Genomic DNA, 72,089 nt, shown 5'->3' with positions numbered 1-72,089 from the left:
TTTATATAGTATAAGATCCAAACTAAAAAACTTCAATTTGATCACTGAACCATAAAAATGAGATAAAGGTCAGATGACACCTGCCAGTTGGACATGTACACCTTACAATTATTCCATACACCAAATATAGTAGACCTATTGCTTATAGTACCAGATGTATGAACTTGACCATGAAAACTTAACCTTTTTCACTAATCATGAAATTAGGTCGAGGTCAAATGAACTGTCTGACTGACACGACGACCTTCAAGGTACACCATACAAATATAGTTATTCTATTACTCATACTTGTAATTAAGAAAGAAATTAACATTACAATACTTTTTTTCATGTAATCACTGAACCATGAACATGAGGTCAAGGACAATGGGCATATGACAGACGGAAACTTCGTAAAATACATAGTATGAAGCATGCAGGTCTTCCATCTTCCTAAAATATAAAGCTTTTAAGAAGTTAGCTGCTGATTCTGGATCACTATCCCTGTCGAGTTTTTGAGACAGGTGTCTCAGGCTTGACAAAAACGAACTTGATAACATTAATTTGACAAATATGAACCATGAAAATTAAGTCAAGGTCAGATGAGGCCCGTCAGATTTCGATAATTCACCTTACTATCATTTTTACACTAAATACTGTTGACCTACTACTACTACTTGCTTTTAGCTCTTTGATTGTGAAATCCTCAAGATTAACAGAACCATTTATTTGGTTTTCATTTGGTTTTCCTGTTTGAATGGTATTACACTAGTCAATTTTTGGGGCCTTTCAGAGCTTGCTTTCCTCCTGAACACAGGCTCTATTTGAAGACCGTACTTTCCACCTATAATGATTTACTTTTACAAATTGTGACATGGATGGAGAGTTGTCTCATTGTCACTTATACCACATCTTCTTATATCTATTTGAAGTGATCTGACCCACAACCTTGCACTTAAAGCAAAAATGCTACCTTTTAAAATAAAATGCTTCGCTGAGCAGTCTGATACCATGGTTGAAGCCTGAACAGTTGAGGAAAATTTGGACACAATATTCAAGTTTGATACCGTCTGAATTTGGATTGTGATAAAAAAATTTAACATAATATAGGTTTCTGACACAAAACAAATGTGGTCAAACATCTTATAAATCTGTTTGAACAGTTTTACACTAGTAATTTTTGGGGCCCTTTATACATGTAGCCTACTTTTTCGATGTGAGCCAAGGCTATATGTTGAAGGTTGTACTTTGAACTACAATAGTTAACTTTTATAATTTTTTTACTTCGATGGGGAATTGTCTCATTGGCACTCATACCACATCTTCCTATATCAAAGAATAAGACAAATAGACTACAAAAAAATTGACTTCTACTAAAAATGAGTTCAAGGTCAGAAGATACCTGCAAGACTGGGCCATAAACAAGAATACGGTTGTTTGTCATAAGTTACCAAGAAAATAGCTGCCATGAACACACATCTCATTGTCTTTATGCGAACTAAAAATATATGACACTTCAATTTCTTTTTCAACGAAAAAAAAGAAAAGACCTATCTACCCAATGTCTTTACCTTTGGGTAGCTACATTTACAATTTATATAGGGTTTGGGCAAACCCAAATATTTCTAAGTGTGACCTGACATGTACACCTAACAATAATTCCATACAAACAAACACACCAAATACAGATTAGTATTCTTAGAAGCAGACCTTATATAATGTAACTTTATCCTTAAAGACTGATCTATGCAACAAGGTCAATGTAAGATGAAACCTGTGTTACAGACATGTACTTGTAGACCAGTCACCTTATTAATAATCCAATTACTCATAATAAGTGATAAATTCACATGACGAAACTAAACTTTTTTCCAAGCATTTCCTGAACCATGAAAATGAGGTCAAGAACAAATGACAAATGGAAACTTCATAACATACGGTACATGTATCTACAATGTATTTCCTGCTCTTTTGTTTGGGTTGTTGTCTTTTTGACATATTCCCCATTTCAATTCTCAAAATTAATAAAAGTATGAAGCCTTAAGGTCTGTTTGAAACTTCCCTTACTCTGAAATTTAAAACTTAATACAAATAGTTTACACCACTGCCACCTTTTAATCTCTCTGCCTCCCATTCTTATACTTTCCCATGTTTCTTATAACATAGAAATGAAACATAATTGCCATGATTCAGTCAAAAGTATGTTTCTATGTATCATAAGTGACTCACTCTTTCTTGAGAGGAAGATTATATAGACATACATGTACATGTCTTTGTCTGCTAATTATATAAGGAGATGAGTACCGTTAAATGTCCAGTCTAGCTTTAAAACCATTTTTGAAAAAAGCGCTAATCTAGTTGGTAAGTGTAGTACATGTGTGAAATTGAATTAAGGGAATAGAACATTTGATGACACAATTGTTGCAGTAAATGATATTAAGGCGAGGTTTTATTTATTTGTTGGTTTACAGATGTGCATTATGCTGCATTGACAAATTAAAAAAAAAATCTGTTTTTTTAATCCTGCCGTATCAACCAAATTAATAATCCCTGAAATATGAATAAATAAATGTGGACACAGATGATTCCCCCTTTTCATATCATATAAAGTTTAAAAGGGACATACATGTAAGTCACAAACTGAAGAACAGGAAAAAATTACTCTACCCAAATTTGTACTCATTACTTGTCCTGAGTTTTGAATTATTGTGGAAGTTTGAAACAGCTCAGGAATAATATTATGCACTACAATTTTCGGAATGATTACAAAAAGAAGTTAAATACAAGTACACAGTAATTCAATACATATGAATGTCTTGTAAAAAAACGTTTGGTTTATTATTTTTTTTAGAGACCAACCTGAATCTTTCACATACAAAGTCAGTAAACCAACAAATAAAAAAGCCTGTCCTTACTAAAAAAAATATAGAATACATGTAAGTTACACAAGCCATAGATGAAGAAAGTGCCTTTCACACACCATTTCAATAAAGATTGGCATCTTAAAAAATGTGACCTAGATTTTGTTATATCATGTTAGCAAATTAATTGTTCATATTCAATGGCAGGTACAAATTTATTACAGTATAACAAGAAAATATGTTTCTGACTGATCAAAGCTAATAATAACTATAAGTTACATAAAAGGCGTAAATAAGAATCATCACCTAACGAATACAAAATAAAACGCCATAAAATATTAAACATACAAATTCTTTAACTTTCCAGAAGACACATGAACAGTTTTTGTGGATATGTGTTTACGTATAAAAGAAGAGTAATGATGACTATGAAATAACTGGATTTGAACAGAACGGCGTTACTGCTGCATGTCCATTTCTCTGATCACAATAAGTGGCAGTATCTCTAGAGCACTTCATTACAATTAGCTAGTATATAAATTATGTTTTTAGGATAGGCAACTGAACAGATACACTATTCTAGGTAAAAGAGTCGTCCTCGTATTGCTTTCACTCACAACTATGTCCAAATTTTAATCAGTTGAGCAGCATTGTAAACTTAAAATGTAGCCTTAGTTTTTTTTAAACATTAGTTGTCTCCCTCTGTTTCTTGCTGGGCATCGGATGTCCATAGTGTAAGGTTGTCACGTAAAAGCTGCATTATAAGTGTACTGTCTTTGTAAGACTCCTGATCCAAATTGTCTAATTCAGCAATAGCAGCATCGAATGCCTCTTTTGCTAGATGGCAAGCTCTCTCTGGGGTATTCAAAATTTCGTAATAGAATACAGAGAAATTTAATGCGAGACCTAATCTGCTAGGATGTGTTGGTGGCATTTTCTCTTTTGCACAATCCATAGCATCCATATAAGCCTTCTGAGAATTTTCTACGATACCTGGCCTAGCCTCTTCTGATGAATATTCAGCCATATATCTATAATAATCGCCCTTCATTTTCAAATAAAATACTCTGCTTTCATCTGAAGTAACATTTGCAAGGAGTTGCTTATCTAAAAGATCAAGAACCTCCTGGCAGATTTTATTAAGTTCATCTTCAAGTTTTACCCGAAATTGTTGTGCTAATTTATGCCTTGGTTGAGTACTCTCTGCTTTATTTTCTATCAGTGATACCATTCGCCAAGATGATCTTCGGGCACCTACCACATTCTTATATGCAACTGATAATAAATTTCTTTCTTCCACTGACAATTCCTTTTTTTCATCGTTCTCTAAATTCTCTGTTACCTTTTTCATGGCTTCTGCCATATCATCGAATCTCTCAGCCTGTTCGGCAATTTTGGCCCAATGCACTTGTTCTTCCCGGATATTTCCTGCCATACTCAACTTTTGGGATTCTTCACTTTTCAACAAAATTGCCACGGCAGCAAGCCGTTGTAGGTAAAATCTAGAGTAAAAATGGCGGCTGTAAATTCAAGATGGCGAAAGGTTAAGGTAAGTCACGTGATTTCATATGTTACCTTTCCATAAACGGACGAAAGAGGTGTCTTTCCGCGATGATGCGTGCATGCCTATCAAAGTGGATATGACCTGTCAACCTGTATGGTTGTACGAGTTTCATATCACACGATCAAAATGTAACAAGGTTAACGACAACTTTCCGGATGTCCATTTGTCTAGTGAATGACTTAAATATAGTTTATATATGATTTACTCAAGGATTTGTATAATTTGTATCTTATATACCATGAGCAATTATTGTTTATTGTGAGCCTAAACATTTAAGCGAAACCCTAATATAAAGAATAAAGATTTTTTCAATCACGCTTAATTTGAAAATCGTGTCCGTTGTAATACTTTATCAAATAAAAGTGCGTGATAAATGATGTAGTACATAATTATGTCTTAAATTATAAATCTGAATAAAATTAAAATCCCAACCCGTGATTTACAACTAAATCGCAAAATTTTAACTTGTTTTTTTCTATTTCTATAACTCAATTCTATCATGTAATATTTCGTGCAGCTATTTAACAGGCATATAATACATCAGTGACGGATCCAGAAATTTTCATAAGTGGGGGCCCACTGACTGACCTAAGAGGGGGCCCGCTCCAGTCACACTTCAGTGATTCCCAATATAAGCAACCAAATTTTTCCCACGAAAGGGGGACCCGGGACCCCCCCAGGGCCCCCCTGGATCCGCCTAAAAAAAGGGGGTCCCCCATCCCCCTGGATCCGCCAATCATGATTGAAGATGGTTAGGCTTTTCAAAGATTACTTGCCCCCCATAAATCCACCTCTGTACATTTCCATAGAAACTGCAGTCCGGCATTCATGCCGCATGAATTTTTATTGCTATAGCTATTGGCTAGGTGTGTTCGACTGACTATAATGATCTATAATCTTTACGAATGGCCCTATACCCTGGCTGCTAAGGTCTGTGATTCTGTCTAGGTGGTACAGCTTTTCACTAAGACTATGGGCCAATAAAAAAGGGACTGGTGAATGTGGCGTTACACATCAACAAATAACATATCCAACATATCTTGTATTTCCCGCCAAAAATGAAATATCTGTGTAAAAACGTAAAAAATAGCTTTCCCATGACCAACATTATTGCGAATACCTTACGATGACGTGCAAAAGGAAACAAACAAGTAATCTTTGAAAAGCCTAACCATCTTCAATCATGATTGGCGGATCCAGAGGGATGGGGGACCCCCTTTTTTTAGGCGGATCCAGGGGGGCCCTGGGGGGGGGGTCCCGGGTCCCCCTTTCGTTGGAAAAATTTGGTTGATTATATAGGGAATCATTGAAGCATGACTGGAGTGGGCCCCCCTTAGGTCAGTCAGCGGTCCCTCCCTTAGGGAAAGTTCTGGATCCGCCACTGCTTTTTATACGATCTGTTTTCTAATAGGGACACATGGTTCGACCCCCCTTTCTTGGTTTGGAAACCCTTTTAAAATGGCTGGACCCGCCCCTGTCGGTTGAACCATGAACTATTTTGCTGTTGGAAGAAGTTTGTTCAAAAGGTTCAACAAAAAGCAAGATTTTATACACAAATTGACAAGACGAAGTATTATCACTATATTATCTATCAGAATCTAATTTAAAAGGATCGTCGAGCAAATTGAAAGTAGAGGTTCTATATTTCTATACACACACATAACTCAGAAATGAGTCATTACTAACTTATCAATATCAACCGAAAGCGTCAGAAATATAGTAAGAAATGGGAGGATATTTTGAATTATTTAATTTGGAGTTAGCATACTTCTGAAAGTTCACTACAGTAAATAATACATTTCAATAATCTTATAGTCTGGTAATTAGTCAGTGCTCGCTCATATTCGCTAGTCAAGGGTTTACTCGGGTCCCCTCCTCTTTTTACGGCAAAAAAGGGGGGGTTTCCAAAAAATTGTTTTGCAACGACTTTAACAAGTAGGGGGATTACTCCCGACTCATGCGCCCATGAAGGCTATACAGTAATAACAGAAATACATTTGGTTTTCATGTCATTCATATATTAAACTTAAGTTTGAGCAAATTGAATCCCATGCACCAGAAACAATGTGAACTCCCTTTTCTATATATATCTGTATGTACTTCTTTTGTTTTTCATAAATTTTTAGTCAAAATTCTTTAACATTTTACTTAAATTCATTTTTTACGTGTTCTTTTGGAAATCCATACGATATTACTATAACAGAAGGTTTTTTTTTATGGTGCCCCTCTTTTCTCTTTTCCCACTGTCGTATGCATTTTGACTATCATGGACATCAGTCAAGTTCCTCTGTAACAGTGTAAATAATATTCCAATGTCAAGTTTTGGGTATCGAAAAGAAAAGTTAATTCAAATTCAATTGGATAACTTTTATTTACACTTATAGTTGTTCTTGATTTTAGAGTGCTGTATCATAATCCCTGTATATTGAAAATTACCTTATGTTGAGAGTTAACCTTGTATTTCAAACATTGTAATACGCAGGCGGTCAATTTTTTTTTCAAGAAACTAGTTCACAATATTTTTACGATTTTTCTTTGTTTTTATGGGTTGTCCTCTGTTCGATGTTTTGAACACTTTAAATAATCTGGACTCGCATAGTTCGATTTACACCCTGTTTTGTACATGTGGTACGCAAATAACACCCCATTGGCAGTATTTTGAAAACCTTATCATGATTTGACACGATACAAGAGAGATAACTCTAATCAAAATTAAAACTAACATTTGGACAAAAGATGTGCCAACTAATATACTTCGCTAAGCACTCGGTTAACTTATCATTATTCTTTGTCAATGTTGTTCCTTATAATTAACCTTTTTCTTCATACATTTAATCCATTTATTTATTTTTACATCGTGTCGAACACTAAATGTCACCATATGTTATAAATGATAAATAATTATTTTATTATAGTGTCACATATTTGATCAGACAATATATATATACAACAATTCATAATAAAAACAGAAATAAAATATCCAACCTTAGAATTGACTTATGAGACACTTTTAAATACATCAGACAATTTTAAAATTATGTATGCCTCGGATTTATATATATTTTTTTATAAACAATAAAGTTACAATCAAAGACATACAAGGTATACATAACCGAATATCTGGATTAATCACGAGAGAATTTTTTAGCCCCCTTTTCTCCAACATTTGTTATTTTTTGTTTTGTTTTTATTTCAATTATTTTCGCGTTTTCTGTGTCAATATGAAATAGGATGTTTACCATCTGCAGCGGTCATCGACTGATAATATCAGTGACCGCTGCAGATAGTAAACTAGGAATTGATTATAAATATTAAATGCATGTTACTTCCAGTATAATTTTGTAAATTTAATGCAGAAAAACTCGAAAATAATTGAGATAAATTAAAATAAATAAATAAATGACTGATTTGGAATACCGCTATTGCTCTTTACTCAAGTACCTATGTCATTAATGAGATAATTATGATAATCGGTACAATCTCTAATAGTTTCGACCTTTTATTGCGGAGACAATTAAGCCTGACCATTCAATCGCTCTTGCGTGTATTTCAATTATTATAAGAAAACAGAAGATGTGGTATGATTGCCAATGAGACAACTCTGCACAAGAGACCAAATGACACAGAAATTAACACCTATAGGACACCGTACAGCCTTCAACAATAGACAAAGCCCATACCGCATATTCAGCTCAGTTTAAAAGGCCCCTAAATGTCAAATTTAAAACAATTCAAACGAGAAAACAATAATGGCCTAATTTATGTACAGAAAAGATGAACGAAACACAAATATGTAACATCAACAAACGACAACCACTGATTCAGAATTACAGGCTCCTGCCTTGGGACAGGTACATATACATACAGAAACAGGCAGGGTTAAACATGTTAGTGGGATCCCAACCCCCTAACCCTGAACAGTGGTGTAACAGTACAACATATATATAAGAACGAAATATATAAATCAGTTGAAAAGGCTTAACTCATCAGATGGATACACTTAGAAATACATCTAACAAAAACAGAGTGCATGAACGTGGCCTTGCATATATCTCTTACAACAAAAAGACACCAAGTACAGATCTAAGAGTACTCGCAGTTACTGACAGCTAGTTCAAAGACACTAACAACTAATAAAAAAAATCATGCATGACTGATAATAGAAAATAGAAGAAGATATTTTATTTTCCAATTATGGACCCCAAAGGGCATAAACATTACAATACAATCATTTTCATTACAATACAAACAATGCGATAAAAAAAGATTAATAAAAACTATTTAAGTTCTTTAAAAAGAATATGTAGACAAATAATCTATAATATATTTTTTAACTACGAGTCTAAGGAAGTTTAAAATATATATATCTTAAGTCTGGAAAGTTCCGTTGTTACATCTTTCAACACGACATGTGCAGCAAGCCAATATGCCGCGTGATGCAATGATTCTTTTTTCCGACAGTCTGACGATTTTAATAATAACATGCCATGACGGCACACAGCATTGCTGCCACTTTCAATTTTAAATGTTTGAAACATGTTAGGAGTGTTGTTTTCTGATTTTACGTTTTCTTGAATGGCATTTTTCAACCGTGTAAGAAAACGAGAAGAAGTGGTATGAATGCCAATAAGACAACTCTACACCAGAAACGAAATGATGTACAAGTTAGCAACTCAAAAGTTAGCAACCAGGCCTTCCGGCAACAACGAACAAAACCAATACCGCATATAGCAAGCCATATGGTAACTTATAATAACTTTATTAAGCACAAATTACACCCATGAGAGGGTCAATGGCATAACAATTAATTGTCATTTACAACAATATTATGATGAGCGACATTTACAGTTTCATCTTTGAACCAAAATACTAAACACATAACACAACAGATAAACTCAAGTTTATAAATGGTCTCGAATGTGACAAATTTTATTTTTTTCAATCCAGAAAACTATGTAAATCTGATTTATGTTCAAAACAAAACATGCACTAGTGAGAAACAAATAAGATATACAGCAAGTGCCATCAAAATACAACCACCGTGTCTACATATTTAATTTAACTCCCTAGCTACTGACGCAGACATATGTTGACTCTTCAGCCATATTTGGTCCCTGACTGACTAATAAACCCCCATAAAAAAATCAATCTGACAAAAACAAAACCCAAAGAACAAGAACAAAACCAAAACCAAAAGAACAAGATCAAAAAACAAAAACAAAACCCAAATAACAAATACAACTTAACGAATTTCTTAAAAGCTGTATTTTCCCCATCATTAAAATCAACTTACGCATTACGTATTTATATATATATCAACCCAACAATGTTAGATCTGTAAATTTGCTTTCGCAAATTTTTTGTTGTTCCCTCGGCGGGATTCATATATATATATATATATATATATATATATATATATATATATATATATATATATATATATATATATATATATATATATATATAAGTACGTCTGAGCCAGTGACAATATATATATATGATATCTATACTAAGCATATTAACTTTTTTGATACTATAGCGAACAGTGATAAGATTACGGATCTTTACACGTTTGCACTTCAAATACAAAACAGGACAATATCTCTCTCTCTCTCACATTTCAATTTCATAAACATTATTTGCTTCCTAGATTCTTACCTTTCAGCAAAGTTTAGGATAGTATGGTCGACATATAATACACAAAATTCACAATTCTGTGACACAATGAAAATAGAGTGTACAAGAAGAGTCAACATGAATAGCACTGAAAAAAATAGAAATTAATTGAGCGCATAATCCGCGGTTCATAAACAAATTTCACAAATTAGCCAAGACGTCAACTATTGTACTCATCTATCACCCCTGCTTTCAATTAAGTGTCTTAATTCCATTGTCCAAGAGGACCCTTCTTTTGAAGAAATTGATTTTCCACATCCCAAATCATAGCATTTCACAACCAAATATTTTCCTATAGACCATATATATCAGATAACTTAAAAACTATTCATACCGCATTAATATTTTGCTTTCATTGGTATGAGAAACTAGAAAGGCGTTTGACACGGTTCGTAGAAATATAATTCATTGTTTAATCTTTTGGTATATGATATTTTAAAGTTTTCTAAATAATTCAGTCATAAAATAAAATTCCCATCACGCGGCGTAAAGCAAATCAATTTTATCCGATATAATTTAATCTATACATGTATATACAATAATAGCCTAGTTATGAGACACCAGGATGCTTCTCTATGGAACGCAATGACTGCCTTATGTTAATAATCAGCATTATATGCTGTGCTCACACCATTGTATGCAGTTGTCACACCATTATATGCAATGCTCACAACATTATATGCAGTGCTCACGACATTATTTGAAGTGCTTACAACATTATACGCAGTGGTCCAAATATTATATGAAGTACTCACAACATTATATGAAGTGCTCACAACATTATATGAAGTGCTCACAACATTATATGAAGTGCTCACAACATTACATGAAGTGATCACAACATTATACTTTTTTGTTGATGAAGGTGATGATCAGTGATGTTGATGACGATGATTGATGTATGTGATGGTGGTGGTTCATTCGGTAAACTTCGGATTTTTTTTTTATCGGAAATTACCGAATACAGTCATAATTGATAGTGCACCGCAAACAAATAGAAACAGTTGTTGAAGTCATGTTATCAAGGAATTGTATATTTCAAATATACAATTCCTTGATGTTATCAAGGCAATTCGATTGAAAACTATATCAGAAAAAATAACGCCTGCGTTTGTCTGCAATTGGACAGCCATAATTTTATTAATTTATTGGAAATTCATTCTGAGGAAAAGATGAAACTAAAGGAAGATGTGGTATGAGTGCCAATGAGACAACTCTCCATCCAAGTCACAAGTAAACCATTATAGGTCAATGTACTGCCTTTAAGACCGAACAACAAGCTATAAAGGGCCCCAAAATTACTTGTGTAAAACCATTCAAACGGGGAAACCAACGGTCTAATCTATACAAAAAAAAAAAAAAAAAAAACGATAAACGCGAAACACGTATAAATTACATAAACAAACGACAACCACTGTACATTAGATTCCTGAAATGAATGAACTAGTTCTGTTCGTCGTAAGAAATTATACGCATGGCATAATTAGTTAAAAATAAAGATTTTAGTTGATGAAATATCGAAGGAAACTTTGTACGATATATATGCCTCGAGTTCATTTCCTACTGAAGAACTTCAGCAAGGTGGGATCGCGACTTTATAGTCAGTACTCAGTTTAAATAAAATATTCAGTTTTTTATAAGACCTAAGTGCCATATTAATGTTGCGTATATATGTCATGATAGAGTCATTATATGGCATCGATTTTCAGAATTTTGCATTTTTACATGAATAAGTATTAAGTGTACCATTTTTTGCCAGCTTTTGGCACGTCAAACAGTTTGTCTTATAAATATAAGAAGCAGCCTTATATAGAGATATAAACTTTCATTAGAAAAAATACCTTTTCAAGACCCATTTTAACATTTTCATTTATAGTTATCATCTCTTATGAAAACTAAGATCGTGGATGTGAATGAAAACGTTTGCTACGTTTGTTCATCAGTCTGCACGGTTAATATATGTTGTGAATATGATGAAACTGATCATTAAAATACCCTGGTGTGCAGTGGCGGATCCAGCCATTTTAAAAGGGGGAGTTCCCAACCCAGAGTAAAAGGGGGGGGGGGTGGGGTTCCAACTATATGCTCCCATTCAAATGCATTGATCGGCAAAAAAAAAGGGGGGTTCCAACCCCCGGAACCCCCCCCCCCCCCCCTGGATCCGCCACTGGTGTGGAATAAACTTGTGGTAAATAGATCATACTTCTTAATTTCCTTATTTCAATAAGTTTTAAATATTAATGTATACTGCCTTAATAATGACATGTTTTTGATAACTTGGTTTCAATTTGTTTGCTGGGTGCATTACCAATTATGGATTCGGTAATTTCCGCTGATAAAACCCGAGGTTTACCGAATCTGAGCCACCACCATCACATACATCCAACATCATCATTCACCATCAAACATTATCATCACCATCAAACATCATCATCACCATCACTGATCATCACCTTCATCAACAAAAAACGTATAATGTTGCGACCACTGCATATAATGTTTTGACCACTGCGTATAATATTGTGAGCACTTCATATAAAGTTGTGAGCACTGCATATAATGTTGTGAGCACTGTACATAATGCTGTGAGCACTGCATACAATGTTGTGAGCACTGCATATAATGTTATGAGCACTTCATATAATGTTATGACCACTTCATATAATGGTGTGACCACTGCATATAATGTTGATTATTAACATAAGGCAGTCATGGCGTTCCATAGTCTCGACCGGAATGATTATTTATAATCATGTTTGATTTATATGATCTTACATGAGAGACTCATAATACCCATGCAATTCTGTTAAGAGCAATTATGAACGCATAAAATTAGTGGAAATGTTGAAAAAGATTCACAAGAATAAATATGACACAAAGAAAAATACTTATATATTGAAAAAAAAGGATAATATGTATTATATGTCACTGTAGTAAATGCTGCTATTGAAAAAAATCGTACGAGTAAAACCAAATTAAATAAGGAAAAATAAGTTTTAACATTTAAAAGAACTATCGACCACTATTTCTATTTCTTTTGCAAATTTTATAACCCCAAGAAATGGTTGACATCTGGTTTGAAAATTTCCCGCTTAAAAGTTTATATGTTCGGGTGTTCTCTAGATGATGTGAAATCTACTTGCAAAGAAGCGTGTTTGCGCATTAGTTTCATGTTTATGTAAATAAATTACGCATTTATAATAAAAGTTTCAAAGTTAAAGCATTTTCGAAATTGAAATCAGATTCAAATGTTAACAAACACTGTTAAAAACCAAGCCGATAAAATCCGAAAAGTCCGAAGACATTTAAAAATGGAGACGATTGTAAAACATAACATTGTCATGCATGATCGCACATTAATTCTGATTGGTTGACAATTCGTATAAATACCTAATTCTACAAATTTGCATTCTCTTCTAGTTTAAACGTTCGTGGTGATTGCATGAAGGAATAATTTAGAAAATTTGATGACAGAAAGGTTTATTGTTGAGGTAATTTTATGAATTGAATAAAAGAAACACTTGTAACGGTATCCTAAATTAACTTAAGCTTTAATTAAACACTAGCATCAGTATAATATTATTTTATTATTGTTTTTTCCTTCAGCCACAGTATCCGTTTTTTTTTTTTTTTTTACAAACGGAAAATTGCAATTATGCAATAAGATGCGATGTTTATAATTAGTCACCACGGTAACGGATCAGCAGTAAAATGCATGCTATATATTTTCTAAAGTGTATAAAAAATGAATGTTAAAAAGAAATTTATGTGTTGCCTTTGTTGAATTCAAATCGCCGCTATCAAATCAATACAAGGAACTCGAGAGAAACAGGATGTTATTAAAATAGATTTTGTAATAGAAAACAAATGTTATTTTTATGCTTTTTTGAAGAAAATATTTTGTAATGGGTATTTTTATAAATTTCCAAGGTAAGGAAATTGTTTGTCAAAATTAATTAAACAAATTTAGCACAATACAATTTAATTAAGGATTTTTTTTTTAATCCTTGCTATATTATTTAATCTGACCAGTGCAGGAAATCGGACGTTCAAACTTGTCAGTTTTCAACCTTGTAGCCTTTTAGCAACAGTTGTCAGTTTGTCCCCCCCCCCCCCCCCCCAAAAAAAAAAAATTCAAATTGATTTTGTGTGTTAAAACTGTTAATCACTATTTTTTTGTCAAAAGGTATTTTAGTTTTTTGCTGAAATTGAGAAAGGATTGATTTATTCGATTTCAATTAAAATCTTAATCAATATATAGATATACAATGCACGAATCCGGGTCCGTTCGCGCCCATTCAGTTCGCACCCAATCACGTTCGCACCCTTTTACTTTTGCACCCTACACGTTCGCGCCCAAATTTTATTGGTTTTGTGTTTCATAAATTTATAACCAATTATTGGCAAGTGTATTCCTATTAGTATATTTGTTGTGATCATTGTCTCAAAATAAAGTGAGACAACATGTTTTTTGTGTTGAATAAATCTTAATCATGTTTTGGATAGTGTATTGTTAAAATATTTTTAATCATTGTTTCTAAATAATGTGAGATTCTGACGATCGGGATTTTTGGGTGGAATAAATCTTAAATTTTTTTAAAATTTTGGTTAGTGTATTGCTATAATTTTTATTTAATTGTTTCAGATCAAAGGGGCCAATCTGTTAAAAAAACAATTATCTTTTGTGTTTTTCATTTAAAATTTTCAATGTTTTACTCATACAAGCTAAATACATGCAGTATTTACATCAAGGCAATTTATAACAACAATCATGATTTTCTAATTATTCAACTGGAACTTGATTTTAAATTGGATGCGAACGGACCTTGGGTGCAAACGTGCAAGGTGCGAACATGTAGGGTTTGAAAGTGTATTGGGCGCGAACGGACCTGATACCACAATGCACTTGTATAAATTCCATTCAAAATTGATTCCCTGTTAGTTTAATCTAGTGGTATTTAGATTTCTGATTTTGGGCAGAGTTGTCATTTTGTTCCATATTAAGGTCCAAAGTGTCTAATAGTAACTTAATTTTGATTTTAATAAAAAAAGAATTCTTGTAATTCTTCAATATGTTGAATCTTAACAATGTATTTAGATTAAAGTCGGACCGCACAAATTTTTTTGGGTTTGTATAACGCTATGATTTCGTTGTCGTCTGCATCGTAGCCCGATGACACATTTGGTTTCTGAACAATAACCTTAGTTTAAGGGCAAATGATAGTTACATGGGAGGTAACTATTAGATAACTATTTTTCCAATAATATTATAAATAATAAATAAAAGGAATGGTTGAAAACCAGAAATCTCAATACTGAATTTCATAGCAGCCATTAAAATGCTGGTAAGGGTGTATTAGTCCACTATGAGGGTAGTTGTAGTTGCATTGTTGTCTTATTGATGTATACCCAACATAAATATAAATAGGACAGCTGAACTTGGTAGATTTGCACATGGTTGTGTAGATTGCTTCATTTGATTTGAAAGTACTAATTCATTTAATTTAATTTTTTTTAGGAAAAAAAGGATTAAAACATGCCAGAACTTCTTCAGAACGGGAATCATGAAAATGGCTCCTGTTCTAAGCAGCAGCAAATTTGTCGAGCACATTCACCTACTCTGACAGACTATGTACCTTTGAATGAAAGGGTGCTCAAACGCATTGAGTCTAAGGATCCATGGTATTCCCTGGAATTTTTTCCACCAAGAACAGAAAATGGGGCTATTAATTTGATTGGACGGTAAGAAATAAATTCATAAGGTTTCCGAAGTCTTAAGGTTTCCATTGCAGAAACAGGACATATGCATTCGTAGTTAAGTTTGATCGCATCACAGGAGCAAGTCTTTGAGAATAATTTCATCTCTTACTTTATATTTCCATTGCATTAGAACAGATCTGAAGGTTTACAGCAGCTGAATAAGTTTTTATACGACCGCAAAAATTTAAATTTTTTGGTCGTATATTGCTATCACGTTGGCGTCGTCGTCGTCGTCGTCGTCGTCCGAATACTTTTAGTTTTCGCACTCTAACTTTAGTAAAAGTGAATAGAAATCAATGAAATTTTAACACAAGGTTTATGACCACAAAAGGAAGGTTGGGATTGATTTTGGGAGTTTTGGTCCCAACATTTTAGGAATTAGGGGCCAAAAAGGGCCCAAATAAGCATTTTCTTGGTTTTCGCACTATAACTTTAGTTTAAGTGAATAGAAATCTATGAAATTTTGACACAAGGTTTATGACCACAAAAGGAAGGTTGAGATTGATTTTTGGAGTTGAGGTCACAACAGTTTATGAATTAGGGGCCAAAAAGGGACCCAAATAAGCATTATTTTTGGTTTTTGCACCATAACTTTAGTATAAGTAAATAGAAATCTATGAAATTTAAACACAAGGTTTATGACCATAAAAGGAAGGTTGGGTTTGATTTTGGGAGTTTTGGTCCTAACAGTTTAGGAATAAGGGGCCCAAAGGGTCCAAAATTGAACTTTGTGTGATTTCATCAAAAATTGAATAATTGGGGTTCTTTGATATGCCGAATCTAACTATGTATGTAGATTCTTAATTTTTGATCCCGTTTTCAAATTGGTCTACATAAAGGTCCAAAGGGTCCAAAATAAAACTTAGTTTGATTTTAACAAAAATTGAATCCTTGGGGTTCTTTGATATGCTGAATTTAAAAATGTACTTAGATTTTTAATTATTGGCCTAGTTTTCAAGTTGGTCCAAATGGGGGTCCAAAATTAAACTTTGTTTGATTTCATCAAAAATTGAATAAATGGGTTCTTTGATATGCCAAATCTAACTGTGTATGTAGATTCTTGATTTTTGGTCCAGTTTTCAAATTGGTCTACATTAAGGTCCAAAGGGTCCAAAATGAAACTAAGTTTGATTTTAACAAAAATTGAATTCTTGGGCTTATTTGATATGCTTTATCTAAATATGTACTTTGATTTTTGATTATGGGCCCAGTGTTCAAGTTGGTCCAAATCAGGATTCCATATCAAGTATTGTGCAATAGCAAGAAATTTTCAATTGCACAGTATTGCACAATAGCAAGAAATATCTAATTGCACAATATTGTGCAATAGCAATTAATTTTCAATTGGAGTTATCTTTCTTTGTATATAATAGTAGTTGATAATATATGTTGGAAATTTGCCAGACATGACTATGATGTCATTTTCTATTTGTATTTGCCAATAACTTTATGTAAATAACTTCATTGGAAATTTGCCAATATAAAATGTTGCTGATGAAGCTTTTTTTCCTTATCTTATCTAAAATGTTTTTAGATAATGTATGTTGGACATTTGCCAGACATGACTATGATGTCATTTTCTATTTTTATTTGCCAATAACTTTATGTAAATAACTTCATTGGAAATTTGCCAATATAAAATGTTGCAGATGAAGTTTTTTTTATTGTTTTATACAATAAACAATGTATATTCACTTTTACTACCAACCAATCTTTACCATTCAGTGATAACAAGCACTTTATTTTACATTTTAATATTTTATGATGTATTTAAAAGAGTAGTTATTGTTGCAAACTCCATTAGAAATTTGAATTGATATCAGTTTTGGAAAAAGGGAAACAGGGATGTGAAAAAAAGGGGGGGGTTAAATTTTTCTCATTTCAGATTTCATAAATAAAAAGAAAATTTCTTCAAACATTTTTTTGAGAGGATTAATATTCAACAGCATAGTGAATTGCTCAAAGGCAAAAAAAAACTTTTAAGTTCATTAGACCACATTCATTCTGTGTCAGAAACCTATGCTGTGTCAACTATTTAATTTTAGATTTAAAAAGTTTGAAGAAGAAATCTTTAATTGATTTGTAAAATCTTGACATTTGTTTTGTGTAAAAAAAACCCATGTAATGTCTAAAATTTGATCACAATCCAAATTCAGAGCTGTATCACGCTTGAATGTTTTGTCCATACTTGCCCCAACTGTTCAGGGTTCGACCTCTGCGGTCGTATAAAGCTGCGCCCTGCGGAGCACCTGGTTATTATTAAACAAATTTCAACTTGTGCTATAATCAATTAGAAATAAACTAAATTTGCACACAGACACGTACAAACGTATAAAAAAAATCTATAGCAATAAGAAGTGTGTTGTGGACCTTTGATAACTTATAATCATATCATTCTTTTGTCTCTTGACCCTTTCCTCAATGGAAATATTTTTTTTGCATACTTGATTAGCGTAGGAATTTTCAATAAAATGCTGAAATATGCTTGAAAGTGTTGAAATGCATTGTGAAAATTTTTTCATCAAATAAATATAAGTCAGATATTCTAGTGAATATCAATTTCATATTGGATACAAGTTTTATTAAGTCTGATGCAGACATTTTGTTTCAACTGAGGTACTACACAGGCGTCGAAAGGTGTCTATGGAGTAAAGGGGTGGCATCAAAAAGCGTCATTATGGAGGAAAGGGTTATCACCCCACAGAAATAATGTAGCTTTGCAACTACTGAAGAGAAGTGTACTTTGCAATGTTAAAAATACCACAAAAGGTTTCTTATTTAAAAAAAAAAATCACAATGTTATAATCATTATCACAAGTTGTTATTATCACTGCTGCTAGTAACATTTTATACATGTACGCTTATCATGAAATTTGTTAATACAGGATTGAAAGAATGAATCGTGGAGGACCACTTTTTTGTGACATTACTTGGCATCCAGCAGGTGACCCAGGAAACACAGAAAAGCCAACAAGTTCAACATGTATGGCTGGTACAATGTTAAATTACTGTGGTGTAGATACCATGCTTCATATTACATGTGGGAATCAAGACATCGAAGATATTAAAGAGAACCTGAACAAAGCCAAGGATCTGGGAATCAGAAATTTACTGGTTCTTAGAGGAGGTACTGTTCATTTTTTTTTCTTGCATCTCAAAAGATAATAAGTTTGATTGCTGATCCTGAAAGATTTTTGTTATTGTACAGCTTACACAAAAAAAAAAAAACACCATGTCAGTTTAGTGGAGAGTTTCTCTGGAAATATCGTCTCAACTTGTCCCTAAAAAAAGTAATTATTTCTTAGACTTAAGTTTTCAATAACTCCTATTATCTTTGCACATTACATTTTCTGATGTAAATAAATATGTTGCACACTTTCTTAAAGAAGGTGATTTATAAACAATTCCAAAAGGAAAAAGTATTTAAGATATTTGATAGCACCAATATTGAAAAAGCCTTAAAAAGTTAAATCATATCAGATCATCCATCTTTAGTTGATACATTTAAAAATAATACAATACAAATGATAAACCTTAGCATTGAACAATCATTACATTAATTTGATATTCACTAAGAGAAATATTGAGGTTATACGTAACCTATTTGGATAAAGAGTGACTTTTTCTAAGATTATTGAAATTTGTTAAAGGGAAATAACTCTATTTTTCTTAGATCCCCCAGATGGTGGTGAATCATGGACATTCCAAAAAGGACGATTGAACTATGCCACTGACTTGGTGAAACTTGTAAGACAAGAGCATGGAGATTACTTTGTGATTTGTATAGCAGGTAATGTAGAAAAATTAGTAGTTTAAAAAAAATATACAGCCATTAAAGGGGAGATAATTCATTCAATTTCAGAGTTTTTCTCATTCTTAAATTTATGTAACTCATTGTCATAATTAAAAAAATTGAAACAGTTGGTTGACAGTTACCTCCCCTTAATTGAATTGATACAATTACATACTGTAAATTCAAACATTATTGCTAGGTTTTTATTATTGCACAATATGCGACTGGTTGGGTTTCACAGTAAAAAGAACTCACATCCTGATGACTGAAACATAGATCTGTATCCCTTTTTTTCAAAATCGGGATAATTAAACACACATTTTTGTCCGTTCTTGAAAAATTGCAATAATAAATGCAGGGAATAATTATTGAATTTACAGTAGTATTTCATCAGGATAGTCATAAAAAAGTTAACATTGTTAGAGAAAAGCAGACATATGTATTTTATACTTTCTAACTTTGTTTGGTCAAGATTTATAACATGATAAGATGGATTTTACCACTATGTTTTGGAGATTAATGACTGGGTTCGGACCATGCAATATAAAACTATGAAGATGTGGTATGATTGCCAATGAGACAACCATCCATGAGAGAGCAAATGATGTGGATGTTAGAAACTCTAGATCATGATTTGGCCTTTAACAATGATCAAAACCCATACCAGATGACAAAAATAAGTGTAATATACAGCAACTAACGACAACTGCTGAATTACAGGCCAAATGCCTATATGAAGAGTTTTTCTATGAAGAAGATAATAAAAAGATTTGTTTTTTGTTGATTTCAGGATATCCCACAGGGCACCCTGAATGTACCAGCTATGAGTTGGACTTGAAATATTTAAAGGAAAAAGTTGATGCTGGTGCTGATTTCATTATTACTCAGTTGTTTTTCAAATCTGAAACTTTTCTGAAATATGTTGACGATTGTCGAAAAATTGGCATAAATTGTCCTATCATTCCAGGAATTTTGCCAATACAGGTAGGTTGAATTCTTAATGGCTATTCCATTTAAATGTATGTGGGAGGGTAGGAAGGGTGGTTTGATTATTGGATGTGGGTCATGGGTCTTTTTTCAGTGTGCATCTATTACCAATCATTTAAAATTGTTTTGATTCACAATATTTTGACAGTTTGAAATTATTTTTTTATGGCTTTATTTGGTATAACATACTAGTTTAGCTTAGCAGAATGAAGATCTGCAGACCAATCTGAACAAGCATGAAATATTTGCCACTGAACTTTAAGCAACATCAATAAATCAAATTGGATCAGCTGTAATGCCAGTTAACATTAAACTTACCCTGTGGTTGAAGTTTTTAAAATTTTGATTACTTTCTTAACTACCCTTTTTTGTTGGGCCTGTGACTAACAGCAAAAGTAGGGGAGACACAAGTTCCTTATAACCTTCACAAATTTTTATGCCCCATTTATTGGCATTATGTTTTCTGATCTGTGCGTCTGTTCGTTCCGCTTCAGGTTAAAGTTTTTGGTCGAGGTAGTTTTTGATGAAGTAAAGTCCAGACAACTTGAAACTTAGTATACATGTTCCTTATGATATGATATGCCAAATTAGAGTTTTAACCCCTTTTTCACGGTCCACTGAACATAGAAAATGATAATGCAGATCGGGCATCCATGCGCTTGGGACACATTCTTGTTTTATATTTCACATAAGAATGATCTTAGCCTCCACTGACAACAACTAAAACTTACATGTAAATGTGATTTTATAAATAGATCAGTTTGGTATCAAGAAAATAATATGAAAATCAGGTAAATAAATAGATTGCTAAAAAAAGGAACTGCATCTCAATGGTTGATGGGCTTAGAAATCAATTATATCTTGCCATGTATTGAAGTATAATTTTATTTTGTTGTTTACTTAAGAGAGAGCCATATCTCTTGCACGTTAAAGACACCCTTGTAGATTTAGAAAAAGAGTAGGCTAATGCCGCTACAAGGCAGCACTCGCACCCGCAGAGTGGAAAGGGATTAATATTAGTTGCAAAACTTGTTTCCCAATCCACTATAAATAAATATGTTTAAACTAAATTAGTGTTCGACAAACAATTTTCTAAAAGACCAGCATGTATGTAGAATTTAAGTAAAAAATCAAATATCCAAGAATATACAATTTTTCTTTAATCTTTGAAAATTGAAACTGTCTGAATTTAAAGAATCTGCAGTAAACAAGATTGCCTCCTTACTAAATGCTCTTCATAACTACTGATATAAGAATTGGCAAAATTGAAATGGTCCACAGTTCTCTGTTGTCAACTGCCTTCATGGTCTTGCAGTAGCATGTTTTTCTCAAGTGTAGGTGGTCTTAAGTTCAGTCCATGGTTTGTTTAAATATTAGACTTTTAGTTCTTAATTTTCTGCTACTTAACATGCAGGATAATTTAGTAAGATCAAACTCTGATCACCTTCGAGTTGGAAACATGTCTTCAGGAGTGGTGAATGTTTCTTGATGTCTGTTTCTTAATGAAGTAACATATTTCAAAACTAACAGGTCTTAGATTTTAAGTCAAATACAAAGCGGGTTTTATTTTTATATCATATAAATGTATAATTCATCCTGAAAATGTCTGTAATTTTTGCCAGTGGATGTTTAAATTTCATACATCTAATGACTATCTACAGTAGTCATTTATATTTCGAAATAATTTAAATAAATATTTTATAAAAATTTGATATGATTTTATTTCTAGGCATACCAGTCATTGCGACACATTGTGAAACTGTCTCGTTTAGAGGTACCGCAAGAGATAATAGATGCTATCAATCCAATCAAAGACAATGACGAAGCCATAAGAAATTATGGAATAGATCAGGCCACAACAATTTGTAAAGAATTATTGAACAGTGATAAAATTCATGGCTTACATTTCTACACACTAAATCGAGAAGTTGCTACAATAGAAATTCTCAAAAGACTTGGTATGTGGCTTGAAGAACCTGCAAAACCTTTACCATTTAAACTCTCGGCCCATTATAACAGGACCAAGGAAGATGTTCGACCAATATTTTGGAGAATGAGACCCAATAGTTACGTTCATCGGACGTCTAACTGGGATGAATTTCCAAACGGGCGATGGGGTAATTCCTCGGCTGCATCATTTGGTGATATATCAGACTATTATTTGTTTTACTTGAAACATAAATCGCCAAAAGAGGACATGCTTAAAATGTGGGGGTCAGAGCTTAAAAGTGAAGAAGACGTTTGGAGAGTATTTTACTCATATATTACAGGAGAGCCCAACTCAGAAGGAGTAAAGGTAAATGGAGTCTTTGAATACACAGTGGTAGAGCAATGAACATTCTTTTGGGGTTAATAGACAGTTATCTTTTTTTCCCTATAACAGATATTTAGCCATAGGCTCTTTGAATATACAACAAATGTATATTGAAATTGGATAAATTCAGTTGCTATCAAATGATATCTGATTCCCACTCTTTTTAAATTTTAAAACCTTAAATTATTTTAGTAAGCAAAAAAAGATGTTTCCATTTAAAAGGGAAATAATGAGGGTCAGAATTTTGGAATATATATACATAGAGAAAGTAAAAAGTCAAATTTTGTTGGTTTCTTTTGAATTTCCTGTTGTGACATCATGAAAAAAGGGGACCTTTTTCTGATGACTTCACATATTCAGAACACAACTTTCTGCAAATCTTTGAAAAGAATTAAAGGATTTAAATTTATAAGAGAATTATATATATCCCTTGCAGGGTGCAATCTAAAATTGATATAAATGGGTCAATATATGAATGCACATATGTAAGTCTTTATTCCACCCTTGACAAATTCTTTGTTGCCTATTCATGCCTTGTTAGTTTTTGGTAGGTAGGGAGGGATTTTTTTACATGTTAAATGTTTTTGACAAAAAAATGATAAGGGAAAATCTTGAGAAAAAATTTGAAATGATTTGTGTCAGGAATTGTTTTGGGTACACTATTTTAGAGTTGGGTATAAAAACAACATCAAACAGTCTAAATTTTATTGTTCAGTTGACTAACATTCCTTGCACAGTGCAAAAAAAAATGGATATGAATGGGTCAATATATGTTTGCACATACATAAGCCTTTATCATGCTTATTTAATGGTTTATTTACTTTAATTTTCATGAGCAGATGTGTGACTATAAGTTTGGCATATTTACCTGCAATACCAGAGGTGAGGCCTGGTCTAGTAACCACTCAACCATGTCTGTCCGTTCAAAACACATAGAGGGTACATAATTAATGCAAAGCTCCAACATTCATCCTACAACATTATTCATTCAAACTTTAAAAACAGTAATCATAATTTTAGTCATTGAATGCTTGAGGATATTTTTGTGCCATGTGGAAATTAAACTACAGATCACTGAAATAAAATTATATTGATTTAAAACAAACCAAAACAATATTGCTTACATTATGTTTTATCTGGCTTTGATGCTTATAAAAATGACAGATAAAACCATTCTTTTTTCTGTAATTATTTTTCAAACCACCACAGGAACATTCATATTCATACATTAGTATATTTGTTGCATCTATTAAAATTAACATTGTAGAAAATTATTACATTAGAATTTTCCAATGCTTCTGTTTTATATAATAATGTACATTTCCTTTTGAACAGGTGAAAAATATCCCATGGGTAGATGAAGAGCTTAATCCAGAAACTTCTTTAATTCAAGAAAAGCTAGCAGCTGTAAATAAACGGGGTGTGATGACTATAAATTCTCAGCCTAATATTAACGCAGCGCCCTCCACAGACCCTAATGTTGGATGGGGTAGTCCAGGAGGATATATTTTCCAGAAGGTATGCATGAAGTGGTGATCTGTTTTACCCTGTAATGGCAGACATGCCAACCATCACGATTATTAGGGTTTCCCCCGTAAAAGGTGTTGACCAAAATTCTTATCATGTAATTGAACATCTCAATTCAAACAAGCTTTCAATGAACTTTTTGGGTATTTAAGCACATACACACTAGTTCAAACAAATAGTAGTAGATTAGGAACACTTATGACAATATAAAAGGAGCATAAGGTTGAGAATTTAGAAAAGTTGACAGAATTATCATTTAATGAAACCAACTTTATTTTTGTAGCCTATGTAATGATTAGTACTGAATTTAAACTCATTTCACTTGAAAGTATTGCATACCTATACTAAGAGAAAGAAAAATTGCAGTTCATTGTATTACTGGAAAATATTTCAATTTGTTTTATAATACATATCTTCATAATGCTAATATTTATAAGAGTTTACTGTATTTTAAGTATCATGATATGTTCTATACACACCCTTTTTCATTGCAGGCATATTTAGAATTCTTCACATCAGCTGAGAATGTAGCAGAGCTAAAGAAGATCCTGGAAGACTATCCATATGTCAACTATCACATTATAAACCACAACGTAAGTTTTCTTTTTGTCAAGATCGGGGAAAAAATCGCTGTTGATTTTGGGCCTTTCATAGCATTCCTTACCATTCATAAAAAATAATTGCGTCTCTTTCACATGTTTTTGCTTTATAAAACACCTTTTGACTGTACAATTTTAAAATTCAAAAAAATATCTACCAATTATTTGCAGTCATGTGTCGTCCAAGATGGTGGAATACACCTATAAAAACCTTCATCTAAGAATGTCAATTTACACTTGCAACTCAATTATTACAATACCAATTTCAATAGTTTGTCAATATTTCAAATTCTTCTGTCACTTTGTATTAGTTGAATATTCTATTATTTAAGAATTGAATGATTCTTTTTGTAAATTTATTTGGGTGAAAAAGCATTGACTGAGTACATTTTGTATGAAGTACGATTGCTCTTCATTCTAAAAACGTGCTCATCGTCGATGCTTTTACCATCCTTTAAATTTAAATAATAGAATTGTATACAAAAGGAATCATTCAATTCTATTATTTATCTGTGGACTTTATTAAGAATCTTGTGTCATCATGAATGTTACAGTTCATTTTGAATTGATTGTTAATTTCAGACTGACACGAAATTGCTTTTAGCCAATAGAAATAGCGTTTTATAATGCAACAAGTAATTTTATTAATAATACAAAATGTTCTGTTTTAGGGCCAGGATGTTGACACTAATTGTGACAGATCTTGTCCAATAGCTGTTACTTGGGGTGTGTTCCCTGGAAAGGAGATTGTTCAGCCAACAGTGGTTGATCCAATTGCATTTCAGACGTGGAAGGTAAGAATATGGAATTAAATAAGAAGCTATGGTATGAGTGCCAATGAGACAACTCTCCAACCAAGTCACAATGTATAAAAGAATAACAATTGTAGGTCAACGTAACTTTAACACAGAGACTTGGCTCTCACAGAACAGCAAGCTATAAAGGGGCCTAAAAATGACTAGTGTAAAACAATTAAACAGGAAAAACAATGGTCTGATCTATATAAAGTTCATAATATGCATTGCATGTTATGTTTTTGTAATCATTGAGTATTATTGGGTTAAAATTTTGCTTTAAATGATGGAAAGTCGAGGATCATATGAAATTTGAAGCAAAGGAAGACAAAACCTCATGGTAAAGAATTGGTGGTCCTTGACTTGCAATTAAAAAATGTCCATTCATTCGTTCATTTGTCCAATTTTTTTTTTTACTCTTAATTTCACAGTATTCTGAACATAGAAAATGATAGTTTGTGTAGGGTATCCATTTACTATGGACACATTCTTGTTGCTGCAGTGTAGCAGTTATATCTTTATTATGGAAGTAGAAAAAAACCCAAATATCATTGAGTTTTGAATATGAATTTGAAGAAATAAAATGAAATCTTTAAAGAAAAAATCCTTTATTTCATATAGAAACTATGATTTGACACAGCTGATTTGACAACACAATTATGTTGGACACCTTCTATGCCATGCAATCAATGTTTGAACACTCTGTTCAATTTTCACGTTTTTTGCAGGATGAAGCATTTGGACTTTGGAAAGAAACATGGGGACGGTTATACCCAGAGGATTCTGACTCCCGAAAGATGATTAATCGCATACATGATAGCCACTACCTTGTTAATCTAGTCGATAATGACTTCCCCAAGGAATCATGTCTTTGGGAGATTGTGGAGAGAATGTTAGAACAAGCAGGAAGTAAAATGGACACGACAGAAATAGCAATTAACTAAAGGTTTGTATTAATATAGAAAAAATTCTGTACATTATTGTCCAGCCTGCGACTTTTGTCGCAGAAAGCTCGACATAGGAATAGTGATCCCTCGGCTACGGCAGCGGCGGTATTAGCTTACTTCTTAAAAGTTTATATTTTAGAAGGTGGAAGACCTGGATGCTTCATACTTTGTATATAGATGCCTCATGTTATGAAGTTTTCGCCAGTCACATATCCAATGTTCTTGCCCCATTTTTAACTTGTTCAGTGACTACTTGAAAAAAAAGTTAAGATTTTTTGTAATGTTAAATTCTCTCTTATTATAAGTAATAGGATAACTATATTTGGTATGTGCGTACCTTGCAAGGTCCTTATGCCCGTCAGACAGTTTTCACTTGACCTCCACCTCATTTCATGAATCAGTGAACAAGGATAAGTTTTGGTGGTCAAGTCCATATCTCAGATACTATAAGCAATAAGTCTAGTATATTCGGTGTATGGAAGGACTGTAAGGTGTATATGTCCAACTGGCAGGTGTCATCTGACCTTGACCTCTTTTTCATGGTTCAGTGGTTATAATTAAGTTTTTGTGTTTTGGTCAGTTTTTCTGATACTGTTTGCAATAGGTCTACTATATTTGTTGTATTGAATGATTGTAAGGTGTACATGTCTAACTGATAGATGTCATCTGACCTTGACCTGATTTTTTGAGTTTGGGTCTTTTTTCTAATACTATATGCAATAGGTTAACTATATTTGGTGTATGGATATATTTTATGATCAATCTGTCAGTCACATAGATTTTATTTGACCTTGACCTCATTTTCACGGTTCATTGCTCAGTGTTATTTTTTTGTTTGTAGTCTGTTTTTCTTAAACTATAAGCAATAGGTCAACTTTATTTATTGTATGGAAGAATTATTAACTGTACATGCCTGTCTGGCATGGTTCATCTGACCTTTACCTCATTTTCCTAGTTCATTGGACAATGTTTAAATTTCTTGGTTAATGATTAGTTTATGTAACAGTTGCAATAAAGCATATATTTAGGACTATCAACATGATATCAATGATTAGTAAAGAAGGCGATACATTTCAGCGTGTGCACTCTTGTTTTTTACTTTTTCTATGTTTAAAAATGACAAAGGCTCATGACTTGGGACAGGCGCAAAAAAGTTTCGGGGTTAAAACATATTTAGTGAGATTTCAACCCTCCCCCTATACATCTAGCCAATGTATAAAAAGTGCAGTAAAACTCAGTTTTAAGTTTCAGTTCATATCTAAGATACTAAGTGACTAACAATTATTCTGTCTCCTAAAATGTTGTGTATCATAAATGATATTTTAGTAGGTTTATCTATCCAATTTGATAATTAAGCTTACTTTTTTCAATCGTATACAATCTATATTTAATTTATATTTTGTCCATTGTAGATGTTGATGATTGATGGAGGAATTTGAGAAAAAAATGAGAGAGACCAGACATTTTCTAATATTGTGGGTTTTTAATTTACAAGTGATTGTGATAGTGATAAACTTTTTATACCTTTCTGTAAAGTTTTTATTGACTTGTATACAGATACTTGATAGTTGTATTGTATATATTTACTAAAACATCTGAATATTCATGTAAACATCAGTTATATAGTATATATTTACTTAAACATGTGAATATAAACATCAGCATTCAAATATATTTTAAAATTTATATGAGAAAGAGACATAATGTTTAAAAGAATAATTATGGTTTTGCTTTCTCCAGATCCCTACAGAAGTTTTTAGGATAACCTATGTATTCATGTTAAATTAAAAATGAATCTGGAACAAAATTTTACAATTTGGGGTCATTGATGATAAAATTTAGTGTTTTTAATGATCAGAACATCAAACTTTCAGTAGGATTTGTATCTATATTTCGAGGTTACAAAGAACTTTTTTACAAGGCCTTATTTGTCAGAATTTGTTTAAAAATTGTGTTAAGACTTCAAAATTAATTAAAAATGACAAGATATAAGTGATATACAGAAAACTTGTTCAGTATTATGTAATTAGTGGTCTTGGAAGACTTGTTTTGACATTTGTAGCAAATCTTTTGTGAAAAAAAAAAATTCAATGTACATGTGGGGTTCAAATTTTTTCAGTGTTTTCATGCTGTGGGGTTCATTCTTAGAATGTTATAATTATTGTAGTGTTTTTATTTTTTCATGATGAAAGATAAATCACAGATGTTGTTAAATTCATGTTTTGTTGGGTGCTTTCATATTAATCATACAATGCATTGGGTTCCCTTCTAGTGCCATAGGTTCCACGAGACGACTTTTAATCAAAATTTTATCAACCAAATGATACCAGTGAATTACATTTGTAACTATCATATTTAGAACTATGACAAAGAAAAATATGTCACAAGTTTTCAACATCTTGAGTATCCAACATGTATTTTGATCAACATGAAATTGGAAGTTATATTTGTTCATTGCTCTTTTAAAAAATGTCTCAATTTTGTTTATTAAAAAGGGGTGTGGGGCCTACAACCTCCACACCGTCTATCTGTCACTAAGCAACTCGGAAGTAGTTGTTAGGTTGGTAAAATGTTGCATGATGATAATAATTAAATGATTAGAATTTGATATAACTTGATTATGTAACGATTAAATAAATTCAATGTTGTTAAACAATGACTTACTAGCTGAAATAGATGCAGTAATGATTATTTGTGCAGTACTTTGTATTTCAATCTAATTAATTTTAAATCTCTGCTCTCTTCAATTTTTTTTTGCTTGGTCGCCCACACAGCTTCCAAGCATAAAAAAATGAGCAAGTGCCTAGGTTTTATTTTAATTACATTGTTTGTATTATAAGATCTATTAAGTTTTACATAATAAATGTTTTACATTTCATTAAAAGATCTCTAGACTATAGTGTGGTTACACATGTTTATTATTGTATTGTGTTTTTGTGTATGTTTTTTTATGGGTGTTTGTAACTTATGAATATTTGAAAATGCACATTCGAGATTTTACCTGTATTGGGTAAAGATTAATAAATACATACTCACTTAAATCAAAATTTATTTTAGGGCAAGAATACAAATTGCATGGTTTGTTTGAGTCTTATTTTCATGGTTACAATGCGAAATTGTAATTCATTGTTGTGGTTCATAAAATGTTATATAAACAAACTGAACAGACTTATAAAATGAACGAAATTGCCAGACTTAAAGTTAAAAAGATTTGATGGAAATAACATTGTGAAATTTGTAAAAAATAGATCAAAATATAAAATTAATCAGTATTTTGACAAAAGTGATATTAATGGTAAATTATGAAACCTGTATACTCTTTATGTTAATATGATATTGTACTTTCAGAATGAAAAATAAGTTGTAAATAAGGGGATTTTATTATAAAGCAAACACTTTGTTCTTGCCTTGTATTTATAAGTTTGCAGTATATTTGTTTTTATGGAATACCTTTACATGCTGCTTAAAATTTGGTGACATTCCTATGAGTTTATAGACAATAGATAAAAATATTGTTCATACTTGCTGGCGTCAGCCCAGTAATTTGATAAAGATATTTTTGAGATGGAAAATAATTTGAAAATATAGTTTTAAATCTGAAAAAATCCATGTGTATTTTCAAAATAATAGTATTAAAAATTAACAATTAAAAAGCCACAATTTTTTTTATCCATCTGAGGAAATTTGCAGATTTTTTGAAAACCACGAAATCAAATATCCATAAATATGCAAATTTTCCTCAATCCACGAAAATTGGAAAACACTTAAGGTGGTACCCAACACTTTCACTAAAATTAATTTGGCTCGTTTAATTTTCATAAAATTTTGACAAAGTATTTACTTTGACCCTTTTACAAAAATTTAAAAAATTAAAATAATTTGAACCAAGCGTTTTATCAGAAAAATTACACTGGTTATATAGCAGATTGAAAAACACTAATATTGATCATTGAGAAGCTTAATATTGCCTTCACAACGCAATGTAATTAAAACGTTTAGCTGATATTACAGAGTTATCTCCCTGTAGTGTTGGGTACCACCTTAAATAAATGAATCCACAGTAGGTGATTATGCTTTCTAAAAATTTTAAGAATCTATTTATTATGATTTTTTTTATTAAAAATAAAATGATTAGCAGACATAAGGATAGATACAAGGTTTTATGGCTTACAATGTTTGTTAAAAATGGCTTTAAAAATGTTAATGATATATTTATATAGAAGATTTCTTTTACCACTTTTTATTTTGTGTGTATTATTTGTTGATGAAATAAATGTTATAATTACAGTATGTCTGCTTATTTTAATACCAACTCTTAGGAAAGGGCTATGTTGCAATCCCTTTGTCCATCTAGCCTTTGATCCAACATTTTTTTTGTAAAAAGTACCTATGTCCCATTCTCATCAAGTATTTCAAGGATAAAACGACATTTAAAGATGGACAAATTGTTCTTGAGTTACATATGACTTCAAAGCCTAAAGGACAAGGTTCATTTTTGAGGCATTTTTTTTGGTCCTGTTAATTCAGCAAAAATAGTGCAAAACATTGATATAGAATGAAGGTCATGCAAGTGTTAAATCTGAAACGATGAACTTGAAGAAACGTTTTTGTCTCCCCTTAAAGTCGAAAAAGCAAGACTAAGGAGTGCTGTTTCTGGCGAAGGCACCCACAATGTTTTAATTTGTGTTTCGGTCAGTTACTTCTGGCAGTTCAATGTATTTGATTTGTAATTGCATTAGTATTGGCACATCTCATTTGCATAGAGATTATTTGAACTCACCACTTTAGTCATGGTCTAATGACTTTGAAACTTTTGCAGTTTACACTTATAGTTTGTGATCAGGTCAATTTAATTGAAACGACTAGTGGTGTGTCAATTGTATTTGGTATGCAGATGTATTAGCATTGGCACATCTCTTTTCCATGGTGATAATTTGGCTCTGAATGTCTTGCATAGTTTACATGTCAGAGTTTTGCCATTTTAATTTTACATGTCAAGAGTTTTGCCATTTTAATTTTACATGTCAGAGTTTGACCATTTTAATTTTACATGTCAGAGTTTGTCCATTTTAATTTTACATGTCAGAGTTTTGCCATTTTAATTTTACATGTCAGAGTTTTGCCATTTTAATTTTACATGTCGGAGTTTTGCCATTTTAATTTTACATGTTAGAGTTTTGCCATTTTAATTTTAAAATATACATTCTACTGTCAATATTACAAAAAGATAAAACAGTTTTGGCCTTTTATAGCTGACTATGCAGTATGGGCTTTGCTCATTGTTGAAGGCCGTACGGTGACCTATAGTTGTTAATGTCTTTCATTTTGGTCTTGTGTGGATAGTTGACTCATTGGCAATCATACCACATCTTCTTTTTTATATTGTTGTTATTGGCTTTAAACTAGCTATCAGTAACTGCATGTACACTCAGATCTGTACTGAGTGCCTTTTTATACGACCGCAAAAATTTTAATTTTTCGTCGTATATTGCTATCACGTTGGCGTCGTCGTCGTCGTCTGCGTCGTCGTCGTCGTCCGAATACTTTTAGTTTTCGCACTCTAACTTTAGTAAAAGTGAATAGAAATGAATGAAATTTTAACACAAGGTTTATGACCACAAAAGGAAGGTTGGGATTGATTTTGGTAGTTTTGGTCCCAATATTTTAGGGGCCAAAAAGGGCCCAAATAAGCATTTTCTTGGTTTTCGCACTATAACTTTAGTTTAAGTGAATAGAAATCTATGAAATTTTGACACAAGGTTTACGACCACAAAAGGAAGGTTGGGATTGATTTGGGGAGTTTTGGTTCCTACAGTTTAGGAATTAGGGGCCAAAAAAGGGCTCAAATAAGCATTATTCTTGGTTTTCGCACAATAACTTTAGTATAAGTAAATAGCAATCTATGAAATTTAAACACAAGGTTTATGACCATAAAGGGAAGGTTGGGTTTGATTTTGGGAGTTTTGGTCCCAACAGTTTAGGAATAAGGGGCCCAAAGGGTCCAAAATTGAACTTTGTTTGATTTCATCAAAAATTGAATAATTGGGGTTCTTTGATATGCCGAATCTAACTGTGTATGTAGATTCTTAATTTTTGGTCCCGTTTTCAAATTGGTCTACATTAACGTCCAAAGGGTCCAAAATTAAACTTAGTTTGATTTTAACAAAAATTGAATCCTTGGGGTTCTTTGATATGCTGAATCTAAAAATGTACTCAGATTTTCGATTATTGGCCCAGTTTTCAAGTTGGTCCAAATTGGGGTCCAAAATTAAACTTTGTTTGATTTCATCAAAAATTGAATAATTGGGGTTCTTTGATATGCCAAATCTAACTGTGTATGTAGATTCTTAATTTTTGGTCCCGTTATCAAATTGGTCTACATTAAAGTCCAAAGGGTCCAAAATTAAACTAAGTTTGATTTTAACAAAAATTGAATTCTTGGGTTTTTTTGATATGCTGAATCTAAACATGTACTTAGATTTTTGATTATGGGCCCAGTTTTCAAGTTGGTTCAAATCAGGATCCAAATTATTATATTAAGTTTTGTGCAATAGCAAGAAATTTTCAATTGCACAGTATTCACCAATAGCAAGAAATCTTCAATTGCATAGTATTGTGCAATAGCAAGAAATTTTCAATTGCACAGTATTGCGCAATAGCAAGAAATCTTTAATTGCACAGTATTGTGCAATAGCAAATATTTTCAAATACTCAGTATTGCGCAATAGCAAGAAATATCTAATTGCAATTTCAATTGGAGTTATCTTTCTTTGTCCAGAATAGTAGTTGAATCAACTTAAATCTTTGTTTTATACAATACAGATATATAATTAATATTTCAATTGGAGTTATCTTTCTTTGTCCAGAATAGTAGTTGAATCAACTTAAATCATTGTTTTATACAATATACAATGTATATTCACTTTTTCTACCAACTGATAAATTAAAACAATCTTTACCATTCAGTGATAACAAGCACTTTATTTTACATTTTAATATTTTATGATGTATTTAAATGAGTAGTTATTGTTGCAAACTCCATTAGAAATTTGAATTGAGATCAGTTTTGGAAAAAGGGAAAGGGGGATGTGAAAACAAATGGGGGTGGGGGGTTAAATTTTTCTCATTTCAGATTTCATAAATAAAAAGAAAATTTCTTCAAACATTTTTTTGAGAGGATTAATATTCAACAGCATAGTGAATTGCTCAAAGGCAAAAAAAATATTTTAAGTTCATTAGACCACATTCATTCTGTGTCAGAAACCTATGCTGTATCAACTATTTAATCACAATCCAAATTTAGAGCTGAATCCAGCTTGAATGTTGTGTCCATACTTGCCCCAACCGTTCAGGGTTCCCTGCGGAGCATCTGGTTGTTGTTGGAATGTACAAGTACCTGGTCGGGTCCACTCTATGATTTTGTTATATGTATTTCTATTTGTATCCATCTGATGAGTTACGCCTTTTTTCGAATGATTTTTGTCGAGCCTGCAACTTTTGTTGCAGAAAGCTCGAGATAGGGATAGTGATCCGGTGGCTATGGCGGCAGCAGCGTTAGCTCAATTCTTAAAAGCTTTATATTTTAGAAGGTGGAAGACCTGGATGCTTCATACTTTGTATATAGATGCTTCATGTTACGAAGTTTCTGTCAGTTACATGTCCAATGTCCTTGACCTCATTTTCATGGTTCAGTGACCACTTGAAAAAAAAGTTCAAATTTTTTGTAATGTTGAATTCTCTCTTATTATAAGTAATAGGATAACTATATTTGATATGTGCGTACCTTGCAAGGTCCTCATGTCTGTCAGACAGTTTTCACTTGACCTCTACCTCATTTAATGGATCAGTGAACAAGGTTAAGTTTTGGTGGTCAAGTCCATATCTCAGATACTATAAGCAATAGGGCTAGTATATTCAGTGTATGGAAGGACTGTAAGGTGTACATGTCCAACTGGCAGGTGTCATTTGACCTTGACCTCATTTTCATGGTTCAGTGGTTATAGTTAATTTTTTGTGTTTTGGTCAGTTTTTTTCATACTATATGCAATAGGTCTACTATATTTGTTGTATGGAATGATTGTAAGGTGTACATGTCTAGCGGGCAGATGTCATGTGACCTTGACCTCATTTTCATGGTTCAGTGGTCAAGTTAAGTTTTTGAGTTTTGGTCATTTTATCTAATACTATATGCCATAGGTCAACTATATTTGGTGTATGAAAATATTTTATGATCTTTATGTCAGTCACACATGACCTCATTTTCATGGTTCATTGCACAGTGTTAAGTTTTTGTGTTTTGGTCTATTTTTCTTAAACTATAAGTAATGGGTCAACTATATATGTTGTATAGAAGCATTGTTAGCTGTACATGTCGGCCTGGCATGGTTCATCTGACCGTGACCTCATTTTCAAGGTTCATTGGTCTTTGTTTAGTTATCTTTGTTAATGTTAAGTTTATGTGACAGTTGTAATAAAGCTTAGCTTTATACTTAGGATTATCAACATAATATCAATGATTAGTATAGAAGGCGAGACATTTCAGCGTGTGCACTCTTGTTATAGTAATGCCCCGCAGTAGTGTCACTTTTACTGTTCTAGACTTATTGTGACAGTCTTTGATGGCACAATAGTTAGGTTTCCCCATTTTCTTATTCTACCGGAAATGGTTTGACACCTTATAACAAGAAAGACAACTCCGACAACGAACGATAACTCTCGAAACCGCAAACGGAGAATGCCTGTTTACAAATGGAAAAATTGCTGAATAATTTGTTTCTGTTCTCCAACTGAAGTTTTCCTCAACCAAATATTATGAGACTTATACACAATACTTATTACCACAAAACTCAGGTCATGTACTTTTTTTTTACTTTTACCGTTCTTCAGTTATGTCCCTTTATAAGTTCTTTTGATATGCAAGCAGGGGCATCATCTGTGTCCAATGGACACAATCCTTATTTATTCCTTCTTGTGAAATGTTACACTACTGTCTCAGGTTAGAGGAGGGTTGGGATTCCGCTTGGTCATTTGGTCTCTTGTGGAGAGTTATCTCATTGGCAATCACAACACATCTTCTTTTTATTGCCCCACAACTAAGTTGTCGGTGCCACACAGTTTTACCCTTGTCCGAAATTCCGTTATTCTGCAACAAACCATTATACAGACTTTTTTTCTAAACCCCTTCAAATATTGGGCTGATTTTTGCTATGAGAGTTAACCATGATAAGTTACAGATCAAGTTAAGTTTTGTTTTATTCCGCTAAATTTTGACGAAATTACGGGCTTTAAACTGATAAATTGTTGAAAATCACAGTTATACGGAGTTGTTTTCTTAACTCTTTCAGATATTGGGATGATTTTTGGCATGTGAGTACAAAGATGAGTTACAGATCAAGTTTAAGCTCGGATAATTTTTTGCTGAAAATACGGACTATGGTCTTTGATAAATTGTTGAAAATCAGTTATAGACTTTTTTTCTAAACTCTTTCAAATATTGGAATGATTTTTGGCATGTGAGTTAAAACAAAGATTAGTTACAGATCAAGTTGCAGTTTTGTTCTGCTCGGATAATTTTTCGCCTAAATTAAAGGCTATGGACTTTGATAAATTGTTGAAAATCACAGTTATACAGATTTTTTTTCTAAAGGCTTTCAGATATGGCGCTGATTTTTGGTATGTGAGTTACTCATGATGAGTTATAGATCAAGTTTAAGTTTTGTTCCCCTCAATTAAATTTTGCCACCTTTTAAACTTGTAAAATTGTTGAAAATCACAGTTATACAACACCTCCACATTTTGAGCTGATTTTAGATATGTGAAACTACCATCATGTGTCCACATGTGTTATTGAAATTGCAGATTTTTCAACTTTTTGAGACGGGGCCATTGGTGTCACTTTGACACATCTAGTTTTTATATATAGTATTTAATTATGATGCCTAATGATGAAAATTTTCTACCTTTTTCAAAAATTTATTTTGTAACATAACAAATAATTAAAATATCACATTGTTTTAATCACAGATTGACACAGTAAAAGGATATAAGTTCCCTCCACTATAATATCCAAAAACTAATATATAAACTGTATCACAGCAATCAGAATAGAATGATTTACATTAACAACATAAGATTTTAGCATAACAAACCATGCACAAAGGAATGGTTAAATTATTGCAATTGTGATGAAATGGTTAAACTAGTGCATATGTCAAGAAATGGTTAAATTAGTGCATATGCCATGAAATGGTTAAATCATTGCATATGTCATGAAATGGTTAAATTAGTGCATGTCATGAAATGGTTAAATTAGTGCATATCCCATGAAATGATTAAATCATTGCATATGTCATGAAATGGTTAAATTAGTGCATATGTCATGAAATGGTTAAATTAGTGCATATGCCATGAAACATTAAAAAACCTCTCTCCCCAAAAATTATAGGGAAAAAATACTAACTATAGGGTTATCTTGAAATAGCTACTGTAAATTCAGAAAGTATCGCAATGGTTTTCCGTTTAAATTTTTGATTCATTATTTATAGCTTTGTTAGAAAGCTTGTATTTCAATATTTGCATACAATATGTCAATTAATCTAGATATCAACATTTAAACCTCCAAATCCTTCAAAGAAAAATAAATCATTAATGGGAGTTTTTCTGTTAAATTTTTTACCGACAGCAAGATGAGATTTATATCTTAATATATTTGATTAAATATAATAACCAAATATAAGATTCTTAAAGTTAAAATCATTGAAAAAGAAATGAAATCTTTCCAAAGAATGAATATCTCTTTGTCAGGCTATTTAAATTATTGCAAGTTCATTTGTCTCATTGTAATATTATCTTTAAGGGTAAAATATTTTGTCAAACTAAAATTGAGAAAGGAAATGGGGAATGTGTCAAAGCGACAACAACCCAACCATAGAGCAGACAACAGCTTAAGTTTACCATATTTGGGCCGTGTATATCCCACATTATTGTATAGTATGCTCTCCTTTTCATCCCCTTGTACCAACTTTATATTTTGGGTGTACAGTGCGGATTATAAATGACCAAATACGGTAAACTTATCAATGATTGATTGACTCTTCAAAGAGAAATATTAAAAATCCACAGAGAACAATTGGTATTGTATTTATAAAAAGGGCCAGGTTTATTTGAAAACATTTAAAAAGCCCGACAAAAAGGTACTAATTCTGGGGAAAGATTTTAATTTCTTTTGCAATAATTGATACAATCAATAATGTATAAGAATCACCTCTAAACTTCAGTCTTTACAATATAATAACAATGACAGATAAAAGAACATATTGTTTCTGTAATACGAATATATAAACATGTAACAATCCATTTTTTACAATTCTAAGGCAAAATAAAAATATATGTGTGGTTCCAGTGACCCTACCTTCCCTACCTTTTCGTCTTGAAATTAGCCTACCCTAAAGATTTTATTGTCATTTTTCATTAAGCACTGTTAAAGTCAGAATGATGCTCCCATAGACTCAATGTAAAAAAAAAACATAAAATAAAAAAAATCCCTACCTACCTACCCTAACTTTTTATCAGATGTAACTGGAACGACACATACTATTTTCTTTGGCCTAATGCAAAATAAAAAAATTAGTGAACAAACAATAGTTCATTCAATATATCTACAAATTATCATATTTAAATCAAAATAATTTCAATAATGACACTTTTTAGATGCACAGCAATCTAAACTCTACTATATAAGCTTACATCTAAATTTGGGCTGTTCAAAAACTTATTGGGTGGGGGATAGGAGGCACTAAAATTAATTAAATTATGTGAAGTTACATTTACCTTTGAATTTGTAAAATTATATTTGGATGAAATAAAAGAAAATTTAGTTAGTTTCTTGTTTGAATTGTTTTACATTGTCATTTCTGGGCCTTTTATAGCTGACTATGTGGTATGGGCTTTGCTCATTGTTGAAGGCCGTACGGTGACCTATAGTTGTTAATTTCTGTGTCATTTTGGTCTCTTGTGGAGAGTTGTCTCATTGGCAATCATACCACATTTTCTTTTTTATATTTTATATGTGGTCAGGGGTCTTAAAACATTCCAACATGCTTTTATTTCTGGAACAGCCCTTAACACATCTTTTCAATAAAACAATATAATATTGATGACATTGAAATACCAAACATTGTAAAAGTCCTATTAAAATAAGTTTCAAACTTTAAAAATAAAATACAAGTCTATCAATACAATTATCAAAAGCCTACAGTACACTATCATATTGATAAAACTATACAGTTAACTCTCGTTGTCTCGAACTCAGTTGACTCGAAATTTCGGATGAGTCGAAGTTTTCACATGGTCCCGAACTTTATTCCATACAAAAGTATGTAATTCGACTCCTGATGAGTCGAAATTGGATGAGTCGAAATTTCGGTTGAGTCGAACTAAATTTACGGTCCCAAGGTTAACAAAAGCATTCAAAATTCATTTTTTTTATCTCAAACTAATACACATGTCAAAACATGACCTCCGGGATTTAAATGGATTGAAGAGTTAATCTGACAATACACGTGTAATTAAATTTCCGGTCACTGACCACTGTATTGATTTATGACATGCTATTTCCATGAGTGTTTACCTAAGATTATCTTTTACAGAATTTTTATAAATAATTAGTGATACATTGTTAATGTTCATGAAAAAGTATTTAAATTGTTTACAAGGCAATTAATTTGTGATTTACACTAATGAGCTTGGGTGTGTATAAAGTGAGGATTATGGCTTCCATTGAAGATCACCTAAAAACTACTCAAACGGCATCTTTAATCTTGTTATATTTTGTTTTAAAAAGAAAGAGTGAGATGAAACAAAATGAATAGAAATCAAAATTTTCTTAAATCTCTTGTATCCGAGAATCAACAATTTTGTCAGCTATTAGCAACCTGAATTACGAAACTGTCGATTGGAAATTACTCTCCTGGAAAAGCCATAGGATTTTTTTTAATTGCAACAATTGAATAATAGAAATATGTCATTATAATAATGAAAGACAGTGACATACAAATACATCGATCTGATACTAGAATATCGATCCCCTTGCCATATTCACCCGGATTTATTTTAGCATTACCAAGCTAAGCAAGAGTTGTGTCCCTTAGATTGTCAAACTTCCGGTGTTCGTTTGAGTCAACTACGTGTATCTCGAAATATTTCTCTGGTCCGGCTGACTTCGACATAACGAGAGTCGACTGTATTTACTCCTCCTAGTCTGCTCATAACACTTCTACTGAGACCTAAGGATAATGTATTAAAGGACATTTAAGATAATTTTACATTTATTTCACAGCAAAACCCTATGATACATGTACTTTAAACAGAACTTTTAATTCACTACAAATTAAAAATGTATGATACCCCTGTTTAATAATCAGAATTTTCAGCATAAGTTAAGGAAAAAATAAGTTAAACAAATATTAATAGGGTTATGGAGCTCCTTTAGGAGACATTTCATTAAAAAAAATGTCTGGGAAAAAACGGATCTAGACTTTTTACTTATATTTGCACTGGTATTATTTCAGTCTCAAATAAAAAGAAAAGAAATCAAGAATCTACATAAATTTTGGAAAATAACCTTTTATCAGCTATTGAAGTCTTATATGAAAAGAGAAAATGGTGTTATGGGGCAAAATATTTTACTCTGTATTGTAGGAAAAAAAGCCAAGAGTCTAAACATTTGACAAATATTCCTAAACCTCACCTTAGTACATCCTTGATACTGAGTTCTTTCTTAAGGACAAAGGGAGATAATTATTTACATCAAGAAGAGGCAAAATAAAGCTAAATTGAGCTATGTAAGCTATAGAAAAATACGGTGAGAAACAACAATTATAAATACTCATGGCAACTAAGTTTACTTTCAGGTCATCTCAGCTCTTATTCAATAATAACAATTGGGACTTTCAGATCAGATCAACTCTTATTGGCTATTATATAATGGTTAAAAGTTTCTATTATCAATTTAAATTTGGCTTTAACTTTTAAATAAAATATAGGTTTACTTGATCACATCAAACAGCCTTAGAGAGTCAATAAGGGAGATTAAGTTCATGGAAGGATATTTAATGAAAGAAGGAATTCATGATGAAACAAAAACAATTTTAAAATTTTGACAGTTACATATTTGCACACGACACAGAATATAGCGGTATAGGAAATCTAAAGATATGATACTTACCCGTAACCACCTCTTTTTATGTAGACATTGTAAGAAAAGAAGTTAATATATGATTTGGTCTAATCTATAAATACACATTTTCCAAAATCCATGAAAAATATGAAACCCATTTTTTTTTTATAAAAGGATATTTAAAAGGACTTGAGTTAGTGTCCTTCATATTTTAATTAAAGCTCCCCTTAGTAAAATTTCATCTGTAAAAAATCAGAAGTGAATTCAGAAAATTCTCACTAACCAGTTTTTTTTTATAAAAGTATATTTATAAGGAATTAATTTAATGTCCTACATATTTCATTAAAGCTCCCCTTAGTAAAATTTCATCTGTAAAACAATCAGAAGTGAATTCAGAAAATTCTCACAAACCAGTTTCTTTTTATAAAAGTATACTTATAAGGACTTGATTTAGTGTCCTACATATTTCATTAAAGCTCCCCTTAGTAAAATTTCATCTGTAAAACAATCAGAAGTGAATTTTCAGAAAATTCTCACCAACCATTTTTTTTTTATAAAAGTATATTTATAAGGACTTGATTTAGTGTCCTACATATTTCATTAAAGCCCCCCCCCCCCCTTAGTAAAATTTCATCTGTAAAACAATCAGAAGTGAATTCAGAAAATTCTCACAAAATTCATAGTCATAGCTTATCAAGTTGATTTTCCTGGCTGCATCTGGTTCCTTGTTTATAGACTGTGTTGTTAGCTCTCTGGTAGAGGTTCATTTGGAATTATCGTTTGTATAATGATTGTAGCAAAGTCAACAATATCCTCCAATGGTATCTTGGTTATTAGATGTAAACATTCAATCATCTACAACACAAGAGAGAACATATATAAAATGTGTTTAATCAACATAAAAAGATGGCACATGAGTGGCAATTGCTGCATACCCTTCAAGAAGTTACTATTGATTTGTATAGTTCATTTTGGGAGTACTGTGGAATCATTCATTTTCATGGGACCAGTTTTCTTGAAACGAGGAAAAATTGTTTTTCTTTCATATTTGATAGCATGGTTGTGCCAAAGTCTGGATTGCAAGCCTATGGAAATTTGTACGTTTTTGAATATTCAAAATTGTGGATACCTATAAAACTCAGGAAAATTGGTATACCAACAATATTAATGAATCCACAGCACATTAGGAAAACCATAGAAGTTAAAACCAAATTAATAACATATACTGGTAAACACATGTAATTTTCTTGCCCAATTTGTAAAAGTATAAAACTTGTGTATCTTTGGTAGAATGTCTATACATATATAATCACTTTGTAATTTAGAGCATCCTTCCACACAGAAATTGATTTGAGAAGATAGTGGTAACTAATGATAAAAAAATTGTAAGGGTTCCGTGGAACCCAGTGTCTCGCCTACATTTGTTGTTAAAAGCAGGCTCAACAAAAATGAGCAAAAAAATGAATAAAAATATTCCTCTCTATAATATCTTTTGAATGTCCAAGTTTGGTAAAAATCCAGGACAGTTTATGAATCTAATAAATGTTTTAAAAACTTTAGCTGCAGACTGTATGTAATGTTAACTTGCGAAGAAAAACCATTTATAAGTAAAATATTGAAAAAACAAGAACAAAATTTTAACAAAATTTCTTTCTAGATACTAGCTTTTGATCATAAACAAGCTTCTGTCCATGTTTTGATATAAATCCGGGAATGTTTAAAAAAGTTATTAAAATTTTAAAAACTTTAAACCATAGAGTGAATGTTTGTGGACACTGCAGACAATGGAATATAGGATCGCTATGTCTCGCTTTTTCGACAAAAGTCAAAGGCTCAACAAAAAAACAATATTCATTTTCCTATCAATGCAATAAAAATTTAGGGTAATTTTTAATTATTTGGCTTGTTTGTTTGTTGGTGTATTAATATTCCTTCTTGAATATAAAAGCGTATTTTAGGCTAGTTTTGTTGGTGTATGAAAGTTTCAGTTTTGTCAGGTTCTTCGGGCTTCTGATCCGCTTCAGTTATGTTCTACATTTTTTATGTTTTATGGCCAACTACATATTTTGCAACAAAAACTCATAATACTACCTTATCAGACTTGAACCCTGTAACATACACAGCTGCTGCTATCACAGACACTGCCAGCAGTAATTTATCTGATTTGACTTGACATAATGACCTACTAAAATACAAATATCTATTCAGTGATGTGAAATACAAATAACAACAACTTTAACTCCCCCCCCCCCCCCACATTCTTTATGTGAAAAAATATTATATAAAAATAAAATTGAGAATGGAAATGGGAAATGTGTCAAAGAGACAACAACCCAACCAAAGAGCAGACAACAGTTTTTGGTAAATTGTTTTGTTATAAATAAGGCAGTAGTTTTTCTCAATTAAATTGTTTCATATTTTTCATGTCAGGGCATTTTGTAGCTTACTATATACAGTATGGATTTTTCTCATTGTTGAATGTTGTACAGTTGCCTATAATTGCTTACATAAATCCTCTTCATATGAACTTTGGTGGATAGTTGTCTCTTTGGCAATCCTACCACATCTCTTTATTTATATAACAAAATATGAAATAAGTATTAAAGCTAATTTCCTACTGCTTGTAAAGTAAGACTTTGGTTGGTTGGCTTGCTTGCATTGTTTGCATAAATGTTTACTAAAGATTTGTATGTAAGATTGAGATCTTCAAATGATATATGTAGGCATAATAAAACCTGATTATTATATTTAAATTTGTTTGGACATTATCCCCATAACAATTGCACAATATACAAAGACAGCAAGCAAGCTAACCAAATTCTTGATTTATACATGCATTATGAAATTGGCCGTTTCAGAATCTAAAGCATCATGGGTAATTTCATTGTTCGTACCCCAAAGTGAAAATAACGTTATGTCATTGGTTGAATTTCCATTGTTTATAACGTTTTAAACCAATCAAAACGCTTTGGTGTACGCTTTTGAAAATATTACCCAGGATGCATTAGATTCTGAAACGGCCAATTAGCTCTAAAGGATACAGAAGAGGTACTTGATACTGAGGATTCTAAACGTAAACTGTTGGCTGCTTTTGCCATCCGTGAATTCAAATATTCACAAAATTACATTTTTTCTTAAATCCATGAAAATATGTACAGATGAAAATGATTGAATCTACAGTATATCCATTTTTAATTGAAATTTAGACATCAAAGGAAAATGTATCTTCACAAACTCAGAAAATTTCATAACTTGAAAAAAAAAACACCATAACTTTCAAATGAAAAGAAATATTTTCCCTTTTGAAAAAAATGTGCTTTTAAGTTAGTTACCCCATTGATGGTTAAGCGAGATCAAACAATTGGCCAATCCAAGTTGTGAGGAGTGTTCTAGGATAACTGGTTGGAACCCCCATTTTATGACAATCAATGCATTTGAATGGGGACATATAGGTGGAACCCCCTTTCAAAAATGGCTGGATCCGCCCCTGAAAATTGTTGTGAAATGAGACATATAGGAAGTTCCTACATTTGGATAGACATAATCCAAGTAGATTCTGTCAATGGAAACATTCAGTGATCCAAAGAAGATGGACCATTGTAATATACCATGTAGAGAGTTATTTCCAGGGGTTGTAAATTTTCGCTTATTTTCGTAGATATAACAAAATCACCAAAATAAATTTGGCCAACTTAAAAGTGCACATACAAAGGTATTCATAAAATTTTTGAAAAATCCAAAATAATAACCGCCAAAATATTTCGTATACCTTATTCAATGAAAATCCCGAAATTTTACACTCACAAAAAATAACCAGCTATACGGCATATGACATATTAGTTTTTCTGCCAATTTTGTGGGAGTTTGTCAGGGGAGACAATGACAGTGTGAAAAGATAAATGAATTCTGACATAAATTTGGACAAAAGCTCAAACAATCATTAACATAAATTGGACATCTAAACTTACACTTCGTCCTGCGAAGGTGTCTGATGCTGTACTATTATCTGGAACAAGCTGTTATAGATATTAGAGAACTTTAAGTAGACTATTTCCAATACTTTGAGGGAAATTTCATAGTATACTTTAATTTCTGTGTCTGGTTCATTGTAACCTGTGAAAAAGTAAGTATGAATCAAAATTAATATTTTAACTTAAATGCAAAATAAATATTGATCAATAAGTTAAATATTAAAGGGTTATTACAGCAACATTGTCAAAAGCTGATAATTAAAATACAACATGCGAAAGGAATTATTATTATGAAAGAAAAATAAATATGACTTTACATTTAAATATTATCATTTTGTCTTACCCATTTATTTCAATTTTAAAATCTGTTAAAAAAATAATATTCAGCTTTTTGGTTTTAAAGTGATCTGTAAATTCAATTGCTTTAAATCAAATTAGTTTAAATATTAGGAAATGCAAATGACAATTAATGCGAGCAACATTTAGATGTTAGTTTTAACATTTTGAAACCCAATAGCAATGCTATTTTCATAGTTATGACAAGAATGTGCTCATGGTACATGGATGCTCCACTCACACTAGCATTTACTATGTTCAGTGGACCATGGTACTGTGAATTGGGGGTCAAAAGATCATATGGGAATCATGGGTATTATGTTTTAAGTTGATTGGACTTCAACTTCAGCAAAAAGTACCTTGACCAAAACTTTAAACTGACTTTACCACTTGAACCTGAAGTGGGACAGACAAATGGACAAATGAATGGAAGCACAGATTGAAAAACATAATGCCCCTAGGTGGAGCATAAAAACAACACAAAAATTTCACAATTTACAGTTTATAAGCATTTGCAACTAAAACAAGAAAATGCATGAATTTTTATAATGATTATATATTCATCATACATCTATATAATTTTTCAATTCCATTTTTAAATGCATGTATTTTTCTTGGAATTTTAAGGGTGTAGTCAATGGACCATTCACAATCATTTTCATGCAGAATTCCTAAAAATTGTTTTTGTATGCTTGTAGTAAATTTTATAAGTTAAGCCCCTCTCAACTGATTTTTATAGGTTGTTCATATGTTGTTACACCACTGTCCTATACCAGAGGGAGCGTTTCGCTTCAGCAAACATGTTTAACCCGCCCCTGTCCCAAGTCAGGAGCCTGCAATTCAGTGTTTGTGCTTTGAAGCTTTATATCATATTTTTTTTTGTTTATTGATTCGAAATCGGGCTGTTAGTTTTCTTGTTTTTTTTGTCATTTCTTGTCTTTTATATATATGATATTTACTTTTCTCATGGATGAAGGCAAAACAGTGACCTATAGTTGTTACTTCTACAACATTTGATCTTGTTAACAATCACACCATATCTTGCTATTATTATAACTAATCTGTTATAAAAAAAGAACCATGGTTTTCCTAATAAAATCTTCAAAAATATCAAAGTTAAGCTAAAAACTGATTAATCCATTTACAATTTTTTTAAACACTGGCCAATTTAGGTTTTGACATCTTCTAGAGAAGCTGCTAACATCTTCTTAGTGTTAAAGATTATGTAAATCTCTAGATCATTCTTTTTTAAATGCTTTAAACAGATATTATTTTCGAAAACCATATTGCTTTAAAGTGAAGTTAAATTCATCAATAAAGCAGAATTACTTCCCTTTAAAGAAAAAGATGTTGCCTTAAAGTTATCTCCCATTTTTTATTTCGTTTGTTTGTTTGTGTATGTTGGCCCCTGATGTCTTTGGTAACTTTTGTTGTTGGGTTGCGTTCTATTTTCATATACCCAACATCTCTTTTTATTCAGTTGCTTAATTTTGGAGTTTGAGCTAGTAGCTTGAATATAGAAAATATTTGACTGAAACTGAACCGTTATTTTTGGCACCTGTAGATAACCACCATGACCACTCTCCCATCACTGAGTGAATACTTCAATAAGAACAAATATTTCATCAAAAGTTTCTAACTTAAAAATTTCTTGGACAAATATGTTTATTTTTTGTTATTTGAACTCCTAATCATAAGAAATATAATCTGATATTGGAGCAAGTAATGTCACCTCAAATTTATTTTTTGCATCACATTTTGAAGCTTAAAAACTGCTTTTCTATATTTTATTTAACATTTCAAAGCTATTTAATATTTTCTTTAACATTTAAAAGCTATTTAATAGTTTCTTTAACATTTAAAATCTATTCAATAATTTAGTTCAAATTTAAATTTAAAGCTATTCAATATTTTGTGTCACATTTCAAAGCTATTCAATGTTTTCTTTCATATTTAAAAGCTATTCTTTATTTTGTTTCACATTTTACACCTCAATATTTTATGGATTCCACCTTAAAATTGAAACAAAAATTCAGTGTTTTCTGTTCAAACAAAATCACTCAAATTAAATAAATAATTCTTACCAAGTATCTCTAAAATTGTTTCTATGTATACAAGTGTTGAAGGTATTGTTACATGAAAGTCCAAAGTTTTCAATATTCTTAATTCTGACTGCAATATACTCTCTTGAGTGTATCTGTGTCCTCCTTCATTTAGAAATCTTCTTGCTTTTGAAGCAGTGACAACCTGACAGAGCATAAGAAGATTTCAAATTTTAAGGCCAATCAAAAAAGAATGTGTTTTCCATACCCCTATAGCTACCTACCCTAATTTTTTTTTAAACCATTTTTAATTAAGCACTGTTAAAGTCTTAATGTAATAAATATAAATAAAACAATATATTTCCTACTTACCTACCCTATTCATTTAGCATGTAACAGTAAACACACATACTTATTTGTTTGGCCTAAAGCGTAAAATGCAACTATAAACATAAGATAAAATTGTAATCATGTCTTCATTTAAACAAAATAGTACTATATAGGAATTTATTGTACATATAACTCACAGAATTCAATCATAAGCTATACCAATGAAATTTACCATACATAGTTGCATAAATGAATTTGTGTTTTTTTTTTTATTATTCAGCAATTACCTTCTGAGGTATAAGCTGAACACACAGTAGAACAATAGAATAATGTGTTAGTTGAATTGAGTTTTAAATAAAATTGAGAATGGAAATTGGGAATGTGTCAAAGAGCTGTTCCATTAAAAACATACATGGTACCCAGAGAAAGCATTTGGAAAAAGAGACAACCACACGTAGATGAAATTAAAAAATTAAAATTAAAATATCAGAATTTCCCTTACATTTCTACTATTTAACTATGCACACAAATATATAAATTCACTCTAGTTATTTACAGCCGATTTCATTGAGTGTATAGCTAAAGGTAATATCTTTGGTAAGCTTGCTTGCTAGCTGAACCGTGAAGTCCTTTTTAGGTAAGGTATATTACCCTCCTTTTGAAGAAGCCTGTTGTCGCTTTGACACATTCCCCATTTCCTTTCTCAATTTTAATCCTATAGACAGATAGGTTGGTTTTCTGTCAGACTAGTCTACTCTTAAAGAAGGGTAGTTTACCTAACCTAACAATGACGTAACAGTTCACCTAGCAAGCAAGCTAACCAAAGATATTACCTTTGCTTGCACACTCATTGAAATCAGCTGTAAATTAACTTAGTACCGGTAAATACCTAATTAACTTAATACTGGTAAATACCTTGTAATGTGATGTGAGCTTACTGGCAATTTGACAACATGACACCAGTCTTAATGTGACTTGATTTTTGATTCTATCTAGAATAAGATTCCAGTCTTTTTTCCGTTTCTTACTGTTTGTTTTGAGAACATGCGAATATAAATCATTCACATGCTTTAACATAAACCTGAAAAATAGAGAACATAAATTTTATTATGAAACTATATTCAGAATAAGTTGTTGAATAATTAGTTTATTCTTTTATAAACCTTATTTCATGTCATGTGACTACAAAACATGTCATGTTATTGGCAACAAAGATAATTTAGGATAACAACCATAGTGTTCTGTATAAATATGCAACCCCGCCACATTTTTGTGCCTATCCCAAGTCAGGAGTCTCTGGCCTTTGTAAGTCTTGTATAATTTTTTTAATTCTAGTTTCTTGTGTGTAATTTCGAGTTTAGTATGACATCCATTATCACTGAACTAGTATTTATATATTTATTTAGGGGCCAGCTGAAGGACTCCTCCTGGTGCGGGAGTGCATTGAAGACCCCTTGGTGGCCTTCGGCTGTTGTCTGATCTTGACTGTGGTGGGTTGTTGTCTTTTTGACACAGTCCCCATTTCCATTCTCAATTTTATTTGATGTTTGCTCTTGACCATAAAACACCCATAAATCAATCTTTGAATCATTTAAAGTTTCTTGCTTTTTATTAGTAGGTATTAACTGCTTACATCCACTTTATTTGAACTTTGATGGATAATTGTCTCATTTACAATCATACCACATCCATTTTTTCAGATTTTAAGTGAATATTGCCATATTAGAACTCTCATTCTTACAGCTGATACATGTTTCTGTATGCAGAATTTCCTGAAAACACAATTAGGCCAAATAAAATAATAAGTGTGTTTCCCATTACATCGTTAAAAAAATTAGGGTAGGTTGGTATGTATTTTTTTATATTTAATTTTACATTTTTTTTTACATTGAGTCTGACTTTCACAGTGCTTATTGAAAAATGACAAAAAAACCTTTAAGGTAAGCTAAAGATATAGGGTAGGTAGGCAAATAGGAAACACACAATTTTTTTTACTTGGCCTTGTTAATCTTTCATTTTTGTCCTTTGTTTGAGATAATACAGTTACATTACTTTTCATACTAAAACAAACCTGTCAAACAATTCAACTGCACAATACTTAGCATCAGCAGACAGCTTGAGTCTTTCACATGTAAGGAAAACAAATTCAGCTGATTTGCCTGCTTTGAACAGACCCTGAAAGAGAAGTTATCGTTGGTGAACAGTACTAGGAATATTCAGTTTATTTACAACGTTAAATATTTCATATCTCAATTTCACGATTTTATGTAAGTTTAAAAGTTTTCTATGAATACCCCATAACTCACCATGACAGAGAATAACTTCTGTAGAACAAATAAAATAATATGTGTATTTTCTGTTACATTCTGTCCACAATGGTGATTTAGTGTCAGGTACATTTTTGTATAGGGGCCAGCTGGAGACCCACAGGTGGCCTTGATCTGTTATAGTGTTTTCTGCTCTTTGGTTGGGTTGCTAACACTTTTACACATATTCATTTTTCCATACTCTATTCTATTTCACATTTTATTGACCACCTGAATTTATATTCATACCTTGGGGTCAACTTCTTCTTTTAAATGCTTTGTACTTCAGAAAAGAATCTCTTTCTCCACACTCGTTCTACGTTTGAAGAAGGCACAGTTATACCTGCTTTAGTTTCATATTCCATTTTCCCACTTTTTCCGTAATATCAAATCAGACAGTCATCAAAATTTATCTTCTCTTTTAATTTATAAACAAATTTTGTACTCTTTCATTAATAATTCAGTGATTAATTTAAAAGTGTTGAGATGGTGAATTTCTGAGCACTTCGGCTTCCTCCACTAATAAAAACTAGAAGCCATGAAACAGCCCAAAAGTGACCCCTAAAAGGGGCAGTAAAACACCAAAAATCAATCAAAATGTGTTGAGAAACAAAACAGTTGTATTCCCCATTGATAAAATCTTACCTCATGCTTTAACGATACATCCACATGCTTTGAATTCAAAACAGCAAGAGAAGTTAGCCATTCTTGTAAAATATCAGGTGAAATACCATTACTTTTTTCATTAAAAAGTGGTTCTGTTGGAGTACCAAATATTTTGTCCATACAATTTTTGCTTAGTTACACAGAAGTTCTACCGATTTTCTGAAATAAGATAACTTGCATTGAAAGTTATATGTTAATGAGAAACTGTAAACAACTTATTTTTCATGGATACTTTATTGCACTTTTACTTATTTCCAGCTGATTTATTTTAATTTTCTTAATGTCTAAAAGTTCACAATTTATATTCAAATTATTTTTCTACTCCAAAACTACACACAAATAATTAGCTCATAAAACTTAGTCGGTTTATAACTGTGTTCAATCTATGAACAAAATCATAACTAGAGGCTCCAAGGAGATTGAATCACTCACCTGGATGTTATGCATCCCTTCATTGCTCATGATCATTAAAACATCCATTTCATGAGTATATTATTTTTTCAAATTTTCAAAATTTCTTAATATCAAAGAAGGTGTCTGTTATCCAGGTTACTTTCTAACCTGACTTGAACTGAATATAAAGTATTTGTAGATAACTGTCAGTGAAGTGTTTCTTGAATTTCTTATCACATACCTCAGGCTTTGAAAGCACTTTTCGATACAGTGAAGTCACTATGATCTATATCAATTATTCAAAGATGTGGTTATTGGGTCTGTTCATCAAATTGCAACTAAATTATATTCAACCTTTCAAACCTAAAATACATTTAAAATGATAAAATTATTTTGATTTGACTGTTATAAATTATAACTGTAAAAAAGAGTCTTGATGATCTAATTTTGTCATCAATGTAGGTTGCCATGGTTCATTTGCAAAATAATTTAGGCTTCACCTTTTAAATTCTTTTTGACAAAAAATTAAATCTGTGTCCAGCCTCCCCATCTATCATAAATTTACAAAACCTATACCCCAGCACATTTTAATGACATTTTTAGATTTATTAGCACTGTTTTAAAAAAATCCTTACATCGTAACTAGTCCCCTTCCCTTTCATAAATGTGACCTACCGAATTAGACTATTTACCGGATTTGTTATCTCATAAGCAACACGATGGGTGCCACATGTGGATCAGGATCTGCTTACCCTTCGGGAGCACCTGAGATCACCCCTAGTTTTTGGTGGGGTTCCTGTTGTTTATTTTTTAACAATATTTATTACATTTTTTTTTTTAATTCTTTTATCGATTTCAGTATAAAAACAATATATATATATATATATAGTGTCTTGAAATATGAAATTTATTTGTATTTGGCACGAAAAGGGAAAATGCTCGACAAACCGAGCATTTTCCCGTTTAGTGCCGAATACAAATAAATTTCATATTTCAAGACACTATACATATATTGTCTAAATATTGTAAATCTAAATTGATTTATCTTTACAATTGTGTATAACATGCCTACATTTGTTGTCGGAATCATCCGAAGCAATCCTACCAAAGTATGCCAATCGTTATAATTTTGCCAACCGCTAAAGAATTGGCAATAAACGAGTCATGTCTCCTTATATATCTCGGTTTCTGATTAGTCAATTTTATGGGAAAGTCTAAATGATTATCGGAGTTATCTGATCTAGTTTAATTTTCATACATAAAATCAAAAGAGAGTCTGAATGACATTGACGTCATGGGAAAATTTGTATCCAAAAAAGGAAACTCGTAACTTATTAGACATACCACAAATAACACTTGGGAGGTTTTTTTTCAAGGTATCTTATACAATTTTACTAACTCATGGGCAAAAGTTCTATTCAGACAAGAAATAACAGTTTTTTTCTGTAACAGTTTTTATAATTAATCATTTACTGCGAGACTTTTATTGCCGTGTAGGTAGACGAAATAAATACGATTGACATACTTGGGTAGGACTGTTACGGATGATTCCGACAACAAAAGTAGGCATGTTATACACCATGGTATTTTGTGAAGATAAATAAATTAAGATTTACGACATAACAAGTTTTAGTGAGGTTGACAGCCGAGAAATCTGCATATAACGGAATCTCGTCACCGCCTGACATTTTTCTAAATCGCGAGTTAAGTACCTTGTGTTATATAAAGGTATATAGGAAATTTTTTTTCTGAGACGAGTGCCTGTGAAAAGTGCTTACTTTATGTTTTTTGTGTGTAACTGTAACTCAGTGTAAGTTAAACTAAAAGACAAATTGAAAGAGTTGGTATTGCTTTGCTTCGTAAAAAGAATGGCCAACGTAGATACAAGTATCTTAGGGAGGGATAAATCCTACTTTGTAAAAGATCACTCTGATTCGAACAAAAAATTCTCTGAAACTGATATTATCAAGATGCTTGATTTCTTGATTGACAACATATTTGTTACGTTCGGAGGACATGTTTTTCAACAGACTGTTGGCATTCCAATGGGAACAAACTGTGCCCCTCTACTTGCCGACTTGTTTCTTTATTATTATGAGGCTGACTTAATGCAGGAACTTCTTAGGAAGAAAGATAAGAAGTTAGCAATATCCTTTAACTCTACTTTTCGCTATATAGGTGATGTTCTTTCACTAAATAATTCAAAATTTGGTGACTGTGGAACGCATCTATCCAATCGAGCTAGAGATAAAGGATACTCACGTAACAGATACAGTTAAATCAGCCTCATATCTTGACTTACATCTAGAAATTGACAATGAGGGTTGGTTGAAAACAAAACTTTACGACAAAAGAGATGATTTCAGCTTTCCAATTGTGAACTTTCCATTTCTAAGTAGCAACATTCCAGCAGCACCTGCATACGGGGTATATATCTCCCAATTGATACAATATTCTCTGTGCTTGCATTTCCTATCATAATTTTCTTGATAGAGGGTTGCTGCTCACAAGGAAGCTATTAAACCAAGAGTTCCAAATGGTGAAGTTGAAATCATCCCTTCGTAAATTTTACGGACGCCATCACGAGTTGGTTGACCGTTATGGAATAACTGTTTCACAAATGATATTGGATATGTTCCTTAAGTCGTAACTAAAATCCCCTTCCTTTTCATGAATGTGACCTATCGAATTAGACTATTTACCGGATTTGTTATCACATATTAGGCAGCAACCATTTGATTTTCGGGGGGTGGGGGGGGGGGCTATGGATTTTTTTCCATTTTTTTGGCGACAAGTCGAAAACAATTTTTTTCTTTCAATTTTAGCATTACATATTGTGGCAGCTGCGGGTCAAACAAACAATTATTTTTCCTCAGGGTCAAAAACAAATTATTTTTTTCTCCAAAAACTGGAAACAAACTTTTTTTTCCAAAAAAATCCATAGCCCCCCCCCCCCTAGAAAATAAATGGTTGCTGCCGAAGCAACACGACGGGTGCCACATGTGGATCAGGATCTGCTTACCCTTCCGGAGCACCTGAGATCACCCCTAGTTTTTTGGTGGGGTTCGTGTTGTTTATTCTTTAGTTTTCTATGTTGTGTCGTGTGTGCTGTTGTTTGTTTGTACTTTTCATTTTTAGCCATGGCGTTGTCAGTTTGTTTTAGATTTATGAGTTTGACTGTCCCTTTGGTATCTTTCGTCCCATGACCTCTTTTAAAGAATTTTTTAGATGACAAATGACCTCTTAAATTCTAGAGACTGCAGAAGAACAAATCAGATTTAAAATGATCAATACTTCAATGAAAAACTTGAAAATTCAGAGAGAAATGCAAGTGTGAACTCTGAGCAGACGGATTTTCCTCTTGTCCCGAAGAACATTTCCCGAACTTCCGAACAAACTTCACTTCCGGCCACATCAGTTATCTCCCTTGTTAGGTCAGATGTCATCTGTCATCGGCGATGTATACTGATCTGTGATCATCTAGCGGACATCGGCTAAAGACTTTTTAGCAAAGAAGAAGATCTTTAGTAAGTTTATTCAACTCTTATTCTCAGGACGGGGTCAAGCCAGTCTATACATGACATAACAGCAAGCATGATCCATCCTCTGTATGAACATAGTCATAGGTGTTTGCAGTGACCAGTGTGAGTGACCACCCTTCACTTCTCCAACATATAGTATAGTCCAAATAAATATTATGGTCTTGAAAGGCTATTTTATTTTTTGCTTTGACAACATACAGCGAAGTTACAAATGTAGGTGTCAAACAAAAAAATATTTTAGCTATTCAAGACCTCATAAATATTTGGACTAGTGAGTAGTGTGTATGTTCCAGCAGGTATGAGTATTTGGACCGTACACGTACGGTCTGACTAATATTAAGAAGTTGTTCAAGTTTTATTAGATACAAATGCATATAACAGATCAACAAAACTCTCAAATTAATATAATTATTTTAACTATTCAAAAAAATCATGTTGATAAAATATGTTAATCTCTTGTATTTAGCATGTCAATCAGTAATACATTAATTGAATTATGATCAGTGAAATTGAAGATATCGGAAGTAAACATAATGAGGGAGGACAATTGTTTTAAAATATTTAGCAACTTTACCAAAAATGCAAATGCAAAGGAACATGCATGAATTAACTGTAAACATGTAAATGTAAAAAAAAAAAAAAAAAAATTTTGTGATACATGTAGCAATTTAGTGTCACCTTGGGCGAGAGTACCAAAATAGGATTCAGATATACAATTAAACAAGTATTTAATTTCAAGTGTTCATTTTACATGTTTTATCCATGTAATTGTAATAATAACAATTTGTAAAACTAAAACTAAAGATTGTGATAAATGTTTATTTAAATTTAATCAATTTGATCCAATAAAATGTATGGTCAGCTCCTACTGCAACTGCACCATATGCGTATACTCATACTGTCCGACTGCACGAGTATACCTATACGGTCCAGACCGTAGGCGTACAGTCCAAATACTCAAATGGTCTGGAACATGTATACAGGAGGGTCGTAATAGGGGTACTTTCATGACGAATAACTGTAAAAATTCTTGCCAAATGACGTTAATGGTAGTTTTTTTAATTATGACGATAAAATGTACTCTTTCTTTTAGTCAACAGAAACTTAGACCGATTTTGACGTATCACATATTTGTTTTCTCCAAAAATGACGGTAACGCTCTATTTGAGACCTCTGACAAATCACGATAAGGATATTTTGAAACACGGTAAAATTTTAACCAATTTGATGCTAACTGTAGCCGGAAATGACTGTTTGATGCCCTGACGTTAAAGGGCATTACTACCCTCATACAAAACTAACCAAATCCCCCCTTTAAAAAAAATTAAAATATTTGACTTTAATACAGCATCTTCAAGGATATTAAAGCATCGACTGTCAGTTCTGATACAAACCCAAGAGGAAGAGTGTTAGAATCTCGGATGGTTCTTTTGGAGAAAGAGTGTATTGGATAATTACTGGAGGCTGATGGTAGCTGGAATACTTTGATACCAATATTTTAAATTAAACATGATTAAAAGACAAAATGAAATAGGCATCATCTGTGCTTTCCTGCATGAGGGTGTCACAGCCAAATTGACCTTTGTAAGCTACATGTACCAGCTACTGATTTTATAATAATTAAACATATATCATTCATACAATTGGGAATGAAATGTGAAAGATACACGAAAACTATCGGTTATTTCTTGATTTTGTGAATTCAGTGAAAAGAATGGCAAATGATATTTTTTTAATTTGTATTTAATTTATCAGTTAGGAAAATAGAAATTTTATGTAAATGCATATTTAAAGAATAATTATACTGAATTTGAATATGTTAAAAAGACTAGAGTGTGAAAGTTATTTATAATAACCATGATAACATGCATAATATTCAAAACAGAAACAAACATTTCAAAATATTTAAAACAACTAAAAATAAAGTTTGAGCTTATACACAATTTAGTGTAATAAGATAAATTTCCATATGTCTATAGCTTAGTAGATGCATTTGATAATTATATATCCATTCAGAGATTTATCCTTTGCTACTTCTACATTTATTTTAAGAACTACTGTGCTAATTTTGTTACTATTTTTCTTACTTGTTTGTAATGCCTTTTTAATTTGGTTATCATCTAAAATAATAAATATTTTGACATTTCAAATCTTCAGATCTCTCTGACAAGTCTGAGTAAACATTTTTTTTCGCTAATTGTTATAATTTCTGGGTTTCTTCCACATTTTATTCCCTATCCTATGACATTAGATTAGAAACCTGGAGGCAGTAACCCATAGCCTACAAAGGCAAATTTGGCTACACCTCCCTGCATTCGGAGACATGCAATTAAAAAATTATTAAAACAAAATCTTAAAAAAGGATGTGAAAGTGTAGGGTGCGAAAACTTTAAAAAAAAATTAATAGCAAAACTTTGTCATCAGGACAAGTTCTAAAATTAGATTAGCATTGTCTGAATTGTCAGTCAATTCCTTACAAGACATGAAGAGTAAACCTTAATGCCTTAAATTGGTTATTCTTACAAAGATTTTTTGACCTAATATCTTAAAAACTATAATAAATTATAACCAGTTTACATGGTTTAAATACCACTAGAACACACCCTCGAAATCGCGGGAATATACAGTGTGTTAACTGTTGTAGGATGATTTTTGTAAAAGATAATATGTATGGAGAATTTCATAAAATTAAAGGTATCAAAAGCCCTCTCCCTTTTTCCATTTGATATATGATTCCTTTCTGTTAAATTCAATTATTTTCGTGTTTCTGGCCTCAGACCAAAATTATTCTTCTCCTTTGCTGCAATGCATCTTTTGGTAAAAGTCAAATTCAATTAAAAATTTGCACCGCTTCAAACATGAAATAAATGTAACTGCTTATATATCTGTAGAACATTATTAGTCTAATAGAATATGCTTCTAGGACAATCCATCAGTGCTTTTCTTTTGAGAGCCTTATTAACATGCCAATGGTAGGATATGAATCTTGTATAAATGACTAAGACCTTACATATTTGTTTTTCGTTCTTTTTTTTTATATAAATATTTCAATATTTCATGAGTTTTCTCGTTTGAATTGTTTTACATTGTCTTATCGGGCCTATTAATATGCGGTATGGGCTTTGCTCATTGTTGAAGGCCGTACGGTGACCTATAGTTGTTAATGTCTGTGTCATTATGGTCTTTTGTGGATAGTTGTCTCATTGGCAATCATACCACATCTTCTTTTTTTATATAAGGCTAATTTGAGGGGTGGTCGGAGGGGTCCTGATCCCAAAATTCCGGGCTTAAAACCATGAAATCCCGAAATGCAGAATTTAATGAAATTCATATCCCGAAATCTCGAAATCGAAAAATATATTCCCGGATCCCGTAAGGATCAATCCCCAAATCCCGAGCTCAAAAACTCCTGATCCCGACGTCCCGAAAAAGGTCCTGCCTCCCTCTAATCTCTACCCTACTTTCATTTTTTCCAAATCACTACTTTCACTTTCAACAATAAATTTGTATGCCCCATTTATGAGCATTATGTTTTCTAGTCTGTGCATCCGTGCGTTCGTTCGTCCGTCCATCTGTCCCACTTCAGGTTGGTTAAAGTTTTTGGTCAAGGTAGTTTTTGATGAAGTTGAAGTCCAATCAACTCGAAACTTAGTAAATATAGTGCCGATGTGACATCTGTGTACTATGGACACATTCTTGTTTCCACATGTTTTAATAATTTTGATATATATGCAACAGGTACAATGTATGACCCCTTAAAAAGTAAATATTTCAAAAAAAAAAAGTAGACAGAATAGTTTCTATATATTAAAGTAGTATGGTCGTAGTGTATACATGTAGATAAACGCGAAAAATAATTTTCCACCATGATACGGAGAATGCTCTGATTGGCTTATTTATTTTTCATTTTTGTTATCTATCATACGATTGGTTGTACTTGTGTCACATGTTTTACTTATTTTAATATATATAAGCAACTGGTATGACACCCCTTAAAAAGTAAACATTTCAAAGAAAACAGTAGACAAAATACCGAGAATTTCTATATATTAAAGTAGTATAGTCGTAGTGTACATGTAGATAAACGCGAAAAAAATTGTCCTAAGGAGGTATAATAGTTGTGGTTCTTGCGATCTAAACACCATGATATTGAGAACCTTCTGATTGGCTTATTTATTTTTTTATTTTTGTTATCTATCATACGATTGGTTGTACTTGTGCATGTTTTAAACCAGAAGTATTACATCTATCTATGACTAAAAGTCAGTCTGATGACGGAATTAATATCCGGACTCCTTTTTTGTCGTTTTTCTCCAAATATAACTCAATCTGAAAAAGCATAAGAATGGATGACAAATGCGACTATGCATGTTACCTATAGAACACAGAGGCATGATGATTAATTTATCATGGAAGGAAGAGAAGCGACACACAATATGAGGTCTTCTCGTTTAATAGTATAGATAAGAATAGTTCAAACTAATCATGATTACCATTAGAATCGTTCAAACTAACCATGATTACCATTAGAATCATTCAAACTAATCATGATTACGATTAGAATCGTTCAAACTAATCATGACTATTTATCTTTTTTTGAAGATTTTGTGACACTTGACCTTTTTATGTGATAAAAAAATAATTTTTGTGCTGTGGCATATAAAATGTTCACTTTTGACATCCACATTTGACATCCACTTTTGACATCCACAATTTTATTAGAATGTCTGTGATTCAAGTGCTTTGATAAGTGATATACATGTATGATGTTTTTACCATTTGCTCATTAGGTCAAGTATTAGTCATGAAAGTAAATGTTATGGATTATTTTTGTGTATATTGATTTAAAAAAAATGCAATTTTGTGATTATGTTTTGACTTTTTGATTTAGAAAAAACATTGCAGTTATGCATAGGAGCTTCAAGAAAATCTGTACTTTCTTAGATAAATTAATTTGTGGTTCACCTATGTTTAAAAAATCCATAATACATTTAATTGGTATCCAACATTAAAAGTTATATGGACAGCTACTGACCCCCTACGGATTCCTACAGGGTTAGTAATATCCATAGGGGTCAGAAGTGAACTGTTTTACGAATTTATCGCACAACAGACTTTTCTGCTGCGTTTTAATTTGTAGAAAAATAAACAATGAAACATTAATGGATGACGTCACCATTAACATTCGACATGATGTTATGAACCACCTATGCAATTTACTAACCCCCTTTAAATCCATATGATAGGGGGTCAGGCCACACTTAAAAATACTTTGGTTTACCCAAACCCTGCCCAAAGGTTGAGACAATAGGTAGGTAGGTAGGCATTTTTCTCCTTTTATTTCAACAAAAAGAAGATGAAGTGTCAGATGTTTTTTTAGTCTGTCATGACTTTGGGAGTGATGCTGATCTGATTATTAAAAAAAACATTTTTTCAAATCAAGGCAATAAAATTTTTTGACTAGGCAGCTATTTTCTGGGTAGGTAGGGTTAGGGCAAACATACCTATTCTTTTTTGTGGCCTTCATCATGTGACAGCGTTAAACCAATCACAACATGATGATTTCCCAGTGGTGTGATAAATGATTATGAATCCACATTACAGTGTATATACATGTATTAGAGTTTTAATGTTTTATACATTTTTTGGAAAGATTAGAACTTGTTCTAAATCTTTACTTAGGCACGACCTCCCTAACAACAGGACAGGTTAGCTACTGTTACTAAATGTATTCACACTGAAATATAGTTCCCTATGGTTATTATGTATGTACACATAATACACATATAAACTGGAAAAATTAGTATATTATTGGAGCAGTTCATTCAAGAATATATGCCATTAAGGTGTGCTGATGTGCAGGCTTTTTTAAAAACATTTTGTTTAGAAAAGTGGGTATTGATTCAATACTAGTATGATTGACAACTGTCATTATCTCTAAACAATCAGAGAAAAGGTGTACCTTTAATAACAATGCCCCACCTCCTAAACTGCCAATCAAATTGACCACATCACCTATCAACCTCAGTCTTACATAACATATAATACAGACCACTCAATATACATCTAATTCTTTATACACAAGTATTTGACCTCATAATTGAATACACAAATGTGTATATTAGATGTTTGATATTTATAAGGATGATAGATTTATTTATTGCCAATTACTTTTGATCTACATTACATAAAGTGATTCTGTAAATTATATCTGAAAGATAAATAATTAATGGATTAACAAGATCTTTAAGAAATGAAATATGAATATAAATATGAATATATAAAAGGTATCCAAGTAAGGCCTATAATTTACTTGATAAATTTCCAATAATCATCTGTAATTAATCAACAATTTAGATTAGTTCACTTGTTTTATCAGGAATTGGCTTGAAACAGTTTTAAAATTTTTTAAACTTTTAATTATAACAAACCTTTTTTTTATTAGTTTATTTTCCATCAATCATTATGTCTATTTTAGTCATTTGAATTTTCATTAGACATGTTAGAAGTGAATATATATTTTTGCAATCAAGAAAGAATCCACATTTCAATAAAATTAGTTTTTTAATTGGTTTACGTTGAAAAAGTACATTTTCAAATGCCCTATGTTGAAAAATACTTTAAAAATTGATCAAAAGGCACTCTAAAACTTTTATCTTCAATGTCATATAACCTCTGTTTCAACTTACAAAACAACATTTTTAGATTATTTTTGTTGACACTTTAAAGTTTTTAGCTGTTGGTCTGGATTTATGTCTAACAAGGGTAGCTGGTAACATTTACTAGAAGAATTTTTAGTTTGCCTTTTTTTTTTTGAAACATGTTCAGAACAGGCAACATAATTTCGATAAGATATAAACTGCAGTTTAAATAAAATTGTGCAAATTAAGAGACCCATATTATTTAATTTTATCCTCATTTTATCCTCATACTGAAATAAAGCAAGTTTCCTTCTAAAGACCTGCTGTTAATGCAATTTTCAGGAATATAGTACTTTATAAATGTTCATTTTTCCCCACCTTACCAATAATTCAAACTACTCTTCTAATCTTTCCATGAGTGATTTCCATCACTTTGATTTTAAGAAAATACTGAATCATATATGTATATATATATGATAGTCACTACATGTATTTATTTTTACATTTTCAGATAAAAAATTAGAAAATGGCTTGAGGAAGCAAAACAGTTTGCATTGGCTTATAAATTTGTTTGTAACATCAAGATGAGGAGAACAGACGATGATGATCTTCAACAATATCTAAAACACAGATGACCGAGGACGAAGAAAAAGATTTCCATATGAAATCTAGTTTAAAACAAAAACTTCAATCTTTTGGAAGAAATTGTAAAATACAAGATAAAATGAAGACAAAAAACTTCTATATTCTTGTCCTTTTTCTTGGAGCTTCAACATTGTCACTTTGGTTGCTAAGCAATCCATCACCACATCTTCACACTATCGTAACGCAAACCCATATTCAAATCAACAATATCAAGAATATTCCAGAGAATATAAGGACCTCCCATAATGAAGAGTACAAAATTGATCCTAATGTGCTAGAAGAATTAGGTTTTCATGAAACTCATTCTATTTCATATAATAATTTACACAAAGATATTGAAAATTTGCCGATCGGAACTGCAATCAAGCCTGGGCTTTATGATGAAAGCATGCGCTTAATTAAATCTTGCCATAAACATTTACCATCAAAGATGATCTTGATTTATGACCTTGGAATAAATTACCATCAACGTCTATTGGTAAGTCTGTTCTGCATAGGAGTTGTCTCCCTTTTCAATGAGTTTTAAAATTGGACTATTAAAATCAGGATCATACTTTAAATTAGGACTGTTCTAGATTTAAATGCATGGGGGATGGGAGAAATTATTTTTAGACCCTAAACTCCCATTTAGTTTTAATTTTAAATTCTTTAATTTTAATTTTAAATTCTTTAATTTTCTTTTATTTCTAAATGCTAAATTCTTTAGAAACTACAATCTTCACAATCTATTCATATGAGTGCATCCCCTTCCCCATGCATTTTAATCTGGAACAGCGGAACCAATGCACTACAGAAATGTTCTTTGTTTACTATTTGTTTTTTGTACTGAAATCAAGGGCCATAACCATTGATTCCACATTATTTTCCAGTGAAAACGTACTGCAATAATTCAAGTGCCATAACCAATTGCAATGATTCGACATTATATTTCAGGTGAAAATGTACTGCAATGAGACAATTAGGAAATGCATATTAAAGAAGTTTGAATATGAACAATATCCCTCACATGTAAAAGATTTAGAAATAAAGAGTTATAGACCAATAATTATACAGGTGAGACTTTTAAATATAGAAATGACATAAGAGAGGTGCCAGATTGGGGGGGGGTTTCATCACGATTCACGAGTTTTTTTTTGTTGTCATTCACAATTCACAGAAAATAAATTTCCATGATCACAGATCATGAAAATATATAAAAAAAATCTAGAAAAACGGATCATGATAGCGAAAAATGCGCCAATCACGAAGAACAAAAAATAACCCATCAGGCCCCTCGTAAGAAGATGTGGTATAAGTGCAAATTAGACAACTATCCATGTAAGTCACAATTTTTAAAAGTAAACCATTTAGTCAAAGTACCTTCTTTAACACAGAGCCTTGGCTCACACAAAACAACAAGCTATAAAGGGTCTAAAAAATGACAAGTGTAAAACCATTGAAAGAGGGAAAACCAACGATCTAACCTATATTAAAAAAAAAAGAACGAGAAACACTTATGAGCCACATTGAACATTTGATACCTGATTTAGGACAAGTACAAACAAATGCAGCAGGTTTAAATGTTTTAATAGGTAAAAGTTTGTATTCTTATAGAGAATTAATTTCTGAATAATGAACCTAGTGTTAACTACCATATGTCTTTTGAACTTTACATTTACTTTTTGTGTCATTATGTTGCCATCTTATGGATGTACATTTATTGATTAATTATCATTTGTGGAATAACTGTTGGGGATTTCGTTGATATACATTTGTAGGTGGACCACACATTTAAATTTTCTATGGGCTTGTCTAGAGACATAAACAAAACCTTGAAATCAAATATCCATGAAACTTATTATTCAGTTCATGAAAATTTGTACCCACATACAGTAGCTTTGTTTAAAATATGATTTAAAGAAACCCAATATACTGTAGATTAATTCTAATTCGGTGGATACCAATTTTCATAATTTTCGTGGTTACAGGCTAGGTGAACTAACAGTTTAAAAGTTTTAGGGAGAACAAATTTTCTATTAAGTTGTATGCAGACTTTGGCATAACCACGAAATCACATATGCATAAAACAGCTAAATTTCTGCAATCCACGAAAATAGGTACCCACGAAAATAAATTATGTTTTGAGAGATTTTGATTTTAAAGTGTGCTATTACATGTAATAATATAAGTATCTTACTTTGAAATGATAACATACTATTCTGTTTAATTTTAGGAAATTTTAAGAGATTATGGAATGGTTTTATGGGCAGAACCACCAGAAGTGTTACTGACCGGTCAAATCAATCATTTAATAAAAAAGGCACAGACGTTAGGACTTGTAGCCTGGACGATTAAGGATCCTGTCTCATCGCTCACATATACAAAAATGTTAAAACATTTCAAGGTTAAAATAGAGGATTATTACTTCAAGGAGTCAGCAAAGACTAGTCAATTAATTGTGTTCGATACAGAAAAAATTCACAAGGAATTAATGTTACCATGGGTAAAGTGCGCCCTTGTTGAAGAATGTATAAGCCCCACAGGAGCACAAAACACTGCATGCAATTATGAACGAAAGCCGTTATTTAAATATTCAGGGTGTCATAAATATGATATGTCAGCATTTGATGTGATTTTAGGTAAAATATTTAAGCATTCACAAGAATATGCTGTAGAAGAAAGAGTATTTGGTGTACCGAAAATAGTTGTGCCGCAAAATACAGAAAATTATCAAATGTATGTTTCACATAATGTTACAACAGATTATATAGAAAGAACTAGACTTGTTCAAATTCCATAAATATGTTAAAGAAGAAGTTTTCAATCATGATTCAAATAATCAAAAATTGTATATACTTTTATAAGTACATTGATGTAAAACAGTTTTGAGAAAGTTGTTGAACTAGCTACTGTGGATTCATTATTATTTGGGCCATAAAAATGAATAGGTTTGATTGCCCAAACGCTACCTACCCAGAAAAAAGCTGCCTACTCAAATTCTTTTATTGTCCTGATTTGAAGAAGTTTTTTTTTAATCAGATAGGCATGAAGACTAATAAACATCCGATTAGTAAATTTCTTAAAAAAAAAAAAAAAAAACAGAAAATGCCTACCTACCTACCCACTTTCTCAACCTTGGGTAGGGTTTGGGCAAACCAAAATATTTTTAATTGTGGCCTTGCATAATACTAATTTTTGTTGATTCTGTGGGTATAGGTAAATCACAAATTTAAATGTTCAAAAACAACACAATTTTTGCAATAGGTTTATGTGAAGACATCTACAAAACCATGAAATTAAATATCCATGAAAATATGAATTTTCCATGATCTAAGTTAATTCAATGGTACCTGTCAAAATAAAATGAATCTGCAGTAATAAAACACCTGGACAAACAAGTAATTATTCAAATATGTGATAATATTGAATTCTGGAAAATTGATAAGATATCATTATGTATGATGAAAACTAACCAAACTTAATAGGATTAGGCATGATCAGATGGCTAAGGAGGGTTACATGTAGTTAAATGTAGTTCATTATTAAGGTGGTACCTAACACTACAGGGAGATAACTCTGTAAAGTCAGCTAAACGTTTTAATTACGTTGTGTTGTAAAAGGAATATTAAGCTTCTCAATGATCAAAATTGGTGGTTGTCAAATTGCTATATAACCAGTGTAATTTTTCTGACAAAACTGTTGGTTCAAAATTTTTAAAATTTTTATATTTTTGTTAAAGTGTCAAAGTAAATACTTTAACAAAATTTTATGAAAATTAAACGAGCCAAATTAATTTTAGTGAAAGTGTTGGGTACCACCTTAAATATTAGTGAATGTGAAATTAATCATGCTAATCAAATACAAAGAATATTGAAGGAACAAATTATTAAGATATATGTCTAGTAGCTTTTTTTAGAACATTAATGATTAATTTCATTTGCATATTTGTATTTTACTTAAGATTGTTGCTCAAAATGAAATCATTATCGTTTAGAAATAGGAATACTTATTATTAGAAATAAAAATTCTTTATTAACCAATCATGAACCTTTGCAGGTTTGAAATTTTACACAATGATTGTGATGACATTAAGGATGTACTTAGGTGAGGTTAGGTAAAAAATAATAAATTAAGAGATTAAAATTCATACTATAAGCTGGTAGAGCATCAATTAAGGATAAAGATAAGCTAAAAATATTGATAGGTCATGGACCTCTTTTTCGAGATATTTGAGATTTAAAATATGGCGAGAAAAGGCGGACTCACACTTTTACCTTATATTTGCATTTGTATTATTTGGGTCTCAAAACAAAAGAAAGAAAATCAAGAATCTTCTAAAATTTTGGTAAATGACCTTTTATGAGCCATTAAGTCTTACATGTCTGATATGAAAAAATAAATGGGTGTTATGGGGCAAAATATTTTACATTGTATTGAATGGAAAAACACCAAGGAGTCCGAACATTTGACACAAATTCCAAAACCTCACCTAAGTACATCCTCAAAAGGAAAGATAAAAAACAGACTTTATAGATTAATGACAGAAAATACTGACCTCCAAGGGAAATTCAATTCAGAAAGTCCTTTATAAAATAGCAAAATCAAAAGCTCAAAAACATCTACTGAATGGAAAACAACTGTAATAGATGAATTTATTAATGAAATGCACATTTATACCCCTAGGGGTTGAAGGCATATGATTAATGGTCTGTGCATGAACATGAGAGAAAAATTAGACAGTATTTTATAGAACCTGATTACTTCCCTTTGTACAATATTTATATGTCAAATCTTGAGCAATTCAGATTTAAAAGTTGTTTTTATTGATCTATCTAAATGGGTTATGATTTTTGCAATGAAATACAGTATGTTCATGGGTAGTGATGAATACAAGACTTTAAAGTATGAATTGTGTGTGTTTTTTAAATCCAACTGAATATCTATCAAAAGATTTATGTGAGATGCTCATGCCTCCCTCAATTTTTTTGTGCTTGAAATTTTTAATTAATTCAATGATATTTAAAATTGTTCTGTGCGCCGCACATCACTACCTATTACAAAGATGATAGCACATTTTCAATAGAATGAACTGTGCCGCGCACAACACTATTTAGAATACAACATGTAAAAAATGTATTGTTTGGAAAGTGTTTTGCACCCCTCAAAACATTATAATACAGAATAAACATGAATTTTAAAAAAATTTCAAACACAAGAAATTATACAAATTCCATAATTAAAAATAATTCCTAGTTTAAATAATAGCCTGTTATCTGTCCTTTCAGTCTTGTTAGCACTCTCACGTTACAATTCTTGCCAGTTTTTTTTTTTTAAACTTATACTATAGGTTAATATCAACAATATCTTAGACATATTCTATAATTGTGGACGATCAACTTTTATAAAAGAGTTATGCCCCTTGGAAATATTAAATTTATGAAAATTAGCCCAAATAGCACTCTCATGGGTACAATTCTTGCCAGACTTTTATAATTTTAAAATAGAGAAGCAAACATCCTGAATGTTATTTTAATAAATTAGTCTCTATGTTTTTATACAGTGAGAACTGTATCATTATGAATGTAACTGTAATACATATATGTATGGACTAAGCTATTTAGTTATCCTTTATAATTTGATTTTCATACATTTCATTATTGAATATATGTTATGGCATAAGCATTTCTTTTGTATAGTAATTTGTTTAAGTTTTATTGTTAGGAAAATAAAGTTAATTATTATATTTGTTTTGAATGTTTTCATACAGAACTTGTCCGGTCTACATATATATATATATATATACAACTCGTCTAAACATCAACCCAACAATGTTAGATCTGTAAATTTGCTTTCAAATTTACAGATCTAACATTGTTGGGTTGATGTTTAGACGAGTTGTATATACATTATGTACACAGCCATGTATCACCATCATTGATGGTGATCCGATGGATACATCTGTTGTAGGGTTGTCACTGACTCAGACGTACTTATATATATATATATATATATATATATAACATCTTTACCGCATGTTTATTGTTTTCTGATTGGTTGTAAATTAATATTAAGATCCATTTGGTTACATCTTGTGATCAATTTATTTGGCAATCTTCAATGGCAGTCAGCAGGGTTTAAGAACATCAATCGTTTGACCTGTTAGTCAAATGCAGTTTGTTGTAATATACTTTTTCACTTTTTTGATCTTTTGGAAAATGTTGTTTGTGCTGTATTGAGACTCTTCTACAACAAAATTTATTTTACATGCACACATATAAAAATTACGTTTTTCATCCAATGCAATCAAAGGTTTGAACAATGTTTTCAATTTAGATTTGTTTAGACGAATTATAGGTGTCAAACCTCCAATTAAGAACTTATGTATAAGTGTAAAAGTAGCCCTACTCAGACAAAAAATAGTGCTTTTGATGTCATTATTTACTTAAAATAACCAACAAATTTGCAAAAATAAAACTTTTGGTGAAAGAGAAATATATTAATACCATTTTTAACCAAAATTTACTTGTCTATGAGTTTGCATTAAAAACTGAGGATTAATGGATTCATGGTACTGTAAATTCAGAAATTATTGCGATGTTTTTATTATTGCGGAAAATATGAGAGGGTTATAATTTCAATGATTTAAACTAGCATTTTAAATGTTTTTATATAAATTAAACAGGATCTTTTGCGATATAGAAAAAAATAAAATCGCATTTTAGTCTAAAATGATGACATCACAATATTAAATGCATGCAATAATTTCTGAATTCATAGTATACTTATTTAAGATTTCCAGAAAACCAGTGGTTATTTTTAGTAGTACCTTTGTTCTAAAGTTAAGGTTTTTCTTATAAGACTTTAAAGATAGGGCGTCACTGATGAGTCTTATGTAGACGAAACGTGCGTCTGGCGTACTAAATTATAATCCTGGTACCTTTGATAACTATTGTAAGATTCAGGATATACATGGTTTCTATGGGGTTAAACTTGAGGTAAAATATTAAGAAGGATGTGAAAATTGCAAAATTTGGTTGAACAGATATAGATTTTCAATTGGAGGTCTGACACCTATAACACAAAAAAACGTTTAATCATGTGATAATTAAAAACCAACAAATTGAATGTGGTAAAAAACGCTTTCAATGTGATAACAAACAACCAACAAGGTCGAAACGAACAGCCAACAATGTGGCAACAATCAGCAATCTATATGGTAACAAACGGCCAGCAATGTGTAAACGAACAACAAACAATTGGGTTAAACAGTCAACAATGATGTAGTTACAAACAACCAACAATGTGGTAACAATCAGAAATCTATATGGTAACAAACGGCCAGCAATGTGTAACGAACAACAAACAATTGGGTTAAACAGTCAACAATGATGTAGTTACAAACAACCAACAATGTGGTAACAAGCAGCAATCTATATGGTAACAAATTACCAGCAATGTGTAAACGAACAACAAACAATGTGGTAACAAAAAAAAAACTACCGTATAGCGGGTTATCATAGGGTTTTAATTTTTGCTTATTTTTGCCGATAAAACAAAGTCCAAAATAGAACCTGCCAACAAACAACCAACAGTGTGGCAAAAAAGTCAGCAATGTGGTAACAAACAATCAACAATGTGGTAACAAACAGCCAACAATGTGGTAACAAACAGTCAACAATGTGGTAACACACAACCAACAATGGGGTAAAACAGTCAACAATGTGGTAACAAACAACCAACAATGGGGTAACACAGTCAACAATGTGGTAACAAACAGTCAACAATGTGGTAACACACAATCAACAATGTGGTAACAAACAATCAACAATGTGGTAACAAACAGCCAACAATGTGGTAACACACACCCAACAGTGTGGCAAAAAAGTCAGCAATGTGGTAACAAACAATCAACAATGTGGTAACAAACAGTCAACAATGTGGTAACAAACAATCAACAATGTGGTAACAAACAATCAACAATGTGGTAACAAACAGCCAACAATGTGGTAACACACAACCAACAATGGGGTAAAACAGTCAACAATGTGGTAACAAACAACCAACAATGGGGTAACACAGTCAACAATGTGGTAACAAACAACAATGTGGTAACAAACAGCCAACAATGTGGTAACAAACAGTCAACAATGTGGTAACACACAACCAACAATGGGGTAAAACAGTCAACAATGTGGTAACAAACAACCAACAATGGGTAACACAGTCAACAATGTGGTAACAAACAGTCAACAATGTGGTAACAAACAATCAACAATGTGGTAACAAACAATCAACAATGTGGTAACAAACAGCCAACAATGTGGTAACACACAACCAACAGTGTGGCAAAAAAGTCAGCAATGTGGTAACAAACAATCAACAATGTGGTAACAAACAGTCAACAATGTGGTAACAAACAATCAACAATGTGGTAACAAACAATCAACAATGTGGTAACAAACAGCAAACAATGTGGTAACACACAACCAACAATGGGGTAACAAACAGTCAACAATGTGGTAACACACAACCAACAATGGGGTAAAACAGTCAACAATGTGGTAACAAACAACCAACAATGGGGTAACACAGTCAACAATGTGGTAACAAACAGTCAACAATGTGGTAACAAACAATCAACAATGTGGTAACAAACAATCAACAATGTGGTAACAAACAGCCAACAATGTGGTAACACAGTCAACAATGTGGTAACAAACAATCAACAATGTGGTAACAAACAGCCAACAATGTGGTAACAAACAGTCAACAATGTGGTAACACACAACCAACAATGGGGTAAAACAGTCAACAATGTGGTAACAAACAACCAACAATGGGGTAACACAGTCAACAATGTGGTAACAAACAGTCAACAATGTGGTAACACACAATCAACAATGTGGTAACAAACAATCAACAATGTGGTAACAAACAGCCAACAATGTGGTAACACACAACCAACAGTGTGGCAAAAAAGTCAGCAATGTGGTAACAAACAATCAACAATGTGGTAACAAACAGTCAACAATGTGGTAAAAAACAATCAACAATGTGGTAACAAACAATCAACAATGTGGTAACAAACAGCCAACAATGTGGTAACACACAACCAACAATGGGGTAAAACAGTCAACAATGTGGTAACAAACAACCAACAATGGGGTAACACAGTCAACAATGTGGTAACAAACAGTCAACAATGTGGTAACACACAACCAACAATGGGGTAAAACAGTCAACAATGTGGTAAAAAAAAACAACAATGGGGTAACACAGTCAAAAATGTGGTAACAAACAGTCAACAATATGGTAACACAACCAACAATGGGGTAAAACGGTCAACAATGTGGTAACAAACAGTCACCAATGTGGTAACACACAACCAACAGTGGGGTAAAACAGTCAACAATGTGGTAACAAACAGTCAACAATGTGGTAACACACAACCAACAATACGGTAAAATAGTCAACAATGTGGTAACAAACAACCAACAATGGGGTAACACAATCAACAATTTAGTAACAAACAGTCAACAATATGGTAACACAACCAACAATGGGGTAAAACAGTCAACAATGTGGTAACAAACAGTCCCCAATGTGGTAACACACAACCAACAATGGGGTAAAACAGTCAACAATGTGTTAACAAACAACCAACAATGGGGTAAAACAGTCAACAATGTGGTAACAAACAGTCAACAATATGGTAACACAACCAACAATGGGGTAAAAAAGTCAACAATCTGGTAACAAACAGTCACCAATGTGGTAGCACAACCAACAATGGGTAAAACAGTCAACGATATGGTAACACACAACCAACAATGGGGTAAAACAGTCAATGATGTAGTTACAAAAGCCAACAATGTGGTAACACACAATCAACAATGTGGTAACACACAATCAACAATGGGATTACACAGTCAACAATGTGGTAACAAACAGTCAACAATGTATTTTAAAAAACAGCCAACAATGTGGTAACTTACCGATAAGAACGTCGTATACGTAACAAACAACCAGCAATGTACTAACAAACAACCAGATAACACATACCCAATAATGAAGTAATAAACATCCAACAACATTGAAGTAACAAACAGCCAACGGTATGGAAACGAACAGCCAATAATGTGTTTACAAACGGCCAACAATCTGGTTATAAACGGCCAGAAATATGGTAACTAATTGTCTACAATATGGCAACAAACAGCCAACAATAATGTGGTGGTATGACGTAACTATTAAACGAATT

At 31.9% G+C, this 72,089-nt stretch overlaps 4 protein-coding genes across 5 annotated transcripts; 2 read left to right on the top strand and 2 right to left on the bottom strand.

Annotated features, from left to right (window-relative positions):
• Positions 1-3,036: 3,036 nt before the first annotated feature.
• On the bottom strand, positions 3,037-4,395 carry LOC143057130 (14-3-3-like protein 1). Its single transcript, XM_076230373.1, has one exon. It carries the CDS (start codon positions 4,273-4,275, stop codon positions 3,529-3,531), a length of 747 nt encoding a protein of 248 aa, XP_076086488.1. The 5' UTR covers positions 4,276-4,395; the 3' UTR covers positions 3,037-3,528.
• A 9,094-nt stretch (positions 4,396-13,489) lies between these two features.
• Positions 13,490-28,571, top strand: LOC143057128 (methylenetetrahydrofolate reductase (NADPH)-like). The gene is made up of 11 exons (XM_076230371.1): positions 13,490-13,571; positions 15,599-15,822; positions 18,726-18,967; positions 19,514-19,630; positions 20,424-20,617; positions 22,350-22,916; positions 24,270-24,452; positions 24,956-25,054; positions 25,732-25,854; positions 26,583-26,800; positions 28,214-28,571. The coding sequence occupies exons 2-10, from the start codon at positions 15,617-15,619 to the stop codon at positions 26,796-26,798; spliced, it is 1,947 nt and encodes a 648-aa protein (XP_076086486.1). The 5' UTR covers positions 13,490-13,571; positions 15,599-15,616; the 3' UTR covers positions 26,799-26,800; positions 28,214-28,571.
• An 8,181-nt stretch (positions 28,572-36,752) lies between these two features.
• Positions 36,753-54,416, bottom strand: LOC143056852 (cyclin N-terminal domain-containing protein 1-like). Of its 2 annotated transcripts, none has more exons than XM_076230018.1 (9): positions 54,316-54,416; positions 51,263-51,384; positions 50,608-50,787; positions 49,728-49,831; positions 48,572-48,737; positions 47,369-47,531; positions 44,946-45,090; positions 43,069-43,159; positions 36,753-41,832 (listed from the first exon to the last, which is right to left on the bottom strand). In XM_076230018.1, exons 3-9 carry the CDS (start codon positions 50,746-50,748, stop codon positions 41,722-41,724), a joined length of 921 nt encoding a protein of 306 aa, XP_076086133.1. In that variant the 5' UTR covers positions 50,749-50,787; positions 51,263-51,384; positions 54,316-54,416; the 3' UTR covers positions 36,753-41,721. The 2 variants fall into 2 exon arrangements, with proteins under 2 accessions (XP_076086133.1, XP_076086132.1); XM_076230017.1 differs by having other exon boundaries at positions 43,069-43,162; positions 54,316-54,413.
• Positions 54,417-54,421: 5 nt separating this feature from the next.
• Positions 54,422-67,569, top strand: LOC143056850 (uncharacterized). Its single transcript, XM_076230016.1, has 4 exons — positions 54,422-54,548; positions 61,716-62,327; positions 62,783-62,902; positions 64,062-67,569. Exons 2-4 carry the CDS (start codon positions 61,836-61,838, stop codon positions 64,626-64,628), a joined length of 1,179 nt encoding a protein of 392 aa, XP_076086131.1. The 5' UTR covers positions 54,422-54,548; positions 61,716-61,835; the 3' UTR covers positions 64,629-67,569.
• Positions 67,570-72,089: the final 4,520 nt, after the last annotated feature.

The sequence above is a fragment of the Mytilus galloprovincialis genome, chromosome 13 (assembly GCF_965363235.1).
Source record: "Mytilus galloprovincialis chromosome 13, xbMytGall1.hap1.1, whole genome shotgun sequence".
NCBI classification, from domain to species: Eukaryota; Metazoa; Mollusca; class Bivalvia; order Mytilida; family Mytilidae; genus Mytilus; species Mytilus galloprovincialis.
The sequence above is the reverse complement of the archived record's forward strand: the minus strand, read 5'-3'. Positions and strand labels throughout refer to the sequence as shown.

What these genes read in the sequence shown, in the direction of transcription:
- LOC143057128 (XM_076230371.1), top strand. Translation starts at nt 15,617, where the DNA reads ATGCCAGAACTTCTTCAGAACGGGAATCATGAAAATGGCTCCTGTTCT. An exon ending in GCTATTAATTTGATTGGACG is followed by an intron (nt 15,823 to 18,725) that starts GTAAGAAATAAA and finishes TTGTTAATACAG; the next exon opens with GATTGAAAGAATGAATCGTG. An exon ending in TTTACTGGTTCTTAGAGGAG is followed by an intron (nt 18,968 to 19,513) that starts GTACTGTTCATT and finishes TATTTTTCTTAG; the next exon opens with ATCCCCCAGATGGTGGTGAA.
- LOC143056850 (XM_076230016.1), top strand. Translation starts at nt 61,836, where the DNA reads ATGACCGAGGACGAAGAAAAAGATTTCCATATGAAATCTAGTTTAAAA. An exon ending in ATTACCATCAACGTCTATTG is followed by an intron (nt 62,328 to 62,782) that starts GTAAGTCTGTTC and finishes ATTATATTTCAG; the next exon opens with GTGAAAATGTACTGCAATGA. An exon ending in ATAGACCAATAATTATACAG is followed by an intron (nt 62,903 to 64,061) that starts GTGAGACTTTTA and finishes GTTTAATTTTAG; the next exon opens with GAAATTTTAAGAGATTATGG.
- LOC143056852 (XM_076230017.1), bottom strand. Translation starts at nt 50,748, where the DNA reads ATGGACAAAATATTTGGTACTCCAACAGAACCACTTTTTAATGAAAAA. An exon ending in GCAGTTGAATTGTTTGACAG is followed by an intron (nt 48,738 to 49,727) that starts GTTTGTTTTAGT and finishes TCTATTTTTCAG; the next exon opens with GTTTATGTTAAAGCATGTGA. An exon ending in ACACCTTCGCAGGACGAAGT is followed by an intron (nt 43,163 to 44,945) that starts GTAAGTTTAGAT and finishes TTTGTATTTTAG; the next exon opens with TAGGTCATTATGTCAAGTCA.
- LOC143057130 (XM_076230373.1), bottom strand. Translation starts at nt 4,275, where the DNA reads ATGGCAGGAAATATCCGGGAAGAACAAGTGCATTGGGCCAAAATTGCC.